This window comes from Medicago truncatula, chromosome 7 (genome assembly GCF_003473485.1).
Source record: "Medicago truncatula cultivar Jemalong A17 chromosome 7, MtrunA17r5.0-ANR, whole genome shotgun sequence".
NCBI lineage: Eukaryota > Viridiplantae > Streptophyta > Magnoliopsida > Fabales > Fabaceae > Medicago > Medicago truncatula.
In genome coordinates, this window is record NC_053048.1 from 33195794 (window position 1) to 33267882 (window position 72089).

A 72089-nucleotide genomic window follows, 5' to 3' on the forward strand; every position below is an offset into this window, starting at 1 on the left:
AGTAGTTAGTACTATATAGATATATATATTTCTTTTTAATTCACTTTGATTAATTCTACTAAAAGTATATTTTTAGAGAACTTTGATAATAAATGAATCTTTTGCAACAAAAAATGCAAGAAAAAAAATATTTGAAATAATTAAAAAGACAAAATTTTATTATTTCATCAAAGGCACCAGAAATCTTAGGATCGGTCTTGATTATGAGCATACATTTCATGCTTCTACTAGATACAAATATTTTTTTATAAAATAAGATAAAATAACAATATAACTGCATTAAATTTATTTTGTTGTAAATAGAACTCATGCATCCAAACCATAAATAATACTAGCTTTGTCACACCAAAAATTACATAGCACGTCATTTCGCCCAAAATAACAAGAAATTATACACAAAGGGAAAAGAATAAAGACTTTACCAAATGGTTGATTCTCATTATCATAAATTAAAATGAAAGTAGTAACATGGAAGGGAAGCACATTTTTTTTTTTTTTTTTACATAAGTGAAGCACAATTTTATTTTATTTTTTGGTCAAGAAGCACAAATTTTTTATGTGACAATTTATATTAAAATGGAGTATTATTCAATACTCGAGCCTATTGTGAAATCGTGCAAGAAAGTTCTGGTCGATAATAACTTTATAATACATATCTACAATATGTTACACGAGTTTTAATGATATCAATATATCAGGTGTGATCTTCAGAATTGTCTACCTAAAGCCACATAAAAGTAATATAAAAATAAAGCATAATACATATATAGAGTTACATGATATACAATCCCATCTTATATTAAAATATACAAAACAGATTTCCAACGGCAACACGACTCTAAAGCTCCTCCAATATACGGTTTCATACCTTTTTTTTTTTTTTATCAAGCAAAGAAATTCAATAAAACACTTGTAGAAGGCAGAACCCTTAACAACAAAAGTGCTTACAACAAAATTAAAAGAAGGAGCAAAACATTACATCACAGATGAATTAAACTAACAAAGCAACTGTTAAAAGAACAACAATAGAGAAATGACAGAAGCTACTAGCTAAACACCCAAGTTCAATCATCAGTATCATAGAACAGGTCTTGTTGTCAGAACAATGTGTTACAAATAACACTTTCCATGTATTGTTTTACCATTGAACCAACTATTTGGTATATGTCGAGGCAGTTTTGGAGGTACCCTTTTGGACACGAGTCCTCATTCCGGCTGAGCTGAAGCTAGTAGGCTTCACTCTGTTCACCTGCTTCTTCTGCTTTCTCTCTGCCTTAGTGCTCTCTGACAAACTAGGATAGTGTTGCTCAGATTGATGTGATGACTTCATTATTGTCCTCTTCCTCAACTTCATCCCCCCAAAATTTGGAGAGAATCTGCACACTCTTAAGGGCTGCAGCAAAATGGAGAGAGGGTTTGGAGGTAGGAACCAAGTTTTGGTTTGAAGGGAGCTTGTCACTTGTCAAACTATCATAGTAGGTAGTTACAGGTTGCGGCATAAATGGATGGGAAGTGTTGTTGTCAAGAGTAACCTTGACACTAGCATCAATAGCTGCAGTATGAGCACAATCACCTGGCTCTACAGAACTGCTAGGCAAAGCCGAAGGGGTGAGTACTGGAGTATTAGCCCAATGTAACAGAGTAACCGGATCCACATCCTTTGAGGGCCTTTCTTCAACAGAAGCAGGTGCATCGTCACGAGAAATAGACACTACCTCAACAACCTCTAAAGGGGAGACAATAACAACTTCAGGGACAACATTGAGGGATTTTCGGGCTGCATCCTGCACACCTTCGAAAACCTCCAATGTGTCCGCGTCGCCAAGCAAAGCCTCACCATTTTCATTTTCTGCTTCTGAACCCAAAATATCAAATGAATTATGAAGGTGAAGGTTTTGGTCATCCAAATCATCTTGACTAGCAGAGCGGTTATGAGTAACAATAGCATCACTGATTATGAGAGTAGAGCTTTGTCCAGGAAAAACATTGTCATCAACAGTAGAAACATTCAGATTAAATTCAGGAAGTGTAGTGTTACTAGTAGCTAAAGCCTGAGCAGATTGTATGTTAATTCCAGGACCATTTGACATATTAGGGAGGCTATCAACTTGCTTACCAGAAGTAGTTACTAGAGCACCTTTGGGCATCTGAGTTGTTGAAGATTTTTGAGGGAACATCTTCCTTTTGTGTTGGTAAGAATTATTTCTAGCCGGAGGGTTACCAAATCGCCTGCACTGTGGATTGTGTGACCAAGAAATTAATATATCAGTGGGTTCCTGAATAGAGGAAATCTAACTTACTCATGATCTTGACCTACATTGAAGTTTAATGGATTTAAAGTCTAATATCAAATCTGATAAGAGTTTAAGGATTTAGCCATGGATCACTATATACAAATTATAGCATATCATCAATAATAAAGAATGAATAAAGAAATTGTGTACCTTTGAATTAGGTTGATGAAGGATAACTGTCAAAAGGATAAGAGGGATGACTACCCTCATTCCGTTTAGCAGTAGAGTGTTCAGAATGCTTAACCGTCTGATGGGATGACGTTTAAATAGCTAAACGGCTGAGGGAAGGGACCTCTCATTGGGCTTAGCTAAATGGTCCAACCCATCACAGTCCATTTAGAATAGCCCAATCACAAATATTCATCATCTAATTAGTGCTTAACACAATAGACCATAATTTATATTATGACATTAACTTATAATAATTGATTATTGTCAATCCATAATTGATTAATTAAATTAATCCAACAAAATTTAGGTTTCTAGGTTTTCAAATGTTTGAATAATCCGAGAACCTAAACTAGTTAACAAATGAATTTAAGGGATCTTAATGTTTCAATTGTCACCATAACAAGTCAGTTATTCTTAATAATTTTTGGTAAGATTGATTAACTTCATAAATAGTGTCTGGTTTACATTCACATGTTCTGTCATATAACGTTGGAGAACTATTATTCTCACTTTATTTAATGAAAAAAGTGTTATGAATAATAAAGTTGGTGAATGTCCATTTTTGATCTTTCAAGTTCTATAACTCCCATTTGTGGAATGAATTGTTAGTACTCTTTTATTGCATATGAACATTCATTTGTGTATTTGTATCCTATAAATAGGACTCATGCGATGATATAAAGATACACTTGTGAAGAGAATAATACAAAAACTTTCATCATCTTCTTATTCTTATTTGATCTTGTGTTTTTAGTTTATCTCATAACAAAAAGTTAATAATTAGTTTTTTCTTCTTCGTTTAAGTTTGAATCCATGACTTCCAACGGGGAAAATTTTATTTGAACCAAATTAAAAATAAACAAATTTTTGATGAAAATAATACAATATTTTATACCTAATATCATATTATTTTAAATTTGACGTAATATTTTAAGAGTATACTATAAACATGAAACTACACATAAAAATGTGAGAATATTTAAGCTTCACGATGTATCTAAATTAAATTTCACAAATCCTAGCACATGATGTGTTGATAATAAGAAGAATAAGACTCAAAGGGAAACACTTTCATAATCACGAATTAAGCTTACTTAAAGATTTTTTTAATGACAAATATCATGTAATTAATTGTTAAATTAGTTTTTTTTTTCTTTCTATTTTGTCCAAGTTTGAATCCACAAGTTCAATCAATGAACTACCAAACCCTTCAGTTTCTCAGCGATCCTTAATTATATTTCATCAACAAAACAAAAACGATAAAACTTTAAAATTACTTTCGTCAACAAAATAAAACATAAGATTGCACGGGTTTAGCATACGATGTATTTGAATCCCCATCAAAATTGTGTTTTCGTTACGGTCTTACAGAAGGACAATATATGGCAATTTTAAAGTGAATTTAGAACTTGGTAAAGTTTCTTATTTTTCATTCCTTAGTGAGGCTCTAAAAGAGATCAGAATACTAATTTTAAATTTCCATGGAACTATTTTTTTAGGGAAAATGTCTCTGGAACTAATTTTAAGAAATATAATTAGATCAAGTTATTTTAAATGTCGCTTGAATTAATTCTAACAAAGATCATTAGATTCAGTAATCTCCTCATAATCAAAAACCAAAGTAAGAGAATAGTTATTAACTAAAAAACTAAATCATCTAGTATTATTATATTTGAACTGCCTTGCATACATTCAAGATCAATTACAGCATCCATAACTCCAATCACAAAAAGAAAACACACTTTACATTTTATCAGACAATAACCAATAGCTTCTAACATCATAATCCAAAAAACACATTTGAAACACATGTAGAAATAACTATTTTCTTTAGAAATTTAGAAACAAATCCTTCCATATTCAAAATGAGACAATCAATCCTGTTTGCCAAAAATAAGCCACTTCCGTTAGACCCATTAGTTCCATGCAACAAGTAGGTTAAAATATATTTGTATGTGCACCTTTTTTAAAAATCGTGTGGATGTAAATAGACACCAACAAAAATAGTTAAAGCAGGAAAAATTAACAAAAAAAATAAGATATGAAATACTTTCTAAAACAAAATATCATTGAACATTTGAAACTAACAATGCAATAAACAATATGTTCTAACCATATTAGTTGCTTCCATTTTCAAGTTAGATCTGAAACAAAAACATAAAAATTATTAGAAATTTTGCAATGACAAAAAGAGAAATTCATCAATGATTATAGATTAAATCCTCAAACTGTAATACGAACTTAAATTTACACATGCAGGGCACAATAATCCTTTCCTTTGCTTCAATTCCAAACCAAAAATTAGATCCCAAATGAGATATGATGTGTATAAAAGAAGTCTGGAAGATGGAACAAAATTGTACTACAAATGAAGAGGAAATGTATTGAGGAGAGGAATAGAAATAGATTAATTGACCTTCTAAGGAATGTAATCAATCATGTGTTTAAACTGTGCTAACTTCTCACAAACTTGTCATTTATCATCATTTCTCTAATAAAGCTTTTGAATCACAATTCAAACACATTAAACAAAGCTTTTTTTTTTTTTTTTTTATTACCGACTATTAACACACGAATATGGATCATTAGTTAGACTTATCTCTTTTTTCATTAAAAAATAGAGTAAAATATATAGCAAGAGAAAAATTTGGAGAAATTCTTACAAACTTTTAATCTTATAATTTCTTAAGTATTTTGAAGTCACGTGCACTTTAAGTTTTTTAGAGCACCTCCAACGGCTGACTTGAAGTAACAGTTCGCCGGCTGGAACATCACAAAGTCCATTATTTTGCCAAAACTATTGTTGGAGTGCGCCAGGGTGGGGAAACCGTTCCTTCATAAGGTAACGGTTATTTTGAAGGGAAAATTAATAAACAATGTTCTGCCCACTAGGTACTTTTCTTTTACTTTTTTCATTTGTTTCTAATTTTTATAAACAAACATGAATATAATATGGTATTGTTAACCAATGCCCCGGGGCACTAGTTAAGTAGCTAAAAGTGGAAAGAAAAACAAAGTCAACAATAAAAAGCAACACTTTTTCAAGTTTCAAAATGCAAAATACACAATTTTCGATAAAACATTTCCTTTTATAATTCCTTAACTAGTGCCCCGGGGGCATTGGTTAACATTTCCCATATAATATTAATATATGAAGTAAAGTTGTGGGACCTAATATGAGTTGTTTAGAGTTCACCATTGGAGTAAAAAATAAATGAGTTGTTTTAAAATGATATGTCACAATGGGACCCATAAAATAACCATTGTAGAGATCACCATTGAAGATGCTCTTACACCTCTGATTGTATATCAAGTGTAAACACAATCTTATTTATTTGTTAAATTATAATTATAGAAGACTCTTACTTGTGCGTTTGAGAAATGAAAGTCTCTCATTTATGTGTTTGAGAAAATTGTAATCTAGTGAGAAAGTCACATTGTCGTTTCTCCACATGGAAGAAACGACGGCAAAATCCAGAATCCCCAAAGTATTCTGAGTGAGATGAAAACCTATTTTAGAATAGGCAATTGACCAAAAGGGCATTTATAGAATGCCTACGCCTGACATTTCAAAAACATCCTTTGTGCCTTTCTTATGCTTGTTCTTGTTCGTCTATTCAGGACGGGGCACGCATCCCACATACTCGGTTACCCTAATTTCCATGCAAACTCGACTATATATAGCAAACCTTAAACCGTGTTTCTCTAAAAAAAAAAACTAAACTGTAAAAAATTACAAACTCGGCTACACTAATTTCCATGCAAACTCGGTTATATATTAGTGAGTTTGGATGAGATTTATTGCTTTATTGACAAAAGTACCATTCCTTTCAATATATTACATTATTTTATTCTATTTTATTTATGCATACTATACATATTAATTTCTACTATTGTAATCCATGTTTTAAGAGATTATTTAGGTGGAAAACTAAAATCAACATTTCTTGGCTAAAAGATTCATACTATTGTAATCCTAATTTTTAAATTTAAATCATTTTAAATCCAGTATGCTTATATATGTATATGTGTACACAAACTTATTTAATATGTTTAACCCGGGCAACGCTGGGTCACTAACCTAATAAATATTAACCCGTCTCGCTATACTTAATTTAATTTTTCCCTCCACACTTTTGCATTTAATGTTTATTTAAAGTAAAATAAAATTATGTTACTAATTATATGTTGTTTTTTTGGAAATGAATAACCGTTAACCCGTCTCGTTATACTTAACATAATCTTTTACTTATAAATGTTTATCCATCTCGCTATACTTAATCTATTATGTTACGTTACGGTACGGTACCAAGGACGATGTCATAGAAATATTATGTTATGGTCCAGTACCAACGTCTATACTTCTTAATATTATGAAATACTATATGACAATCATGACATTTATCTAAACTATTTTGTTATCTATTACCGTCAAATATTACCTTCGATATGACCCGTGCTGATGGTCTAGTATAACTAATATGCGAACGGTACTAAACCTTTAGTCTTACTTTTTCAAAACCTTCTTCATACCATTAAACAAATTAATTCACTGAAGGTGCGGTTAAATGACAATGAGACCATGAGTTAATGGGTTTTCAATGCAATACAATTGTTCGCAAATAATAACGTTTCAAATTGAACGTATAAAATTTGTTTTTTAATGTTTCATAAAATTATCAACATGATTTTTCCCTTTCAAACAAAGAAACTATATATTTACATAAAGAGAAAAACTTTATTTACGTATAAAATTGGTTTTCTGTGATTGTAAATGGAGGTTGTTGATTCCACTTAGATTGTCCAATCAAACTTACAGTAAAAACTATATTTACATATGGAAGAACTATGACAAAGAGTGAGATGCAAAATGATATTTCTATGGTCATGATCGTGGTAATGATTGTGCTTGTTTTTGCTCAAGCTAATAATTCTTCTCCTCGACGCAAACTTATAAGTGACTTCGCCCGTTGTTTTTTCAACTGCTTTGGCGATGGATGCGATGACCACGTTCATTATATTCCACCAGTCTATGGGTGGTGTCTTGGTGACTGTACACTGAAGTGCCCTTAGATTGAACCTAAGATTGATAGGTTTATTCCAAATTCAAGAATGTTTTTTTTTTTTTTTCAAGTAGTCTAGTGGCTAGAGAAATTCACCTTTAAGGTGAATAACTGGAGTGTCTGGGGTTCAAACGTCAGTCCCTGCACATATTGTGCATTGTCCCTTACCAAATGAGCTAAGCTCATGGGGACCCATATTCAAGAATGTTAATAGGTTTTTCTAACTTACCTTTAAAGACCGACCAATGAAAATGAGCAATTTATTGGTGGGATCAAGATAGTTCATGAATACTTCTTAAAAATAGAGTTATATGGCTCATACTCTTCCTCTCTCTTTTTTTTTTTTTTTTTTAGGTGATACTCTCTTCTTTATATATATACATATATAGAGGCTGATAATTTACACCCAACTAAAAACACTAAAATATAAATTAACAAGTTACATTCATCTAAAATCATTAAGGTGTCTGAGCTTCTGGGCTCCCTTTCAACAAAAAAAAAAATCATTAAGGTGTAAGTTACCAACCTACATCCATTTGATTATTCATTCATTTTAATAAATTTTATCAAATTATTTACATCTACCTCACTAACTTACACACACTTTTTTCATTCTAAAATTATCCTTAACAAATAAATTGTCCTTAACAACCATGTTTCCTTTATTCCAATTTTATTTTATTTGTTGTAGAGCTGTTTTTTTTTTAATGGCACACTGTTGATTGTTGATGGATGCCAATATTATTTTATTTATTGTACTTGTTGAATAGTTGAGCATCCAGAGGCCTAACTTTAGGAATAGTTGATGGATGAATCCAAAAGAAGAAGACAAAAAGTTATTAAGTCATTGTGACTATTAAAAAAGAAACCGAGTGAAAGAAAATGAGACGTCTTATAAGAACAAGAAAAGAGAAGGAGAGGAAGAGAGAGAATAATACAATGATTTGGAGAGCTCTATTAAGTTACATATGAGCTCTATTTATAGAGAAATACAATGATTTGGAGAGCAAGCGCAATATAGCACAATAAGCTAATAGTATAACCCAATAATCCAATTGCCTATATGGACATCCACTTATAATATTCATAACATTCTTCCTTGGATGTCCATCGAGGATATGATTCATTAAAACCTTATTAGAGAAAAAACTCAATGGTAAAAAATTCTAGTGAAGAAAAAGAGTGCAATATCATTTTATGTGATAATCTGCCTCGTTAAAAACCTTTTCAGAAAAACCCAATGGGATAAAACCATGGTTAATGAAAAAAGAGTGCATAACACATTTATGTCTCCCCCTGATAAAAACAATCGTATATGAGACAGAAAATCAATTAGTCTTCTATTCTAGTTAATGAAAAGCTTTACTTTGCGATGACTTTGAAGAGATATCTGATTTATCTCCATATCCTTCTCCAAATGAGCAGTGCTTGAGATATTACCTTCATATTGAGTTGTTGAAAGACATTCTCCAATTCCTTGATCATGTTGTTTCTCTAATGTACAAAATGTATGCTTGACTTTGTTCCGATATCTGTATTTACTAATATTGACAAAAAAACAAAATACCACAATACATATAATTAACAAAATACATTAAAATTGATATATGATGTCATTTCTTCAATATCTCACGAAAATTAACTCTTTTCAGAGAGTTCCATATACTCATCACTGTCATTGTATACTAAACTTAATCAAGCAAAAAAAATTCTTGAACTCACTTAATCAAGCAAGAAAAATTCATCAATTATATTGCAACACATTTTTCATATAAATTGAGTCTTTCATGTGATACTAAACTTAATCAAGCAAGAAAAATTCCTTGAACTCACTTCAGGTGAATATGTCTCTTAAACATAAATGTTAGAAATATATCAGCTCACTTTCGGCGAACATATCAAACTCTTTACACATGTATTTCATCAATATAATTCTCCTTCGCACGAAAAATCGTATATATCTAATTAACTTCACATCTTCAAGTGTGCGTACTACAAGTATAAAAAGTTTAGCTTTACAAAGCGAGTTTGATTTCACAGGAATTGTCTTTTTCCATATGTAGATGTTTTCTTTTTCTGTAACCTTTTATAGACTTTAATTCATGATCCTCATTATCACCAATCACATATAGCGCTATATTATATGCAAAAACATCATCAATGTTGACTTTAATTTTGGTTCCACCTCAATCCATTCATGACATAATTTATCGAGATCTCTTTATTTTTCATACATCTCAGGTACCTGGTAAGTTCTTCTGAAACTTAAAATCAATTATGTCAGATGACTCTTTTACAGTTTACACATCCTTATTTGGGTTATCTTTCCTTTTGCTCTTTTTCTTGTTTGAGAATTTTATATGTGGAACTGATTGGTCTACCACGCTTCATGCGCGGTTGGGACTCATTTGCAATAATCTGACGGGGACATCTATTTTGTTTAGAGCATTAGCAGCTGCTATTTTATTTGTTTAACTTTGCAAACGAGTTATATTTTAAGGATCAAGATGTGACAATAATATTTTCTTTCAAATAATTCTTTTGAACTTCAGGTTCACATTTTCAGCTGCTTATTACCTCCCCCTAATATTGGGAAAACTAATCCATCAATTGATAATTAGCTTACTAGGCCGTAAACAAATTGGCTCAATATGATATATGATAGATGAAGATTCATATCAAATATATTTTCTCAATATTCTTTCAAGATTTATCTTAGTGCATTATATTGGAGCAATTGTGACATACACAACACATCCAAAAATTCACTTAGATGAGAAATATTAGGTTGTTAACCTAAAACCAATGATAGATTAAGGGGAGGACTTATATATAATAATGTGTTGGCTTGATGCAAATCAATATCTCAACATATAAGATTATTGATTCCCAAATTGAGTTTATAAGGCATGATCTCATAACCAAAATAGAGTTTATAAGGTATGGTCTCATACGTATCAATCATACAATTATCTTTAGACGTCTAAAGAATGGACCTTCAAGTCCATTTTTATGAGCATATACTACCGGTTGTTCAATATCAATTAGTAGAACAAGATTTAACATAGATGCATCATTGAGCACTAAAATCGCTATCAATTGTGCATGGGAATAGCTCTATTATTAAAACGATTGAAAGAAGAAAAAAAACTCACCACTTTATGTGGGTTCCATTTCTAAAGTGTAGGTCCCACATTGTTTTTACCTAATAAAAAAGTGAGTTCTAGAGAGAGTGTTGCTAGCATTCCTCAGTTAGTTATTACTTTGTGAGTGATGGTCGATGGAGCAAGGAGAAAATTAATTGGATCTGAGTGGTACTGCAAATTGTATGAGAGAGTGCTAGGATACACCCACTTGTTTAAAAGTGGTCTTTTAGCAACATGCATTTTATGGTGTATTTATCAACTTTTTAGTTTTTTTTTTTTTTAAAGAACCAACTTTAGTTTTTTTTTTTGAAGAAGCTAAACTAACCCCTTCAAATTGGCACCAGAGAGAATCGAACCTGAGACCTTGAGGAGGAGCACACTCCCAGGTCCCAAGCCAATACCACTAGGCCAACCCAAGTGGGTTACCAATATTTTAGTTATCGCATGCTAAAACCTTCTAAAAATAGGTAAGTGTATTCTAACAAATGCTTGTAGGAGTTACTAACTTACACCCACTTATTTTTTTAAAGTATTATAGCAACATGCATGATGACAGTCGTCATTACGTTATTTTTATGATATTTTTAGGACATTAAGAGAGTCAACTATTTGTAAATCATGGTGAAATCAGATCAAAACAGGAGCAGGAGCTCAAAAGACGAAACTGAGAAAAAGATGGAAAATTCCTAAGAATATAGAATCGTGCCACGATGAAGCTGGTTCGTGGCACGATAAGTGAACGTGGAACAAAGGTTCAGCACTGGAAATTTCGTGGCACGAAGCAAATCGCAACGTGCCACGATGCTAGGTTTTGTCTGCTGCCACGTAGGATTAATGATGCTATCGTGCCACGATTGGATCGTATCGTGGCACGATGATGGGCTTTCTGGAACTCGTAAAATCTTTCTATATAAGGCTAGATGCGGCCACGGATTAGGGTTCGCTTGGGAAGTACGATTTTGAGCATAGAGGACATCAGAAGACCGAAGGACAAGCCCTGAATCTCATACCAACTCATAGTTGGTCCTGATTATGTATGTTCACTGTCAATTATGTTATTAATCGTAAAACCATGAGTAGCTAAACTCTCGGTATGATTGAGCCATGATGAACCGTTGTAATATATGAATTAGTAGTTGATACTCTCTTATTTAATAATATTATTCAGTCTTTATTCAGAATTATTTGTGTTCATTGCTTTTCATATAATTGCTCGGATGACTATTAACCCTAGCTTCTTGAATTATATGAATTGATATTAGGAATTGAATGACTCTTAACCCTAGCTTTTAATCCTGAATTAGTAATTCTGTTTGATTCAACATAGGAACCTAGAGATAGGAAATTGAGAATCATGACATATGAATTAACGTTATTTATCGCTTCCGCAGTTATTCAATCGGTTTAAGAGATTAAAAGGTTATAACTTAGGAAAGGGTTTTGATTCAAGAGATTGATCAAAACCAATTTGTTAATTCGTCGTAAAGAATGAATAGTAATAAGTAAATAAGGGAGGTAATTACTCATATAGAACAGTAGGGGATTCATCGGCTTAATCATTCTTCTCAATCATCTTTGCAAACAATCTTTATTTGCTTTTTGTATACGAAAAATCATCTGCCTAGGGCAATCAATATGACTTTTACATATCCTAAATTAATAACGTACCTGCTATAATTGGAATTAATACAGTCCTTGTGGAACGATATTTATTACTACTTCGATAGTTATTGGTACACTTGCCAATTATTTATCAAGTTTTTGGCGCCGCTGCCGGGGACTGTTGATTTATTTCAATTTGGCAATTTTGTTTTTGTTTAGGATTTCTGTCATTTATATTTAAAAAAAAAAATTAAAAAAAATGATTTATGCTCTTCTTTTTCTTCTCATCATTGTACTGTGCTACTAAAAAGTTTATTCAAGTGTTGCAGCTATGATAGACAGGTTATACCTCCATGACACAAAAGAGATTGGTATGATGAAGTATGAAAAATATATGCTATCTTTGAAGATAGGATATTTGGACAATAAAATCTCAAGATTAAATGAGGGATGTGGTTGTTATGAGGGGGATGAACCAGGTAGTAATTGTGAAGAGAAGAAAGAGGTGATCAACATCGATTACAATACTCAACTTCAAAATATTTTAGATGATTTCTTGGTGTCAAATCAAGTTTTATTTGAGAAGTTTGATGTTCAATGTGGTAATCTTGTTGAGAAAGCACATGAGTCTCAGATGAAGTTGGTTCAGATGGAGACTGAGTGTCACGAGGTTGTTGTGGAAGAAAATCCCAAAGTGAGGAGTGTGGATATTTTCCCGAAGTCTGAATCAAATGGGGTTAAGAAAATCACTCGTGTGCAAATGGATACATATTCTTCTATATTGTGGGAGAGCTCCAATTCCAAAAGTTTAACAATGGGAGCATGGGAGCATCTACTTCTTTGTTACAAGTTCATGGAATTCCTACCAAACAGGAGGAAGAAGAAGGGTGATATATTCCTTCTATCATTTTTGCCACCTTAACAGTGGTTGAAGCGTCAAGCTCAATGACGTAAAAGAAAGCGCTTGGTGGGAGGCAACCCATCCTTTTTATTATGTCGTTATTTGTAGTATTTTATTTCTATTGTTGAGTCAAACAATTTGTCTTTCATTTTCATTTTGGTTTAACTCAGTTGTATCCCTCTGTGAATGCACCTCACGATGTAAACGGTACTGAAACCAGCTGCTTCTAGTTGTGCTTATTCCAGTTATGCAAACAATTCGGATAGTTTGGTATATATTTTTCAAAAGTTGATTATTTAAGTAAAAAGTTCAAGAGAAATTAAGGAAAAAGTTCAAGAAAAAACTCACGCAGGAGTTGTATATATTTGTATAAGGCCATATTGTTAATGTACAAGCATTCAAGGAGAAATGTAGCGAATCATTAGTATTTTATTTATAATTTCCTCTACCAAATTTCAAATTCTTTCATCTATATACAATTACAGAAGAAACAAATACTAATCATATCGATGGACTAAGGCATTGACAGAATAGAAACTGTACAATACATCAAAGTACTTTACTCACATGTATACATATATATACTATGTATGGGACACAAATAGATGAAGTATATGGTATTATCAGTAACCTACTATATTACAGAATTACAAATTTACTCATGACAATTGAATCAAAAAATTATGACAACAACAGCAAAAATATAGACTACTTATATGGAAAGAAAAAAAATTTATAGGTTGATTGATCTGGACGGATACAGCGCTTATACGCTGGCCCTGAGTCTAACTGAAGCAAGTTTCACCTCCGTAAAACGCTCTGGATTGATGCAAGACAGTGTGCTTATTCCCATGTTTATGCTTACACGCTCTGTACATGCATTGGGTGGACTCGGGAGGGGACATTTGTTGTCCAAAGTACCGTATAAGAACACACTAGGATAATGAATCTTTTGTATTGAAGTAACTTTCCTATTCTTTCCTATTCATTAGAGAGAAGAAAGGTTTTTACACCTGACTTAGGGCAAGAACCACAATAGAAAAACATTCACTGGTTCTAGATCAGTGTTTTTCATTATGTAGTAAATTCAAGAATCACTCCAACTGTCTGCATCATCGTCTTCATCACTTCCAGCCAATGCCTGTTTCAGGAATTGACATTAGTTTAGTTTACAGAGGACGTGCCTTTTACCAAAACTTAACAGAAAACATACACCTTATAGAATAAATTAAACAGAGAAAGCGTGATAGACCTGACGAATTGAATTTGCTTTCTCCAAGATGGCTGCAACCCTCAAGTTTGTTTTTGGACCCTGAACGTTGGGTCGTGTAGCCACAGCAGGCCTCAAGTTGAAAGACTGAAAACAGTATTTTTAAAATATCTAAATACAAGAATTTGATACCAAAGGGTAAAAATAGCATGAACAATATCAAAGTTGCTAGCTCAGCTCTTACCTTCGTTCTAATCTGTTCTAACAGTGAGTCTCTTTCATCTACCTTTGGTGCTATTGGGGGCCTAACACGGTCAGTGACCTTCCTCAGCTGCAGTGGAACAAAGGCGGTTTGTGATGCAAAAATAAAGACCACATAAAGAATAAATTTGAGAAGAACAAGAAAACTGTGTCTACCCTGCTTTTGTCAAGAGCGGCAACAACATCAAATAAATGGTTATGAGGAGGGGGAGGAAGCTTATTCTTTGATTTTCCATTTGGTATTTGACTATCAAACGCTAATGATTGAGCAGATTTATCCAATGACAGTGCCAGATCTCCTTCTGAAGGCTGCATGCTGTGATTAGGCTGCACAATTTCTGTACTTGGTGGTGACTCAGGTGAGACTAAATGATCTCCTTGATTCCTTACCAGATCAATTGATGACTCGTCAAGTGTTGTAAATTCTAAAACAGTCTCTTCCATTATTTGATTTGGAGAATCAAAATCTTGTTCTTTTGGTGAAATGGAATCATCTACAGATACAGGACATTCAGCAGGTAGCTCGAAATGCAATTCTCCAGGACTATCCTTTTTAGCTTCAAAATTTGTATCTTCCATTATTTGACTAAAAGACTGAGTCGGCTTGTCTTGTTGAAAGATGGGATCAGCCCCAGGAACAGCACATTCAGTGGGCAGTATTGGTCGGGATGGACTTGAGTCCAATACGCTCTCTCCAGTCCTATCCATTTGAGCTTCTAAACTAGTGTCTTCCATAAACTGATTTGTGAGCTGAGTCAGTTTTTCTTGTTGATGGATGGGATCAGTCTCAAAAACAGCACATTCAGCAGGCAGTATTTGTGGGCATGGAGTTGATATCAAGATGCTTTCTCCCTCTGAAGCAATGACACTTCCATGTCGAAGCCAACCATAAGATAGCATCGGTAATGTTAAAAAAGGGTTGTGAACTTGACTTCTCTCCGGGACTTGGTAGTTATGCTGACCATTTGCTTCATTTACCATTACAGGAAATTGCAAAGGAATAGCAACAGGATACTCTGAAACACCCACAGATAACCCAGAGGAGTGTAGGCTTTTATTACTTCCCACAGCCACAGCAGGCAAGAAAGGATTATGATACGGCGAGGTTACTCTTTCAGAAGTTGATAAACCAAATTGTGAGTTATAATCAGGTTTAACTGGCTGTACTGGTTGAAATGATGTTTGACTTACACCTGTTTCTTCTCTCTGTGAAACTGAGGAAGCATTTTGCACCTTGCTCGTTATCCATTGCATTGGTGGTAGAGGGGGCATAGGTGGCGTCTCCTCAAGATTGATTTTTGTTTCCTTGGGAAAAAGATCAGGAAGTAGAGGTTTCATTGGATCCATGACATGCTTTGTTGGGTTAATCTTCTGATCAGATGACATTGATAAGTAACAATGTGAAGGTTCCTCTGGATGGACTTCAGAAGTAAACTCAATATGGCTTTCAGGGTCCTGACGATTATAGGAAGGTGGTGAAAAACCATTTTTGCTGTTCTGTAGATCATTCTGACAAGCAAATACAGATTCTGACCCAGAGTCTAGCTCTGAACATTGGGTCGCCATTTTCATGTCATTGAGAGGAGAACCATCTTGGATTTTCTCCTTCGGCAATGAATGTTGAAAATCATTACATATGCCAGAGTCAGATGAATCAGAAGGAACTGTCTTGTTCAGGTTCAACTGTTTATCAGTAGAAGCAATGTCCGGTTGCTCCACTACTGTATGTGACGTTAACTCTGTCAAAGAATCTCTTGCAACTTCCTCATTGACTTCCATCTTTTTCTCATGAGGATATTCGAAAGTAGAAAGTGATTCTTCAAGCTTTGTAAGACTACCAACAGGAGATGTGATATACGAAAATGGTTCTAGTTGATATTCTTTCTTCTCGGCATTCAAGTCTACAGAAACTTTTGTCAAGTCTATGGATTCTATTTCCATCCTATAGGAATCTTTAGAACCAAGCAAAGATTCGTGCAAATTTGAAGGATTCATTGATGGGGAAGAAATAGAATCTGAAGCTAGACAATTAGCAATACTTGCACCAGTATCGGCACTATCAAAAGAAGAAACAGCAGATACATCCAGATCTTTGGACTGAACTGTTACTGGGAACATATTATTTACCATGACATAATCATCCTGCAGTATGCAATCAGGGGAAGCTGGATGTTTCATACGATCATCATCTTCAACTGTATCCAAACTGCAGGTGGGTCCATTTATTTCATCGCCAAGCATTGTCATTGGTACCTCTTTAAAATTTGATAGCTGATCAGGATACAGAATTTCAACTTCTGCTGAATCGGGTTCATCTTGTGGATTTCCGTGCGTAAAATCAGAGCATAACTCTTCTGTAAAGCTAGTCTCTACGTTAGTCTCCAGAACAGGAAATGAATCTTCCGAGTCAAGTTGCATTGCTTTGTTATTATCATTATCAGATTTGAAGTCCCGATCGTCAAGCAGCAACTTAGTACCCAAATTCAGGTCTACTTCCATGGGCAGACAAATGGGATTCTCCTCTCGTGAACCAATGTCTCCAACAACCGATATTTCAGAGCAGTCCTCGTTAAGAGATTCTGTCTGCATGACTTCGATGTTAGAATGGTTTGCCACATGCGGTGTCTCATCTGACTGAGTCTTTGTAGGTAGGGCCGCTAGCGAGGTAGCTGTAGCTCCATGGTCTAAAGACAACAATAAACATCCTGAATCCACCGGACATGTACCAGAAGAGACTGATCCAGAATCAGATATTGCTCGCCCATTATCATGTGCATCATCATAATGTGAGAAAAATTCATCACAAGTTTTTTGCGATTCAACAGTATGGGGAAGCTGGTTGGATGACATATTTTCAGTCTCTGATGAGGAGTTTCCAATAGATTGAGAATCTGAAAACTGAGCTTGCGGTTGGGTATGTTCTTCATTACTATCTCTTTGGAATAAACTATGATCATCAGATGCACAATAGGTTCCTGCTGAATGAGAATCTGGCAGCCGAGCTGGCACTTCATCATGCTCTTCACTTCTATCTTGTTCAAATGAACTAATTTCCTCAGATAATGACGAGTCTCCAAATGATTGTGAATCTGAAAATTGAGCTTGCAGCTGATGTTCTTCTTCACCGTACGAATCAGTTACCTTTTGAACATTTAACAAGCTTTTCTTAGGTCTACACTCATTGTCTACTTCCAAGTCCGAGTCTATTGTAGCTAATGCATCCATATAATCATCAGCCTCACTACCCGCATCATCAGAATGATATCTGTCTAGACTGAATTCTCTTTTATTTTGTTCATCATCATCGTCCTCCAGTTCTGTTTCATCAGGTACGTTGTGATGCTTAGAAGGCATTTCATCTGTCCCACCAGAAGAGATTTGTTCAGGCTCCTTCACAAGATATCCATTTGTCCTGTCCATTTGTGTGTATGAATTCAGTTCTATTTCATGCTCATTTAATGAAGAATGCATTTCGCCATTTCCCATAGACCTTCTCATAGGTGAAATGCCATAGTTTCTGCTCAGTTCTAGTTTCTGCTCACAAGTGTCGTCTGACATTGATTTCACAGGCAGTGGAGTGATTGAAGTTTCACGAACCATTTTATGATCAGGTGAGGGCCTTTCCAGAATTTCCTCCATATAACTTCTACCAGATTTTGTTTCAACTGCAGATCCATCCAATTGTCTTTTTTTCAATTTCACAAGGCGAGCAGGATCAGTACACGCATTCTCAATACGCTCCTCAAGAAACAACTGATGCAGTCTGCAATAATGGAAATGGATTGAATAACCAATTAGCCTTTTTCTTTTTTGGATACACCAATTAGCCATTTTAAGGACAGTATTTCATTTAAAAAATCAGAGACATAGCTTAATGCACCACAGTATAATCATTGGAACTCACTTTGAATGTGATGGTACAACTCCAGGTGTTTCACCATCCCTCGGCCATTCTCCTTTCTTTTGCTGGAAATGCAAATTATACATATTTAATATCCAAAAGTGCAAATATTCAATTTCCCGTTGCATAAAGTTGTGATTTCTTTTACGTCAATTAAAACAATTTTGAGAAAAATTAGAATAAGTTTTCTTACCCTAACTTTACGAATTTTCCTTTCCCTGTGAACTTCTACTGTCGCTGTTACAGAGGAAGCCGGCTCTGCTTTGAAGAATGATGGATCACTGTAACGTTTCAGACATGACCCAGCACCAGCCACATCAAACCTTTTTGAGCCAAAAAGGAAATAAACTTTTCAGATATCCATAACATAATAACTAAATTGTATTTCCCCTCAAAAAAAAAAAAAACTAAATTGTATTTATTCTGAAATTTGGTATGTTTTTCAAATCCAGTCACCATACTTGTCTAGAAGGAAAAGTCTAGGCGGAGCACGACATTCTTCATATGAGTCCATTATAAATCTAGGTAAATCTCCGCGTGTAACAAGATGCGGTTCGGATCGAAGATTAGGACACCAGTCAATCCCTGCAGCGCAAGAACCATGTTAAAATTTGTCAAAGGGTCCCGTTATCACACTTACAGTTCAAACTACAAACATAAATAATGACCAAAAGGACTTCGTTGAGCTAACCTCCATTTGTAAAAAAAGACGAATGATGAGTTCGTGACAAAAACACTTTCTCAAGTGGAGGAATTTCAGCCTCAAGCTGCTGAACACGAGACGTAAGACTGTGGCCTCTTTCAGCAGTAGCCATTACTTCTTCATGCAAGTCATGGAACAACTCGGCAGCAAACCTAATCAAAATAATACAGTTAAATGCAGATAACTAAACAGCAGCTAAGGACTATAAAACTTGTAATTAAAAATGTTAAATGTCAATGCCAAGACTAAAAATTAGAACCAAGTTTCTAATAACTCGCTGCAGGGAACAAAATGCCATGATCCCTGCACTTCTGACAAGATTTATAAATTTTCCTATAATATGCATTACAGTTAAATTCACAAAGAACATTGAACCACCTAAGTTCAATTCAGGTGATTTATCAAGAGATTGTAAATAGCAGATCCTAAGATTGATTAATCCTTGAATCTTTAATACTCACAATGTACCCAACAACTACCCAACAACCAAAATTTGGTAGTCAGCTATAAATACTCTACTTAAACCTCATTTCTCGTTCTGTGATTTTTTATATTGTAAACCTAAGGTATTCTCCACGCGCAGCTGTGGATTAATATTTTAATAAAAATTAGTCCATAGTCATTTAAGGGGAGGACCTCTCCCAGCAAATATTTTTCCATATTCATTCTGTGATTTAATTATTAAATATAATTTTTACTTCTGTGATTTAATAAAAAATTAAAATTTCAGTAAACACAAAAAAAAGCATAATTTGTCAAATCATTTTTACTGTAAATAACTCAATTTTAAATCTTCCCTGAAACTTAGTTCACGCATGGTTCAACTTCAACCAAATCAAATTCTCTTTTTTATCCACCCAAAAAGCCATTGCATACAAAGAAAAAGTCACTACAAACAAAGAACCAAAAAGAATCAAGGAATCAAAGAAGAAAACACAAAGAAAAAGCCAAATAAATTAAAACCAATACAAAATCAAGATTAAAAAATTGATCTTCTAAATCAGATTGCATATAATATTAAATCACAATTAAATTCTACATTCCAATATTAAATCATAACCACAAATTCTTAATAATATTTGCAACAACAAAAAAAAAAAAAACTCAAATTTCACCACATAATCCAACCACCAAATTAGAAACTCCAAACTAACAAATTTCAAATCAGACAAAAAAATATCAAAAAATCAATAAAAAAATTCACTGAATCAAAGTTCACTAAACTATCATTAACATCATCACCACCAACAACAATACTAAACAAAAATTCAAATATTAAACTAAATTATAATTTAATTTCATTTTTCAAAAAAACTCAATGCAATAACAAACTATGAACACAATTCACCATCAAGCAAGAACAAAAACAGTTAGAGAGAGAGAGAGAGAGAGAGAGGGAGGGAACTGACTGAGCGAGGTCACCGAGCTGACGCAAGAACCCAACGAGTCCACTCATAGCAACAGCTTCAAGGAGAGCTTCAGAGTCATCTTTATCAGCAGCACTGTGCAGCTCCGGATCCGCCAAACCATGCGCATTCCGAATGTGGTACCTTGAGATAGGCATTGTTCAAATTCAAGCAATTGATAAACAGTAATTCTACTACAATGCTTCAATTACAGTGAAATTGTTGTGTAGTTCGATGCTTGTGATGGTGATACTGCGTTTTCGGTTTGTTTCGCCATGGAAATGGAGGAGAGAGAAAGAAGAAAGAAGAGCCAACGACTATGAGAGAGACTAGAGAGAGAGAGAGAGAGAGAGAGAGAGAGAATTTCTTTTTGTTCTTATTTTATTCTTTTGTTTGAATTTAGTTTGTATTTATATACTATAGGGATTTCTTTCTTCTAAAGTCTAAACCAAACGACTTGTCTTAAATATTAATTAAAATATCTCTATACATAGCACTAATGAAATACAAATATATATTTTTTTAAGGAAATAAATACAAATATTTATAGTAAAAAATAAATAAATATAGAACTATTTGTCAAAAAAGAAAATATATATATATAGAACTACTAGTGTGTTAACCCTTGCGATGCACGGGTGATAGACTATTATTTTTCAATCTCTATTTTTTTCTTTTTTATTGATGAAAAGCATCTACGCACCATGAATTTTGAAATATGTCAATATTGTTTTGTTAAAAATAATATGTTAATATTTTTTTAGCCACAATGATGACAAATATGTGTCACATGTTTTTATGTTTATCAGTGGTAAATATATATATCCCGTGTTGTACCAAAATATATATATATATATATATATATATATATATATATATATATATATATATATATATCCCGTGTTTTTGTGTATAAATGGAAAATATATTTATGGGTTTCAGTTCGTCGTCGATGAAGCGCCGCAGCGGTTGTCCTTTTAAAGTCTTGGTGTGTGTTGATTCTATCGTGGTCACTGGTTTCGTTCAACATCGTCGACGTCTTGTAGAGCTATGGTGTTGACGCGATTATGAGTTAGTCTCGGTCTGTTTTTTGCTATATTTTTTCATTTTTGTTTATTGGCGTTTGTTTTCGTTTTGTTTCGTGGAAATGAAGATGGGTGGTGACTTTGTTTCGACTATGTGATTTTTTTTTTTTAAATCTTGAATCTGGTTTTCTGGATTGAAGATATGGGTTCTTTAGTTTTGGCATTCTTTTGTTGGATGCATATCTCGATTCAACATGACTGGTTTTATCCTAATGTTCCTCGAAAGGGCTAGGTGCGTAGATGCTCCATGTTGACGGTTGTATCGTTCATCATACGTAAAATATTTTATCCGACGTGGTTGCTTCTTGCATCGTTGGTGGACAGTGGTAGATTTATGTCGTTTGTTCATCCCTTGATCTAGACTGGTTTATTTCAAAGATATTTATTATTATTGAAAAATGATTTCCCTAAAAAAAAAATTCTTATGTTTATCAGTGATAATATTTATCTCGTAATTTTTAGTTTTTTATTTTAACAAAAAAAAAATATTCATACGCAAAATATATCTTATAAATAAATAAAATAAATCTATTTTTGCAGATTTAATAAATTATAATTCTAAATTTTTAATTTTGAAATCATGTCATTTTATATAATTATTAATTTAGATTATTTTTCAAAATTTTGTTGTTGAAGATTTTTATTTTCTTGTTGGTTATACTTTGTTACTTTAGTATTTCATAAATGGTGTCATTAAAAAAAAAGTTTGTATTAAATAGTGTAATTGGACTATGACTTTTATGATTCAACCTTATATTGCCACGTGTAAATTTTCTTTTAAATTTGATTTTGAGATGCCATGTGTATTGTTCATTTTAAATATTCTCAAATATATCTATAGAGGATGTCCACAGTTCAAACTCGATTAATAAAAATATCAAAATTAATAGATCAAATGATCATGGGTAGATTTTTAATAACAATTGTCATTTCATCTAAAAAATATAGAAATATTTGTATACGATTATTTATTTATACTTATTTTATTAGAAAATTAAGAAGTCTTGAAATATAAATCTATGATTTTTTTTCCTTTCGATATTTACTTTCTTTGATTAAACCAATTAATTGAATGTCCCCGTAAGCTTAGCTCAGTTGGTATGGACAATACATAAAATATGTAAAGTCTGAGGTCCGAACTCCGGCCACCAAAAAAAAAAACCAGTTAATTGAATGTTGAAATAATTGAAAAAGCTCTTTAATTGTTTTCTGATAATTATTTACGGGGAAAATGTAAAAACGTTGCATGCATTCATCAATTATATCTCATCATGAAACTTCTTAAGGAATTATTTCATAGGATAACAATCATCAAATACACAAAATGTTTGGATAACATTGAGTTTTTATGATATTGGTGATTTTAATTTATTTATTTGATAAATGAACATTTAAAAAAAATTGATGGGAAACAATTTTGTTCTTTTTTATTAAATAATTGTTTTACTAAATATATTTTAAATAGAGCTTTTTGACTGAAATTTAAAAAAAAACAAAATCAAAGAATTTTTTAATATTTATAAGTTGGGATTTCGACTTCATTTAGATTTAAATTTAAATTTTAAAATATATAAGAGGTTCATTGTTATTACCTCCAGAAATGGCGCGCATTGTGGCGCTTACAATGCGGTAGGTGGTATTGGATCATGTTACATGTGTTTGGTGATAATATAGCAAGAATAAATAATAAATATTTATTTGCGATTTTTTTATTTATAAAAAGGTCACAAACTTAAATATTTAGGTTTATTGCAGTTTTGGTCCCTCTGTTTTCATCATTTTAAAAATTTGGTAATCTTATTTTAAAATTCGACAATTTTAGTTCCTCCATATTTTTTAACTAAATTGTTAGAAAATTACGTTAAAAACTTCATTTAAAATATATTATATCATCATATTTTAGTCAAAATATTATATAAAGGGATCAAAACTGTCGAATTTTAAATAGGGGACCAAATTTGGAAAATGGTGAAAACAGGGGGATCAAAACTGCAATCAAACCAAATATTTATTATGACTTTTTAGCTCTCGTTTAGTGTAAGTATTTTTAATATTTGTGAGAAGAATTGGAGGTAGAAATTCTATTTGTATACGTATTCAATAACTGTTAATTCAGTTGATAAGAAGTTCAAATCCCTTAGAGTTAACTTTTGTTCATAAAAAACGTAAACTTTGTCTTCAAGTCTCCTATGATCTTCATGACCTTTGGACTCAACTTATTTAGGAAAAGAGGAAAACGAGACATTTTGGGTTGTTTCATTTATCTATCATTATTTAATTGTCGATTTATGAGAAACTGACACAAGCGAAACATTAGTGAAAACTAGAGTTGGCTTGTTGGAAATGGAGGTCACTACAACTTTTTTTATAATTTAAGTTGTATTGTGTGTTATAAGTTGTCATGTACATTTGTAAATTTATAAAATGTGGAGATTATAAGTGATAGTCACAAGCAAATTTGCATCTTGAACTCTATTGTTTTATATTAACTCTACAATTCATAGAAGAATGTGGGTGTAAGTAACATAAGCTGACGTTGATAGAGAGAGACCCACGGAGAGCGACTCAGATGAACAGTACCCATCAAGGGTTTGAAGGTCGGCGCCTCACATGGTGGTCTATCTTGTCACCTCCTCTAGATCTTTCCCAGTTTCACTTCCTGGGTGTGTCTCTATTCTTCAAGACACGATTTGGCTCTCTGCTCCGTGTTATTAGTTCAATTTGTGAAGCTGTATTTTTTACGGGTTGTTGTTGTTTGTTGTTGCTTGTTCATCTATTGGTCACGTTTTTTTGTTGATTGTGTATTTGTTGCTTTTTCAACTATTTGTTACGGTGGCTGTTGTTGGTAAAACTGTATTGGGTGTTGATCTGGTATTGTTGGGTTGCAGATTGCTCTGTTCAAAGGTCTGCTATGTTCGTTATCGCATCACAATTCGCATGTCCTTGGCCCTCTTTGGTTTCACATAAACCGAAGCCTAAGCCACAACCTGTCTCAACCCGCAGTTTTACACAGACCCATCTCAACAAAGTAGACGTCCCTTTATCTGAATTCCCTAAACCATGTTTGAAAGGTAATACCCTTTCAATCAAAATTTCGGAGGATCTTTATCAATATCGTCTGGCTAATTGCAACAATTACCTCCATGGTAGATTAGTGTTGTCTAAAGGGGATAAGCCTTTGTCCTTTAAAGACTTACACGCTAAACTCGTACATTTGTGGAAACATCTTGGTCGATGGAAGATGATTCCTTTAGGTAAGGGTTTTTTTGAATTTCGATTCTCTTGTGCTTGGAAGTGTATGGTCAAATGGCGCCTGGAACTTGAAGCCGGGATTGTTACGTTTATCACGCTGGTCTCCGGATTTTCATGAGTATGAACATCCGCCATACTTTTGTTTCACTTGTAATTCAATTGGTCATTCCTCGGATCATTGTCAAAAAGATCCTGCCAACAAATTTGCTCGTGAAAAGGTGGCAACTAAAGATAATTCTATTAAGAATGTCCCTAAAAGGTACGTTCAAGTGCAAGGTTGCAGTAAAGCTTTGGCGGTTGAAGATCCTATTATTCTTGATATAATGAGATCCAAGGAAGTAACAACATATGTGTTGGTGAGGGATGTTTTAAACCTCGAGGAAGAACTATATTTTACCACTTCCATTGGGGCAGCTCCGGTTCAACCACCACATGTGGTAGTGATGACTGAAAAACAAAGTGATGCCCAACAAAGCAACAAACTTTGAGACATGCGCATCGTTGGTCAATGGAGTGACACTATGACGGACTTAGATTATAATCAAGATCCTCAGACTTGGTATGATTTAAGTTCTTCCAATGTCATGGTTTCTAAGGACGTTTTAAATCCTAACATCGCTCATGATTTGGAGATTTTGCGGCCGTATTTGAAAGATAATAATGCATGTGCTAGTGAGCCTCGGGTTTATACAGATGAGGAAGAAAGAGAGACAACTATCAACTACTTGAATCGTTCTGCTACTAGGGAAGAACCTTTTATTGAGGTTTCTAAGTCTAAGAAAAAGATTGTGCAGAAAGGTTTTCAGGTTCATAACATGCGTTCTAAGGGCAGACATGCGCATTGATTTGAGTTTTATCCGTGGGTTTCGTTTCTTTCCATGTTAACTTTTGTTTTCTGTTTCTTTTTATTTTTTTCTTGCTTTTTCCTTGTTTGAGAAGGTTTTGGTTTATGTCCCCCTTCTCCTTTTGGTGTTGTTTCTTTTTATCTATATATTTTTAGGGTGTTGCAGTTGGTTCTCCATCTGCACCTCCTTTTGTTTTTTTAAAAAAAAAAAAGAATGTGACTAAGATAATTCAGAGATCCTCTATGATATAAATAAAGTCTTTTAAAAAATTATTCTAATAAGGATTTAAATGTGTATTCTTTCAACAATTCATTTTAATTCGAGTTCATTAATAAACATATTTTTGTTATAAGGTGCATAAATAAAATTCATAATTCATATAAGTGTAAATTTATTAGCCGTAAAATTCAAGTAAGAAATTTGTTTCTTCTACATAATTAGAACATTGAATACGACCTTGCTCCATCCTAAAGAAGTCGTGCTAAAATACCTTTATCCTAGACAACATTAACGAAGAAGCGACGATATTCCCCCTTGCATTTTTTCTCAAAAAAAGATGGTTTGATTCTCATTATGAACTTTGGAAAATCAATTACAGAATAAAGAAACAAAAGGGTTCAGTTTTGATAAAGATGGAGTGGACTCTCGACCTGCCTTTTTGCTTCCTTTTATTTTCAACGCTCATGCTTTTTTTCATCACAAAAATTAATTCTTAGTGTATATAATTTACAAGTTTGAGAAAATAGAGTCTCATGGTTATATAAATCTTTTGGATTACTCTATCAAAATTCGGGTCCTTAGCTTAAGACAAGCTTAAATCACGGGTGTCCAATTTTTTAATTATATAAAATCATGCGTACCAAACCTTAACAGAATCAGTGAGACATGGCAATTCCAGGGACCACCCATTGTCTGGACACATTTACAACAACAAAGTAACAAATACTTTAATTTATACACACTAAGTAGTATACATGATATACCGTCGCCGTTAAGATACTCAGTTGGCAGAGATAATGCATTTATATATAAAGTTGGAGTTCAAACACCGAACATCCACTTATTCACTTTTAAAAAGTAAATTTTAATCACTAAACTACTTGATAAAAAAAATACATTGATAATATATGTTACAACTACAAAGTAACCTATCTCAAGAATATATTTGATCATGCACAAAACAATAAGTTACATACTTTCTCGAATAAGTAGTTTAAATGGGTTTAACATGGCTACATCACTTTTAAAAAATCATTTATTTCATGTTTTAACGATGCAACTCTTAAAAACTTATAATGAATCCTACAATTTATTAAAGAAGTCTACTAGGACAGGTTTCTTCACTAAGCAATTGGCCTTGCAAGTTTCTGCCACATTATTAGCCTCCAATGGTAAAATTCATTAAGGACAATAAGTTTCTACACTAAGGACTACAATTGAAAAAGCTCTAATACCATTACATTTTCATAAAATCTTACTATTTTTAACTCTTAAAGAGTACCTTAGGGCATTCATTAACATTTCCCTTTATAATATGATAGCCTAGGGACTTTAATCACACTCAAGTTTAAATGCATTTTTATAGAAATCTTTTCTAATAATTGTAAATAAATAATATAATGGTATTCTGGCTGGTAGCAATTGTAATCTTTCATATGTTTGTATATGCCAAAGTGGATATAATGATCATGTAAACTTTGCTTGAAAGTTTTGAGAATTTTCTATAGGAAATTGTGGTAAGCAATGATACAATTTTCTATTCTTAAAATGATCAAAGATCACCATCAACAAATAGTGTAGGCACCATATAGGCATTAGGTTTAGGCATGTTGGTTGATTGTTGTGTATATGTAGTGGTGGAATTTCATTGGTAGTGGTTTAAACAAACAATGTGCACTTTTTCTTGTCAAGCTATAAGTTTGTATTTGATTTTGGTAAGTTTGGTTGATTCCTAATAGTTTATAGTGAATTCGGTTATATATTACAACTAACATATATATTTTCTTTCATTGGTGTCCCACATATATCTTTGGTTGGTGACCTTCAATATGGTTGTTTTCACCTTCTCCTAGATTGGGTTTGGCTTTTTTGGACCTACCAAATTACTTTTTTGTTTTGACAAAGCTAGCAAATTGCTTAACTACTATGGTTAATTGTGACTTTGACATCTATGCAAGTACACGAATTAATCATACAATGAAATTATTTTTAGTTTACTTAATACCTTTTTTTTTTTTTTTTTTGAGGGAAGTTTACTTAATACCTTTTGGTAGATAAAATTTATTCATGAAATTTTGCTTTATATTTTTCAAGACAAAAAATAAAGGAATGTTTGTCATTTCTAACAAGTAGTTTTATACTTGATAACCTCAAATAAATTGCGCATAAGATTATCAAATATAAAATTTGTTCACGAATTTTAATCAAAACTTATTATTTTAAAATTTGCTGTTCTTCAAAAAATTAACATAAACATTTGTGATCATTTTTTTGTTGTTGTTAAAACCACTTGGTGGGACATGGGACATTCCTTTTCAGTACATTAATATCTATTCAAAGACCTTGTTTAAGTGGAATTATGCTCTTTGAGACTTGAATCAATAGCCGTTGGTATTGTTTGCTAGTGTTCAGGTACACTAAAATAGTCACACATTGCATGGAAATCAAGGCTAAAAGTAGTTTATATACAACACCTACGTTTATTAATCTAATGAGACATTTTTTACAAAGGATGTAACCATGAGGGTTCACATCCAAAAATGACAATACCTCAAAAGCACGGTGTTGTAGAGGTCGGAACATTAGAGCTGGAAGGAGGGACATAAGCTACAAGACCTTTAATCCCTTAACCTGGATTGGGGCTACCATTTGGATTCACTAAAATAGTTCCACAATACTTTCAAATGTATAAGGAGACATGTTTTAAAAAGTTTGTCACTATTATAAGTAAAAATTAATATTTTAGATTTATTTATTAAATGGTGTATATGGTTTATATTAAAGATCATATACATCATTAATTAAATAAATCTTAAATATAAATTTTTGTTTATAATAGTGATCGAATGATGTACAAAGGTCCAGAACGGTTAGGATTGAGCCTAGGGAATAAGTTTGCTTGTTACAAACGTTGTTTATCTTTTTCTTTACTCTTCATTATATGTTAGCTCATTTCCACCAACAATTAATTTTAATTTAACATCGACGTTATCTTGTGGAGGTTAACAACATAAATACCGAAACAGTGTGTACCTAACATACTTAGGATTATCGAAATTGTGTAAGGGAAAAAAACAAGATAGCAAACAGTGTTTTATCACGTGAAAAAGAGGCACTAAAACAAGTAATGCAGTCTTGTTTTAGGTTGGATACATTGTTTATATGTGTAGGAAGTGCTTAGCCAAAATTGTTAATGATGAATATGAATTAATAAGCTTCTTGAAGATCATAATTAGCCATGATTACAGCCAAAAACATAAAAACAAAATAAGTTTGTTTAGATTATTCTTAACCATGAAAAACAAGCATAATGTAAAAGGTCGTCTCCGATAATTGGGAGGCCCCGTTATAATCTTGACAATTGTAATTTAAAAAGTATCGAAAAAAAATTCAACACCACTTACAGCGACAAACATATACGTTCTAGTTAAATATACGAACAATGGTTCAAACATGACTTTTAACCACCGACAAAATAGACATTTACTTACGGACAATGTATTATGGACAGTAAAATAGTTGAATTTCGGACTTTTACCTACAGATAAATGACATTTAGTGACGTATTTTGTCCGTAGGTACAAATTATTTTTCCCTTTTTTTATTTTTATTTTGAAGCCCTCTAAGTTTGAGGCCCTCTTCCAAGGGCGTTGATACACTTGCACAGAGCTGGCCCTGATATTGATAATGTATTGAATTGGAAAACATTTAGACTATTACTTTTCCCACCTTATTACATTCTGATGCACCCTGTAAATTTTTCAAAAATGTCCTTGTGCAATTCGAATTTCATAATCCGAATTCATGTTTCACTAATTCAGATTCTAAAATCCGGACAATGCTTATGTATAACCAACCATCAGACTCTCTCACATTTCAGCAGTTTTGAGTTTTGCTTTTAAAAACAACAAAAAAACTAATTAAAAAATGATAAAAACCCGTCAAATAAAATCATAAAAATACCACAAAAAATTCTAAAAATCAAATAAAACTACTGCAATTTTTTTCGAATTTTTCTGAGAATATGAAAAATATAAAAAAAAAATGAAAAATGGGTCTAAACGATGGAATTTTGGATTTTGAGGGGCAGAGTCCCATAAGAATTTTTTTATGATTTTTTCCTTGAATTTTTTCTGATTTTCTGGGAAAGTTTCAGAGCAATCCGATCAAGTAGCCCGAAAACCCGTTTTTTTACTAAGAACATGTAACAATGACCCAAAATAGAAGGATGAGAGTAAGGGGGTGTTCGGATTAGGTAATCCAAAAAAATCATGTAACGCGCCCTATTTTTTGTGATATTCGGATTACAAAATCCGAAAAAAAATCCTTAACTAATTTTTTCACCCTTTTGGATTATGAAATCCAAAAATTTCAAGGACATTTTTGGAAGAAAACAAATAGGGCGCGCGAAGAAATGAATAGGGTGGGAAAACTAATAGTCAAACATTTAAAGTTAAAGCTTAATGCTTTGTGTTAACCGCCATCCACATTAGTAATTTACTAACTACCGGTGGATAGCAAGCAAATGATCGATATTGGATTGATTATTCTAATTGTGAACCATAGGAAAGGTGATAAAAATGAGAAGGAAATTATACCCGTACCCTAACAATTAACCTTTTATCCCGACGAACCAGAAAAAATATTAATTTTACCCTTTTTAATTTGACTTTACCCCGCAAAATATTTTTTGGAAGCCAAAATTGTGAACGGGAAAGTTAGATGATAGGTTGTTGGAGTTGCAGATTCTATTAATTCTGTGTGATCAAACTTCACTCTCCCTCTCACTAATCCTCAATGTCATTCAACGGCCATTTTACTCTTTTTTGTTTCTTCCTCCACACACACTCATGTATTATGGGGAATCAATTTTCATAAGTATTATACAAAATTATTGTAGATCTTTTGGTCAATACGAACATGAAGGCATAAAGTCTTTGTTCTATTCGTTGACATCTCAATCACAAAGCAATGGCAAATACATCTCTCCTTTCATTGTTTAGTATCTTTATTTTTTTTTTCTTTTCGGAAGATCTGCAATCCATAAATTAATTCCCTTCATGACCTAATATTTCTCATCCATGATTTTTATCCCTTTTCATGCCTTAGGTTATAATTATAATTCAAACTCCATGGCCCTAGTAGAGAGAGACTGTTCAATTTAGTCACCAAGGTATGCAAGGATCACATTTTTTTTTTTGAATGGCAAAATATATATATAAACATAAGAAAAAGAAACAAGTACATAATATACAAATGTAATCGCCAAGCGACAATCCACCACAAGGGAAAACACCCCAAACCCCACAAGCGGGACCGGAGGCTCACCACAACAACCCCTTAGAGGGGCAAAAAAAAAAAAAAAAAACAGAACAAAATACACCAAGTAAGAAAAAACCACCAAACCCGAAGAGGCCGAATACCAAAAGCAGCGGCAAGCTCAGCAAACACCTGCATGAAACCAAAAGCAACACAAATAGCCTAAAAGCCACACCTGAAAGGAAGGGGAGATACGACCCCACCCCGCAAGCAACCCCAGGAAAAACAAACCACCACAAAACCCTACTGATTCAAGCACAGGATGGGCTGCACCTCCCACTCATAGAGGGAGCATGAATGATGACAGTCAGTCATTCACTATTTTTAGTGTCATTTTCATGATATTTTGAGTTCACAAGCAAGCTTAAACAACAAAGAAAGCAAGAAAAATAGAAGATTTTGAAGAAAGCAAAATCGTGTCACGATTGTTGAAAACGTGTCACGATTTAGAGCACATGATGAGGTTTATTCGACATTGGTTAAAACGTGTCACGATGGCTATTTCATGACACGATTTTAGGGACATGTGGCACAAGGAAAGAAATGAAAGGAAAGAAAATAATGTCACAACATGGAAGGTGCAAAAAGAAGAAACAAATGGGCTTGATGTTATCATATGTCATTGTACTAAAAAAAGGAGGAAATGTGTGGCTTCAGCAAAAAAGAAAAAAGAACCGTAACATATGTTTGGATTTTGGAAAATTAGGTTACATAAGACTATATAAGGAGGCTGCACAACATGTTTTATGGATTCACGCTGGTGACATCATTTTTGGTACAGGAGATTCACGATTTGGAAAGAAAGGCAGCCGTATTCACGCTACAGGAGAAAAAGAAATAAGGCTTGCACGTGGAGATGAAAACAAAGAACAACACCGATTGAAAGAAAATTCAGGAGCAAGCCGGCAACGACGGAACTCTATCAGTTTATTTTTTTTTATTATGTTGTTTATTTCTTTTATCATGTCTAGCTAATTTCCAGAGATTAAGTCTGAGATGATTCTGTGTAACCCTAATTGAACCATGTTGCTGTGAAACTCTATTTACTGTGAATGACAATCTAGTTTTTATTCAATTCAATTGTTCTTAATGCTTTTATATCCTAATCAAATATAAACATGATTTAGTGAGAATGAATGACTACTGACCATAGCTTTCTACTTAGACAGAATTGAATTGTTCTAATAAACAGGGTTAGTTTAGGAATGGATAATCGTTTGTTAGTGATATTAGGTTAACGTGCTTAAACCTTCAAAGATTATTAGACCACCTAAGGAATTAGGGACTGTAGTTTGAGAAGAGGGTTCTATGTCAAGGGATTGATTAGGACTATTTTGTTAACTATCGTGGAACTAGAAAATCATTCATAAGAATAGGTGCAGTATACCAATTAGGGAAACATAGATGACTCGAAAGACCTGATCTCATCTCTCTTCATATTTTCTAACCAAATCTATATTTTCAAACCGAATCTTTATTTTATGTTATTTAATTTTATGCAATCAAATCAAATCTAAACAAAATAATTTATACATCCTAAATATTTACTTTATTGCTAAATTGAGATTAACACAGTCCTCGTGGATATGAACTTATTTTATTACTTCGATACGTTTTTAGTACACTTGCTAAAATATCTATCAATGAACTAGCAGGGCACTTAGCCAGGAGCCACTACCAAGCTAAAAGTTTAACTCTGTCCACCACAGGCTCCTCACGGAGTAAGCCACCAGCAAAGATACGGTCGTTCTAGGATGCCCAAATGGTCCAAATAACAACATGCCAAACAAGAAGCAAACCTAACCTAACTCTCCTCCCCCCTCCTAAACCCGTAAAGGCCTGAAACTGCTGGGCTAACCCCATGGGCATCACAAAATCCCAACCCAACCACCTAGAAACCTGATACCACACTGAAAGGGAGGAAGGACAGGATAGAAACAAATGCACCGCCGATTTTGATTGGCTATCACAGAAAACACACCCCACCCTGTCCACAAGAATTGGCACACCACGCCTAATAAGATTGTTCCGTGTAGGGATTCTATCTAGGAGAAGTTGCCACGAGAAAACAATAACTTTAGACGAAGCCCAAGACTTCCAAACCCTAGAGACCGCCTGCAAGGTCATCCCTCCAGGGGTACCCGAAGTCGGCAAACCCTTTAAAAGCTGATAGTAGGCCGATTTCACAGAATACCGACCATCAGGACTGTTGGTCCAAGACCACTCGTCCTCTCTCTCAACTCTTGAAAGCCTAGACGCGACAACAAGAAGATCAGTAAGCAGGCCCAATTCCAAGACAAAGAGAGGTCTCCTCAAAATAAGGTCCCAAACCCAATCCCCCCTTCCAGTGACCTAACTCCCCCACTTTCCCGTCCACTTGGAGAGAGAGCTGGAAAAGCCTCCTAAACCTAACTCTAAAGATAACAGGCCCGCACGACGGATCATGCCAAAAGTGGGTTGAGAAGCCATTTCCAATCACCCTCACGACCCCTTCGGAAAACCAATCCTCGGTCGCCTCTTTTTCCCCACCCAAAAGGGTAATATTGGACCACCAGGAGGACACCCCGCGAAGGCCCGAAGGTCGACCACCAAGGTGAGGGGAAGGATAGCAAACCCCATAACAGGCGGTAAGGATATCCTGCCAAAGACCACCATCACCTAAAAGGTAGCGCCACCGCCACTTGGCCAAAAGAGCAAGATTAACCTGACGGAGGTCCCTCACACCCAAACCCCCCTCACTCTAAGGCTTGCAAACAACCTCCCAAGAGACCCAAGGGATACTCTTCCTCCTCTTGACTCCTCCCCAAAGGAAATCCCTCTAAAGGCGAACAATCTTCTTCCAAACCTGGACATGCATCTTCATAACAGACATGTAAAAGATGGGAATAACATTAAGGACGGAATTCAAAAGGACAACTTTACAACCAAGACTGACATACTTGTTCCCCTAGGAGCCCAACCTATTGGTAAGAAACTGGAGGAGCGGTTGCTAGGTCTTCTCAAGCCGAGGGTTAGCACCAACAGGAAGCAAGGATCACATGTTAACCTTTGAAAGATGATTAGAAGATTGAAGTATTTGGAAACCTTCCCTCTACCTTTCCGGTTAACGATTTTGATATTCAATTCAGAACAAAAATTTGTGGGGGTGAACTCAAATTACAAAAGGGATAAAATAGACTTTTGTGTGATTTGTAGGGGTAAATGGCTAATTGTAGGGGTGCGAGGTATAACATCCAAATGAGAAAACTGCTCTATGGGCCCTTCAAGTTACTTGACCCTAAATTTGTTTGAGGGGTCTGTGAGCAATTGACGGGTTTAAAGAGCAAAATTTAAGTTCATGTTATCAAATGAAGCATCTTAGGACTTAGGTCACTATATGACCAAATGGAATATAAAGCCCCGGATGCATGTTGCGCAACAATTTCTAATTTTTATTTTTTTTAGTATCTGACTTAAATTTGTACAATTAAATAGTTGATTTTATTTTGGATACATATATGTTTAGTCTTCAAAATTGTGGTGAAGATACCAATTGTATTGTATTTTTTTTAATCAAATAGTCTAGTTACTATAATTCTACCTCTTAAGATGAATAAGTTAAAAAATTTGGATTCAAACATCGACACATATATATTACAATATTTCCACCAACTAAGCTATAGTTACGGGGACTTACATTTTTTATTAATGATATTACATAATGTTTTTGTGCAAGAGTAAAATTTAAGGTCGTGAATTAAAAATGTAAATGACACACATGTTTCAAAACCATGTATTTAAGGTTGAGAATGACATGTTTCATAATAGCTCAGTTGACAAAGACATACATTATTATATGTAGAGGTTGGGGTTTGAACTCCTAACACTAGTTTGAATGAAGGAAATTCATCGGAAAGAAAATAATGATGGAAAGATGTAGGAAACATATCCCTCAAAAAATAAATAAACGTAGGGAACATAAAACATTAGACTATTCTTTAAAAGTACGAAACAATGGGCTAGTGCCAAGAAGCTCAGAGACTTTTACATGTTATACGTTTGGTACATGATCTACAACTTTCGAATGTTGAATTTGAGCTTGTCGCCAAGAAGGTAGTAGATTATTACATTAAAACTATTCATTAACAATATATAAATGATCTACCCTTCTAGACTTGATTTTCCTTTTCCAAATTTATCTCTTCATTAAACTATTTTATAACATTATTTAAATTAACAATTAAAAAATGAGTTAAATCTCATTAAAATATAAATAATTCACTATAATATGACCAATTCACAACAACAGGAACAATATTGGACAATAAAAGTCTTTATTTTGACCTTATATAAGAAAATGTTTTGTTTCGGTGTAACACTTTTTCTTTCAATTTTACTCTTTACTTGATTATTTTATTTATTCTGTCGTGCCAATAAAAGCGGAAAAATGTCCTCATAGAAATAAACAGTTTATAGAGACACCACATTATATATGAAGGGATCATGGTTTGAACCCCGTATTACTCACTTATTCACCTTAAAGGTGGTGTTTTAATCGTTAAACTACTTGACAAAAAAAAAAGACGGATACGTATCAGTCTTGACACTATTTAAACCTCAAATTCTTCAATTATTCATCTTAAGGATGAATTTCTAATCATTAAACTACTTGACAAAAAACGGAAATACTGATATGTATCCGTCTTGACACTATTTTAAATAATAAAATGAAACATGTTTTTCAATTTTATATGACCGACTCAAATAAGTAAATCACAAAGGTATTTTAAGAATCGTAAAATATGTTGAAGAATATATATTGCAAATAAAATATATTACTTATTTTTTAGAGTCTAAAATAAAAGGTTTCCTGGGAACTTAAATACTATCCAGTCACTTATGTTTAAAAAAATATTCCATAAAAAATTCAGATTTGAGTGTTTAGAACACGTTTAGAATTGAGGAAAAAGGCATATATTAAATAAGTTAGAGTGTCACATCCTGGGCAAAAATGGTCCTTTAGGAAGAAGATGAAGATAATGTATTGCACAACATAGTGCTGGGCCTGGTTAAAACTGGGTCAATAGTACTCAATTGTATGCATTATCATCATCAATTTGCAATTTTCTATGAGTATGTATATGTTTTTTGGGACCAGAAGCGCAATACAAATTGAAGACATTTTTGTCATTTAGTTTAGTAGTGGTGTTTATGGCCTCTTTCTCCTTTCTCTTGGTCACCAAAGGTGTTCCTACACGGTTTTCTAATTCAATAATGTTCACACTTTATTTTTAAATAGTGCTAATTGCATAAGTCACTTAAGCCACTTTTTTGTTATAAGAAAAATATTATTATCAAAGAGAGTATAAGGGATACTTAGAATTCGTTGTGACAATTTTAGATCAACTACATCGAAAAAACAATTTGAGATCAACTGTGAAGTCTCATGTTTGAGTTTGGATGATAATGTTCCACCTAACAATATTGACATTTGCAATCGAGCTATTTGTTAGGGATATGAGCAAGTCTTGTTTATTGCATTTTATATTTTTGTAGACTATATATTTCAAAAAAAACACAAATTATTGGCTGGAAATTTTTTATTGAGTAAATTTGCAAGTTTATTTTTTATAATAAGAAAAATTTATTAACGGAGTAGAAGAACCTCTAAAATTTATTAAGGAGGCCAAAAAGAAAATTACAATTAGCATTCACCAAGACATAAAAAAGGAAGCATCGTAGCTTGCTTGGCAAGCATGGAAGAACAAAAATTGGCCCGTGAGGATTACACATCTGAAGCGTGAACATAAATGATGGGTGACCTGATAACGGAAACCTGATAACAGGTGGCCCAAAGAATCGTGAAGAGACTCTGATACCATATTAGAAATGGTGGTTGAGCCTAACATAACCCCACAAAACCGGCTTGTGAGGTGAAGATTGCCCCCACTTATAAACAAATTGTCAGGCCAACTCCTAACCGATGTGAGACTCTTAACACAATATGTCCAAGCTCCACATTTCAGCACAAAGAGAGTTGCTATGTCCAAGCTCACATAGAAAAATTGAACAAAGCAATTACGAGCGTTCATAAGCAAACCTCTACAAGATGATATATAGGTAGGTACCTTTATAGGAGGGGTGTCCATTTAACATCGATAAAAGTACCAGGGCTCTCCAAGTAAGCCGATCGATGGCCTAACAATATTCTTCAATTTATTATAGTGTTATATATGGTGTATATGCAAAAGGAGGAATAAGAAGCTATGGGAAGAAGTTGAAACTCGGCCGGAGATAGCTTTACACTTAGCAACGGATCACTTGAACCAATATCGAGGGCTGCTCGAGCACTAAATAGCGGACGAACAAGGCATGAAAGTGATCTGCCACAACCGGATGAACATCAACAACAGCAGAACCAAACATGAATAGCAACAGGTTCCGTGGAAGATGGAGTAAACATGGGTCAGAATGATGGACATGCATCACAACATATTGTTCAATTGTTAGATAGAGCGACACTCACTTATGCTACTCACTACACTTTTGATTATATTTTAGTATGTATTATGACGAATTTAATGAATGGAATAGGTTAAATTTGTTTATCTAAAAAAAAGTGTGAATACATTTGATATGTCCAATAATGAACAAATGAAGGCAATGGTGGCGTGCAGTGCTCAAACACGGCGGCGGTGCGGTCTTCACGGTGGAACGAAAGGTGTCTGCAGGCACATTAGCACTCCAACGCTTAGGCCAGAGTAGGAAATGAGGTTAAATGTGTAAAAGTGTGTAGGAAATAAATCGTACCTTGAAGGTGACGCGAAATCACTCTTAGATAGGATAAAGAGGCGCTAACGACTTCTGTGAAATGCAGCACCTCATCAGGGAGCTGTTGGAGGCCACATGTATGATGCAGGAAGCACATGGGGGTGCTTATGTGCGGTATGTGCGGTAATGTGCATCGGAACTAATATGCTCACTCAAGCTGTAGTTTCTTGTCTTGAGCGTTTTGATCCATATGTCTCCATGGAATTGACGCTCTAGTAGGTCCAGAACAACATTGAATGTGAAAATTATATTTTTATAATTTTAAAATTAAAATATTAAATAAACTTCATTGTTTGTGATTATTTTTGTTTTTTCTTTGCAAATATATAGGACAAGAAAAAAAATAAAACTCTTCAAAAATACAAACATAGTATATATATATATGGTCACATTCCGTCGCAGTTAAGAACCAATATTACTTAAGTCAAAAAGAACAAATCTTACTTAGGTTCGAACTTACAAAAAAGATGATGTAGAAGCCACATGCAAAAATGAATTTTAAGACTTAGTTGTTGACTATATATTAAAAAATAATTATAAGGCAATGTGAGAGATCCATTTAAAAAATTATATAAAGATGCAACTGTTCATTATTCCAATTTATATACCATATACTGTCCAAACCAAGTATATATATAACATAGGCTATTGAAACACTTGTGCTTGGCATTCATCAAAGCTTTCTTCTTCTCCTACTTTCTCTTCCTTTTTACTTCCTCTCAACTCAACCATGGGTGTAATGTCTGAGAAACCCCTTCAAGAACTTTCTCTTCACTCTACAGACACCACATTTTCTCCTCCTTCACCTAAGAGGTACTAAAATTTCTATATCCAAAGTAACATAATTAATGTCATTTTCTATTTACCCTGAATTTATTATTATTATTATTATTATTACTACTCCCTCTGATCCTTTTTACAAGAAGCAATTAACTTTTTAGATATATTGAATAAATTATGTATTTGGTTTAGATTCTAGACCAGATACGTAAATTATTCAATGTATCTGAAAAGTCAATTGTTTCTTGTAAATAGGACAGCAGAGAGTATCATTATTATTATTATTATTTTTACTAAGTTTGGTTTACAATGAAAAATTTCATATTGGATAAGTATATGTCTCTTCCACCCCATCAACTGATAGTCCATAATCTTCAATCTTGTTATCCCAAAAAGCAATATGGTCTCATATTGATTATGCACATACGTTGGCAAATGAATAGTGTTATTATTTTTAATTAACTATGAATCTTATGAAATATTTGATATTGTTATAGGTTGGAAGGAAAAATAGCTATTGTAACAGGTGGAGCTAGAGGAATTGGAGAAGCAACGGTGAGAATTTTTGTAAAACATGGTGCAAAAGTGGTAATTGGTGATGTTGAAGATGAACTTGGAATCATGCTTGCAAATTCACTCTCTCCATCAGCTATTTATGTCCATTGTGATGTTAGTGTTGAAAAAGATGTTGAAAATTTAGTCACTTCAACAATTTCTCACTATGGAAAACTTGACATAATGTTCAACAATGCTGGCTTTCTTGGAAACCAATCCAAGAACAAAAGCATTGTGAACTTCGACACCGAGGAATTCGACCGAGTCATGAATGTTAATGTTAAAGGTGTTGCTTTAGGTATGAAACATGCTGCAAAGGTTATGATACCTAGAGGAAATGGATGCATAGTATCCACTTCTAGTGTAGCTGGAGTTTTAGGAGGACTTGGTCCACATGCTTATACAGCTTCAAAGCATGCTATAGTTGGATTAACAAAGAATGCTTCTTGTGAATTGGGAAAATATGGTATAAGGGTTAATTGCATTTCTCCATTTGGTGTTGCAACATCTATGCTTGTGAATGCTTGGAGAAATGGAGAAGATGAAGTTGATGAAGGAATCAATTTTGGATTGCCTTTAATTGAAGAGGTTGAGAAAATGGAGGAATTTGTTAGAGGGATTGGTAATTTGAGAGGAACAACTTTAAAGACTCAAGATATTGCTGAGGCTGTTCTTTATCTTGCTAGTGATGAATCTAAGTATGTTAGTGGTCATAATCTAGTTGTTGATGGTGGAATTACTTCCTCAAGAAATTGTATTGGTTTGTGAAGTACTTTCTTAGTATTCATTTTCTCTTCTGATTTCTTTGTGACTTATTAATTAATTAGTTAGTCTTGTTGTTGATTGATGAACAAAGTTTTATCCCACTAAGTGGGATGGGCTACATGATGTAAAACTATGTTAATGATAATGATTTTTTTGTGAATAATTCAATATAGTTTTTGTAATATTTGAAGTGTTATGTTTAAGGTTGTCAAAATTGGGATCTTTCTTCAGGTTAAAAGGGAAGAACAAAAACGAAAATCGTAAAATCGTAATCAAAATCGAAGGATTTTACTCAACTACTTTTGTAGAATCAATATAAAAAATCGTAAAATTGCAATCAAAATTGATGGATTTTACCAAAACAAAAATAATGTTAATATATGTTATAAACTGTATATAGTCATAAATGACTCAGTTTAAAGTCCACAAAATACTTATACATAAATGACTAAAAAGTAGACAAAATACTTCCAAACCCTTTAAAATCCTAGGATTTTGTATGAATTTCATGATTTTGATGCGATTTTAGTAGGATCTTGCATATTTTGAGATTCTGCTATGAATTTGAATCGTTAAAAGTGAATAAAGTTACAAAATTCTGAATTTTATGATTTAAGGCAGAATTTTGACAACAATGGTTAGGTAGTCATATTGAATTACCAAGCATTTCTTGCTTAAATAATGCAAGTTTGTAGGGGAGAACAAGAGAACTATAGAGCTTTTCCTTCAAAAAAAAAAAAAAAAAAAACTATAGAGCTTAAACTATTAAAAGAAAATTTTAAATGCAAACCACTGTTTATTTTTAAATTTGATTCTAGATGGGAAATGATGACAGTTGTTTCATGTTTGACTTATAAGCAATTAATTAATCTAATATACGACTATCTCTAGTTCTAAATACAGTATTAGATTCTCTTAAAATTTGTCTCTTTTTTTAAGCTATCTCTTCAAATTTTGGGTTATTTATTTACTACTAACATATTTCTAAATATATAACTTTGCGACCAATAAGAAATAAATGAATGAAAAGTAAACTTACTAGCAAATTTATTATTGTTGTCAACTTTCTTAATTTTTATGATTTAATTAATGGAGTCTCGTATATTTAAAATCATATGTGACAGGTTTAAGTATGAGTGATTAATCTCATATAACTATAAAGTATGAATGAGTTAAATATGAAATGCCCCTGGGCTTTCCCAAAATATAAAAGTTTTAACTCCCTTAATATATAATCTTAGATCAAATATGAAAGTATGTAATAGCTCACTTCCATATATTGATTGTATGTAAATATATACATTATTAAAATTTCTTTTTTTAAAAATTTGTTCTATAGAAGTATTTTGCTATAAGTAAAAGAGTTTTATTTGCATGAATGTCTTGTACAACATCAATGTAGACACACTCAACCCATCAATGTAACTTAACCTTCATCCTTTGTGTTCTTTAGTGTCTACTATATATGAGCAATACTTTAACATATTTAACAACTGAGAAAAGAAATGTAGGATATTGTGTAAATGGCTGGCTAGTGGGATTTAAAAATTGCAATTTTATTCTTTGAATCTTGATATGATTTCTATGCTCCTTCATGGGAAAGTGCATTTTCTTGGACTAATGATGGGTTAGACATCTAATTAATTAGTTAGAATATTAGGATTCGGGTCATGTGCAAAATATATACGACTATGGAAGCCAGCCAAAACATTGGAGACATCTAATGTATGTACTGTTTTCATTACATCAAAAATAATAATCCCTGAATCACAGACATGAATCACATTCGTCTAGAGACTTGCTTTGGGTCGTATCTAAGTTGTTGGATACAAATCTAATTGTTAAATCTCACATCTTTGGGCAGGTAGCTTTTGCTCAAGAAAACAAACAATAATTACTTTTTAGGAGTTTTTTTTTTTATTTTATCCTGATAATCCTTAAAAATTACGATCACTCATGTTAGAATATACCTATGAAACATAAATAAAGATACGAACATCAGACACAATATAGATACCTCACAAGCCGACACTACAAATAATTTTTTTAAAAATAACATAATTTAATTTATTATATGTGTCGGTATCTGATACAACACATGTCTTGTCTGATACCGAGACACGCATAATCTAAAAAATGTATGTGTTTCATAAGAATTTACCATTCCATATTAAAAAAATAAATACAGTTTTGAGTGATTTTATATATCCAGCCGGATGAAAAAAAAAAGGGGAAGTTTTCCGTCCGGGATGGTAAAATTGGAAGGGTGTAGTTTTCAAGAAATTAATAGAGTAAAAGTTGTTTCTTTTGACAATATTGAAGTCTAAAATAAGTACTTTCAACTTTTAACCTTTGATTAATATCACTCACATGGTAACTTTGCATGGTTTCCACCTGGCTGTTTTTGATTTAGGGGCTAGTTTGTCAAAAATCAATTCAACCAATATCATTTTAGTTTTTCTCCAGGCTAGGATGCAGAGTCTATTAGTGTACTTTCATTTTCATGAATTCTATAATTAATCATGACTTTTTAAATGTAGAAAGAATAAAAAAAAAAAAAAAAAAGATTACCAATTGGTCACGCTATCAAATATATTTCTAAGGAGTTGCCATATTTTATAGAGTAATCCAAAGGAGAGACTTTATGCTAAAGTACAATCAACTTGGCATAAATGCTATATTTTCTTATTAATAATGTTGCATACTTAGCTGTTTTAAGTGAGCACTTAACATTAAATTTTCACTAATCTAAGCTGTCATGACCATGATCTGATCTTCAACTTTAAAGAGAAGATTGCGACATTTGTGGTTGACCCCATCAATCCCAACCTATTGGAATCTATAATAAACTCATAAATTCTTTTTGAAGAAGAAAAAGTCAGATACTACAGCAAGAAAGCTGGAGCCAGGGGATTTTAGTGCATTGAAAATGTTGAAACTCAAGATTTTCTTCAATATATAACAATGAACGTATCTAGTTTTGGATTTAGGACCGACGCACCAACTAGTACTTCATATACTACTCAATTAAACCCTAGCAATGTTCCCTTTTTTTTTTTTTTTTTTTTTTTTCTTCTTCTTCATGATTTTGCTCTTCTTACTTTTATATGTCATCTCTTTATGGATCTAAATTTTATTCAATAAAAAATCAAGTAGTTTACCGTTAGAATCGTTGAATCAAGATCAAATGATTAATGTTGTGACATTTTAAATTAGAAAGTGGATTGTCGGATATTGATATGACGGTCCAAATTAAATCAAAGACTTTATGATTACATGAGTGCAAGGCAATCTTATATTTTATATTTTTTCCACAACATTGACATAGGTATGAAATTTATACTTGCTCCTAAAACACAAATATACATTTTAAAATGAGAGTTACCAATGCTACATGGGATAGTAAACAATTGGGATCCTTAAATGTAGGTGGTAACTTCTTAAGAACTATAGTAGAACAATCATTGTTAAGCTTAACTGTCTTCTAATTTCTTTTGGTTAGAGATAACTTTTAAAAATTTAGCAAATGTATTCATTTGAACAATATCTATTGTTCAAATGAATACATTTGCTAAATTTTTAAAAGTTATCTCTAATCAAAATCGAGTCTCACCATAAGATAACTTTGACATTTTCTCCTTCTTTGATGATACATTTCTCCTAGAAGAATTACATCATTTAACAAAATTCATTAGAGAAATTCGCAAGGATACATTAAGATATTTTTGAAAACGAAAAAATCGTTTTGAAAGACACAGTAACATAGATCCTTGAAATTGGATAGTTTCTAACTATTTTATAAGAAATCATATGTTGAAATACTCCCCTCATACTCGTTGGGAACAATTATGAGGCTTAGGCGAACCGAGTAGAATAAGACTTCAAATATTTTGACCTCTATTTAATAGGTATTCTTATCTACTTCCACAATCTCTATCGAGTCGCTTACCCACAACATGAGTCTTTGGTGAAGTGTTGAGGGTACAAATTCAATCAGTTGAGGGTTGGTTAAAAAAAAATATTTGATGCATTTTTAAAATTGAATTTTTACATCTTCCTTTTGGGACAAAAAGTATTAAACATGTGCTCCCGTTTTTAAATTGAATCGAATCATACATTTTATGTTCGTAGTGCTTGTAAATTCTTGTCTAATCACCAACATGTCGTGACTAAGGTGGCTTCAAAGTCTCCTTGACATAAGGATGTTCCGTTGAAGATTGTGCTTTTTTCTTGGCGTTTGTTTCGGGATAGGTGCCTACTAAGGACAATCTGCTTCGTCGTGGAGTTATTGATAATGATTCTCGGTTGTGTATTGGTGGTTGCGGTTCCTCGGAAACGTCCGCATATCTATTTTTACATTGTCAATATTTTGGTTCGGTTTGGATCTATATTCATTCTTGGCTTGGTGTCTCTACAATAATACATTCTTGTGTAGCAGATCATTTTAATCAATTTCGCTATGTAGGCGGTGGTGGATCAAAGGTGCGCATATCAATCATTCAACTGATTTGGTATGCAACTATGTGGAATATCTGGAAAGAAAGAAATAATAGGTTATTCACTGGTAAAGAATGCTCGATTTTACAATCTGTTAACAAAATTAAGGCACTTACGCTAATGTGGTTGAAGGCGAAACTTGCTTCTCTTCCCTTCAATTATCATGGATGGTGGCTATGTCCGTTCACTATGTTGGGCATTGGCTAGTTGTTACTACTTTTTTCTGTTTTTTGGTTGTTGTCTGTTTTGGTTTTCCTTTTTTTGTACATATTGTTTCTGACTCTCATGTTCTTCCTTTTTTTGTAGTTGTGCTAGGATGGACATTTTGATTTGGTAATATATTCCCTTTTAACCTCTAATTGAAGAAAAACATGTAACCTTTATGTTAAAAGTATGTAAAAATGAGTCAATTCTAATTGAAAGATGGTTCTATAATTCATAAGTTATAGGAAAAATTACTCTTATGGTCCCTTAATTTAATTTCAAGCAAAATTTTTGCCTTTTATCTTTATTTTATGTTATTTTTGTCTTTTTAATCAATCTACTTACGGATTTTTAAGACTTGAATATATGTATTTATTTTAATATGAGTTCTCAATGTTCAACTTGGTGGTCTCGCTCATATTTTCATACGAAATTTATATTGGATGCTTGAAGATTTATATACAAACGAGCCAAAATAAAAAAATAAATTACATGAAAAAAAATATGAGAAAATGGTTATCAGAAATTAAGGGACGATGAGGGTAATTTTGCTTAAATTATTTAGAAAACTTATTCAAGTTAACACTCAATACCAATATGTGTTAAATGCTAATCAATATCAATTATTTTTTAATAGAAATCAATATGAATAATAAAATTTATATGAATTAAAATATGCAATAAAAAATAATGTAATTTATAATTTTGGTATATTACTATAATTTGTTTTTATCATTGCTCAACACCATTATTCTCATTGCAAAAAAAAATAAAAATAATTTCTTTTGAGATTTAGCTCGTTTCTATTATGAAAGGCTTACAATAGGGAAAAAAAAATGAAAGTTTGTAATAAAATTAACAAAAATGACAAACAATATTTTAATATGTGACCTTTACTAAATATAAGTGATCAATTGAGTGAAAAAAGGAACAAGCATATAACACATCGATATAATCAAGAGAAATTTAATAATGATTATTATTTTTTTAAATGGTTTTCACATGCCAATATAAAGTGCTAAAAAATAAAAAGTGGTCAAACAATTATCTATTTGTTACACACAAAGGAGAAGAAATATGGCATCAATTCTTAAGTTTGTTTATATTATGATCATATATCTTTCTGTACTTCTTGTTGTCATTGAAGGCTACCGTATGCTATTTTTCTCATCCCCTCAAATTTTATTCTTTATTTTGTATACAATTTTTCATCCCTTTTCATTGACTTTATGTATTTTTTTTTGGCTTATATTATAGCATTTCAAGAATGTAAAGTAGACGCAGATTGCCCAACTGTTTGTACCTTACCAGGCTGTCCAGATATTTGTTCCTTTCCTGATGTTCCGACATGCATTGATAATAATTGTTTTTGTACTTAACAGTAAGTTGAAACAACAATTTGTACTTATATGAATTTTTTGCACCATTAGATTTTTCTCTTTAACATTCAAATTTCTTGGACAGGTCGAGAATAAAAATATCATTGCAGAATTATAAATGAACTGCAATAAATAATGATAATGTGATTACTGATTATATAAAACCATGTTGCCTTGTGTGGCAAGGGAGGTGTGAGGGTTTGTTTTCCTTGTATCTCCAAGTGGACACCTTGTTCTCTTGTTTGTGCTTGTGAGTTGTGACCAATAAATTGTTTTCTTTTAAAAATATATATTAAATAAAGATAATATTATTATTGCCATCCTTAAATGTAATTCAACATTGACTAACATGTCTGCTTCTAGCATTCTATACTTATCCTTAGAAGTAGCCAAGATGCAAAGACATGACCATGCTTCTTGATTATGGGCAGTATGTTGGATAACCATTTGATATATCTTGATGTTTGGATAAAAACCTCTTGTGAAGGCTTTCTACATCAACTTTCATATGAGGCATCAATAAATGATTAAATTTTCTTGCAGGTTGTTTATGTGGATCATATCATTCCTTGATTGGTAATCTTTGTTACACTAATTCTTTACTCAATCCGAGCATTTCATGGTACCTCCATGAAAAACAATCTTTGTAATACTCAACTAAACCCACTAATTGATTCCTTTCTACCTCAGCCACTAATTTTAACCATTCATGGTCCTAGATTAACTTCAACTAGTGGATCTTGTGCTTAAAAGCTTAGCAATCTCATAAGGACTGAGGAGCTATAGCTTCTTATAGTATTCAAGGAGAGAACTTGTTTCCTTGAAAATAAAATAAATCATTTGCAAAATTTTAAAGTAAAAAAAGGGTTTGAGAAAACAATTGAAAAGACATAGAAATTCTCAAAGGTAAAGTGTTGTTTAACCAATGGTTCAATTGTAACAAATCTTTGCTATGATATACAAGACTATAGCTTTCTATGACTTCCTGATAACCTGGTGGCCACTAGGAGATATTTCATCTTAAGCATGTGAAGACGTCCTCTCGGAGTACACTCACATAAACTTAACACGCAACATTTCTAGGTTAGGTCATCAACAATTCAAACCAAAGTAATACTATGCTGAGCCTTTTGCCTGTGACAAGAGTCCTAGTTAGATCTCAGCACTTTCAGGCTCTTCCAATATCTAGTCCTCGTGCAAATTAGTCTCTCTTGTTACCATCACCTTTCGGTTCATAGGGACTTAACTCATATCAAACAAACATTTTTCATTCTCATACCCTATCGGTGTCACGAAACTATAACATCAAAAGAAAAAATAGATTAAGTTTCACTTTTAAAGATTTTGAGTTAAAACATTTTGTTTGAAAGAAGCACGAAGTTGTATCTTTATAAATCTTAAGCAAAAACTATCATAACCTCATCATGTCTTAACCATAAGAACGGGTTTATCTCATGATGAACTTAACTACAAAGATGAAGGTGAACTGCAACATAAATGAAAACATGAAAAGCTAAATTGATATAGATATAAAATAGAGTTAGTAACATATTGCAATCCAAGAAGGGAAGAGGTGAGCTTGAAGCATCACCCAAATAATCTTAACTCTAAATCACTAAGAACTAACACTCATGCTCATCTATGGAGAAGATGAGATAAGTCAGAACTCTAGTACTGCTAACCCTAGCTAGAATTGGCCTCTCAATTCACAAGTGTAAAATTCAGGACCCATTGGCACTAACATGTGATTTTCCTTTTATAGTACAAGGCTAGCCACTACAAGTTGTACCCTTTGATCATTTCCCCTATTAATTGTCCTTGTCTTATCATTTCACCATCATGCATATTATTTATTCATTCTGCTGCCAATCATTTGGTGCCAATCCATATAACTTACTCATTAAACAATGATAATAAGGGTACCATGAGTTCGTACAATAGTACGACTCGACTGTTGATCTGGTATGCTACATTTTTCTATATCTTCAATGATGCATCTACGATTCCAAGTTGTGGCTTCTCATATCTTCAGTGTCATTCTTCACCCTGTTTTATCAAACATCCAAAACAAGCATAACTAGTTCAAAATGATCAAACTACACTAAAAAATAATTAAAACATAAAAAACTAAATAGTCACTGATTAAATGCATTCACTCAATTTCTCGTTCATTTTGGAGGATAATTGCAACGTGATAACCTACAAATTTGCTGGTTATCAATCATCTATACCAGATTTCAAGCACAAGCATGGTGAACTCTCTTCCTCTCCACCCTCTCCACACCCCCTAACACCCCACCATCACCATCCTCAACACGACCTGATCTCCTCCTCTCTATTCTTTTCTCCTTCCTCATCTTCCTCTTTCTTACACATTATTCAACAAAAAATTATACCACAAAGAACCAAATATCAACCATTCCCTTTCCCAGAGGCCACCCTTCACCCCTTATCCCCATCTATAACTCAATCAATTCAATTGAAGAAGAACAAAAATAAGATTGAACGAAGGTTGTCTCCATTTTATACCCTGCAACTGAACATTCATTCTAATATGCCATGTTTTAAACTGAATGGAGAGTGAAGTGATAATCACGGAATACAACCTTGAACCCAGAGAACTATCATATCCTTCCATGTGGATTGTGGGTAGTTAAAACTAAGGCTTTTATGAAGCTTTATTTTAAATATATATATCGTAATCATAATAAAACTAAAATTGAAGTTGTGGTGTTTGTTGATGTGGGAACTGGGAAGAGAAGAAAAAATATATCAAAGCATTTTTATGAAGAAAAAATTACATGTTACTTTTTTTTTCTCTTCAATATACGTATAAGTTTTTCTAGATTTTAGTTCTACTTTCCGGACATATTTAGAAGTAAACAAAATTGAATATTTAATGATTTTAATGTGAAGTAGACCTGTAAATAGGTTTTCAGGCCAGACTAGACTTTTAAATAGGTCAAGGATAGACCAAAAAAATAAACCTATGAAGGACCATATGTCAGGCTCGAGCTTGCAAAAAATTTCATAGGTCAGACCTATCACTGATGATGAAAGGTTGAGGAGAAACGTGGTGGTTTCTAGGAGGGAGGGAGGTGGTGGTCCAATGAGGGTATTGGGAGGAGGATATGTGTTTTGTTATTCTGGGTTTGAAGAGTAAGATGATGAAGAATGTGACTTTTTTTTTTTTTTTTTTTTTTTTAATTTAAAAATTACATAAGTGACATCTAACTCACTTAAGTGAGGTGTCTTATACGCATTGTCCATGTTAAAATTGGCTACTTGTAAAAGAGGGCAAAGTTTTAAGTGGATTAGATTATCTTGTTTTAAGTGCCTTATATGCATTCTTTTGTTCTAAGGGGATCAAAATCGCAGTTGTTGCAAAGTTATGGGGCCAAAAACTCGTTTAAGCCAATTATTTATTTTTAGGTGTGAAAAATATCTAATCAAAATTTAATTTGAATAAAAGAGATTCCAGGTGACCGGCGATATTTCAAGAAATAATTTTTTTAATATGATGTCAGAAATTTTTTAGATGTGAAAATTGAATTGTCTATGTTATGACACTTTATGTATTCTATGTATTTTAAAGGGTGATTGCTCTTTGTTTTTGTAATACTTCATTAACTTCAAAAGGTGTCTATACTTTTTATATTACACATTCAAAAGGGAGTTTATTTCGTTGATTCTGGCCTCTATTGTGCGGGAATTTTAATGTAATTGTTAAGGTATGTTATGTATTGTACAATGATTTTAGAGTTGCTATATATACACATCTTGTTCTAGTTTGCTCTTTATCAATAAAAGTTTGATTATAAAAAAAACTTGAAAAGGTGCTAAAATAAAAGAAATGAGGTTGGTTAAAAGAAAATATACAATGCATTTTTAATGTTGAATTTTTACATCTTCCTTTTGGGACAAAAAGTTTTAAAAATTTACTCCCTTTTTTAAATTGAAGAAAAACATATGTAAAAAAAAGTATGTAAAAATGACTAAATTCTAATTAAAACATGGTTCTATAATTCATAAATTATGACCAAAATTACTCTTATGGTTCCTTGATTTAATTTCAAGTAATAATTTTGTTCTATATCTTTTTTTCACGTTATTTTTGTCCTTTTAATTAATTTGCTTATGAATTTTCAAGACTCAAATCTATGAATTTATTTTAATGATTCATGGCATAATTTCTGAAGTGCATCTAAGTTTGAGGTTAGCTTTGATTCATAGCTCTATGTTTCCTTGGAAATTGAGAACTAGGTGGAATAAGTGCATGATTAGTCTAAGATCTATTAGTAGCACTCACACTCATGTGATGCGGGAAGGTAATAGTGTTGCTGATGCACTTGCGAAAAATGGCCAAGGGCTTGCCCCTTTTTCTTCACAGTATTGGGATGCTCCCCCTCTTTTTGTTTTATCTTTACTTCAGAGGGATAGTCTAGGCCTCTCTTCTTCCACATTAAACATGTAATACTGTGTACTTTTGGTTCAGGCCTCTCATGCGTTTATTATTTTCGTTGTTGGATCAAAAAAAAATTATATAAATTATAAAATGTAACAAAAAAATAATGTAATTTATAATTTTGGTATATGACTATAATATGTTTTTATCATTGCTCAACACCTTATTCTCATTGCCAAAAGAAATCATTTTCTTTTGAGATTTAGCTCGTTTCTCCTATGAAAGGCTCATAATAGGGAAAAAAAATGGAAGGGTGTAAAATCATCCACAACAGAGCACCCTAAATTGGATGTTAAATTTTCACCAATCCAACACCTTAAAAGAAATTATTAAATAGATCTCATAAATAATTTTATATCATTACATTTCAACAAAATTTATTTATTTTATTAAGAATTATTAAATGAGATCCATGAAAAATGAAGAAAGAGTGGGTGCTTCCATAACCACCCATGTATTATACTCCACAATAGAGGTGTCTAATTAATATGATGCTAAATAGGTGAAACACCAACCATCGTGGATGGTCTAAAAACAATGATCAAAGGTAACAAATTATATTTTAATATGTGATCTTTACTAAATTTAAATGATCAATTGAGTGAACAAAAGGAACAAACACGACACATCGATATAATCAAGAGAAATTTAATAATGATTTTTTTTAAATGACTTCATATGCCAATATATAAGTGCAACAAACTATAAAGTGGTCTATTTGTTACATGCAAAGGAGAAGAAACATGGCAATACTTCTTAAGTTTGTTTATATTATGATCATATATCTTTTTGTAGTTCTTGTTGTAGTTGAAGGCTACTGTACGCCATTTTTCTCATCCCCTCAAATTTTATTCTTTATTTTATATACAACTTTTCATCCCTTTTCATTTACTTAATTTTTTGGCTTACATTACAGCGGTTTACGGATGTAATGACGACACAGATTGTCCACCTAGTTGTACCACACGAGGTTGTCCGGATAGTTGTGCCTATCCTCATGTTCTGAGATGCATTGGTAAAAATTGTGTTTGTACTTAACAGTAAGTTGACACAACAATTTGTTACTTTTAAACTTATACTTTTATTTCAACGAGTTGTTACTCATATTACTTCTTTGCATGATTCTAATTTTCTCTCTAACATTCAAATTTCTTGCACAGGCTGAGAATAAAAATGGCATTGCAGAATTATAAATGAACTGCAATAAATAAAGATGACATGGTTTTGGAAGGGGAGGTGTGTCTAGCTTGTGGTAGTTTTTGAGTTGTATCTCTATGCTTTAGAAAATTTGTATTTGTTTTTAGTGCCCTAGGGGACACCTTGTTCTCTAGTTTGTGCTTGTGACCAATAAATTCTTTTCTTTTTGAAAAATATATATCAAATAAATACAATATAATCATTATGTATTTATACTACACAAATTTGAATCAAGCTTTGCTCGTTGCCATCCTTAAATATGATTTAACCCACTTTAATTTCAATAAAAACACTACAAATAAAATGAAACTTGGACTCGACAACACATATATTATGATTATCTCATGCTCCATACTTAATATAACACTACTAAAAAACAAAAATTAGTGAGGGAAAACATGAAATCCCTCTCTAATTCCGTCACTAAATTTTGCGACCAAGGAATTTGTGAGGAATTTTATGTTTTCCGTCACAAGTTTCCCTTCCTAATTTTGCTTTTCCCAGTAGTGTAAATACATATAAAAATAAAATAAACTTAAAGGTATACCCACATTTTATTACAACTTAAACCAAATAAAATAAAGTAAATCAACTCTTGACTTATATATGTTGATGCTTTCTCTTACTATTCTTTCCGTAACCGCTTATTCTTGATGGAAAAATGACTTCATATGATATTGTATAGAAAAATGTCCTCACCAGACAAACGACTCTAGGTCAAATGAATGCTTCAACCATCCTTGACCATATCAGATGCTTTAAGATATGATTAAATGAAATCCTTATGCATGTTGACTAGTGTTGAGCTGGTTTTTCATTATTCTTTATGTCTAGATAATGGGCATGGTTGTACTTTTCCTCTCTTTTTTGTGTTTTTTTTTTTCTTTATAAGGATGATTGTTGACCTTATCTAGCTAATGCTTATAACCTGCACACATGAACACACAGTTAGTAGAGATATTACTCCTTTGCTTTAATTTGTTATCATCAAAATATTATGATCCTCTTAGAATTTTAATTAATAGACCTTCTTTTATGAGTTGATGGTAATTACCCTAGACCTAGTTCTCCTTTTGATTTTTGATTTGTCAAACATCAATACAAAGGGTTTGACAGTAATAGTGATGACATCTCAAGTATTGGATCTTGAGCTTCTACATAAGGGTCTTGTTCTAGAAAAATCATTAATTTTAATTTCCTATTTCAAGTTTGGTATATAGAAACATATAACAAAGATAAACATAATTTCTCAAGTGGTGTATATCTAGTTTCAGCATCATTTAAGATTTGACTAAGGTAGTACACAACTCTTTCTGTTCCATCATTTTCAGGCAATGCAAGCAAGTTGTCAACTTAATAGTCTTCAATAGCACTGGAAAACTTGAGTGGTTTATTTGGTACTGGTGGCATGTTCATTGATGGAATATCCAAAGCATCTTTAATCCCATCAAAGGATTTCTAGTGGTTGGCTCCCAATATCATTTTTTCTCAATAAAAATTTGATATGAAACTCCTTAGGAAATTTATTTATCCCAAGAGTGGTTGAGTTTCTTTCGTTGTGTTTGAGGGTCTTGCCTCCAAGATAGCTTTACCTTTGTTCTTGTCCAATTAATTTTTTTTATTGTGTACTAAGGAACCAATGAAGTTACCAGATGATACTCCAAATATGCATTTAGCTGGATTCATCTTTAAACCATATAGCCTCATAGTTTTTGAAAGTCTTCTCTAGTTCCAACAAATGGTTTTGGAAGGGAATGTATTTGACCATTACATCATCAATATACACATTCATCTCTTTCCATTGAGGTCATGGAAGATGGTTTTCATAGCCCTTTAGAAAAAGGAGGTTAATTACAATTTTTGAATTCGAGGGTCTTTAGAATATCAAGTTGCATGCCTAAATTTATCCCTCATCATACTCCTTGAGAACAATTATGAGGCTTAGATGAGTCAAATAGAATATGGCTTCAAACTTTTTGACCTCTACTTAAAAGGTTTTCATATCTACTTCCACAATCTCTACCATGTTGCCTACCCACAACATGAGTCTTTGGTGAAGTGTTGAGGGTACATATGCACTAGTATGAATCAAAGCTATACCCAAGATAACTAGTGTGCATATCTCTTCGAACGTGGTTTCATGCTCATAACTTCCTCGATTGATGTCAGTCAAAACATGGAATACTGGTGAAATGCTCAATCGTCAAGTTCCACTGAGTTTTGGCTGATTGGAACAACCCTCCGATATATGTGGACTACACTATACATGAGAAAGATTTCGCTAACTTGCGTTTGATATTATCTCCACCCGCCTAACCTCCAATCAATTGAGGGGAATTCTCTTGACTTTAATATGATCTATTTGCCGATCTTGACGACCAAACTATTAAGGCTTAATGCTCTTTTGACCCCCTAGCTCTGCAAAAGTTACGATGTTGGCCCCTATTAAAAAAACAAAAATTCAGCTCGCTAAATTTGCCCCCGATTGTAAGTAGCCTATTTTGTAAGTATAAAATTTTAAGAGGTGGTGGTTGTTTAGAGGGAGGGAGATGGTGGTGTAGTCAGGGTATAGGTGGAGGTGTGTGTTGTAATTCTATGTTTTGAGAGAGGGATGATGAAGAAGGATGGTCGTGTGTATTGCTACTCACGTGTCCCTTCATTATTTATTTATTTATTTATTTATTTATTTATTTATTTTCATTTATAAATATGTGACTTTTTATTTTATTTTTAATTTAAAAATTAATGTAGATATCCGATGTTGTCCGAGTTAATTATTATAATTATATACCAGAAAACAGTGATTTGATAAAAAATACAAGGTGACAACTAGGGTATCCATGGAAGAATGGTGGGTAATTTACCCCAATCAATACACATTAGCCACATAAACACATTTTTAAGTGGTATACATGAACTATCTTGATCCCACCAACAAATTGCTCATTTTCATTGATTTGTGGGTAAATTACCCACCATTCTTCAAAGGTAATTTAGAAAAAACCAAAATACAATGCTAAAACGATTTTAAGATAACCGACCTTCGTTGTATTGGTCAAATGGTCACTATTAGCATGCAATTCAGAACATTTAGTTTGCAATGGACCTAATTCTAAACATTCGCCATGATTGTCGAGAAGTAAATTTTAATAATGAATTCACAACATTAACAATTAATAAATGAAATTTAAAATAAAATAAGATAGAAATCTAAATTTAATATTTTACCTTTGCAACGTAAGACTCTTGAAGGTCAGCAACACTTTTCAAAAAAATTGCAGTTTCACCGTCAAATATAACACAAATGCCTAAATCGGTATGATCAGCCACCTTAATTTGAATGTTATACCTATTTAAATTACTCCAACATCAACAAGAGTGTAAGTCTTGGTAACTCTAAAATTAAAATTAAAATTAGTATAAAATGAAAGATGTCTGATTTTCCAAACCAAAAAAGAAAGAAAGGAAGTCGTAAGTACCTACTGATAAATGACACATAGTCATCCTCATATCATATCCATGATAGGACCATTTTGATTCAGAGTATGTGTCTTTCACAATACCATGTGTGACAAAGGAACCATCCTGAAAATACTCTTATATATTTCATATATTTTTTTAATAAGTTTTTTAAAATTATATGTGCGTAATGTACATAACAACATACCTCTTGACAATTGTTTAACTCTGCGATTGTTTTGAAAGTATACATTTTCAAGAAGTCATCTTCTAGTGAGTATCAAGACATGACATAAAGAAGTCATTCTCACATAAAGAAGTCATTTTCACTAGATATATCCTCTTTTTATTTTGGATTCCTATCACAAGGAATATAACATAACCCAAGTGGTGTAAAGTATAAAAATAAATGAGTGTAAATGGTTGAAATCAAAGATAATATGTTTTGATTTTTCACAACAGTGGTGTTTTTCTTAGAATGTCAACGGCGGTGTCTTTATACGATGGCTTTTTCGACTAATCTTAGCACATCTTGACTCTAGATAAGTATTTCTTTTAAAAATAAAAAAAATACTACAAAGTATTTTGTGTGATATCTACTTGTCATTATTTTAGAATATTGAATTCGTTATTCGGATAATTTATCATGTCTAAACTCTAAACCAATACAAAATAGCCATGACTTCAATCAATTTATATATATAGATATATATAGTGCAAACAATATTGTCCTCTTCACTTATCCTCTAGTACCATTGTCGCCTAAATTATATTCAAGCCATCGTCCTCCGTCGACAACCACTCGTTTATCTTGTGCAAATATTCTCTCTCTCTCTGATCCTAATATATTTGTGTTGTCCAAAACCCGCGACTTCATTTGTACTACAATTGACAAAGGTGGTGGAGAGGTTATGGTTTGAAGGTGGTGATGGCTACATACGGTGGCAAAGTCGGAAGAGGAAGAGGAGGGCGTATGTAGAAAGAAAGAAGGCGGCGATCAAAGAGAGAGAAATTAGGACGAAGGGTGGATGGATTAGAGAACACACATGTGAAGAAAGAGAAAAAAGGATATAAAAAGAGAAGAAAAAAAAAAAAAAAAAAAAGAAGCCAATTATGCCCATGTAACTATATGGAAGTTATGAATTTGACCCTAGTGTTGTATTTGTGTTAAAAATGTGTCTCATTGTCATTTCTCTTTTTATTTTGGGTTCCTATCATAAGGATTATAACATAGCCTAAGTTGTGGAAAGTATTAAAATAAACGAGTGTAAATGGTTTTTTTTTTTGAAACAAAATGAGTGTAAATGGTTGAAATCAAAGATAATAGGTTATGATTTATCACAATTGTGATGTTTTTTTTAAGAATGTCAACAATGGTGTCTTCATATGATGACTTCTTTGACTAATCTTAGTACATCTTGACTCTAAATAAGTACTCTTTATTTAAAAAGAAAAAATGCTACAAAGTATTTTGTGTGATATTTACATGTCGCTATTTTAGAATATTGAATTTGGTATTCGAATAATTAATAATGTTTGAACAATACAAAATAGCCATGACATCAATACAATTATCAACATTGAGAAAAACATGGTAATACACCACCACCCCCAAAAAAAGAGTTTATCTTTGCTCCATTTAAGTCTCCTTCATTTACTCCTTTTTAATGTACAGATATGTGACATGTGGCGGTAACAAATCTAATGGTTGATATTAAAAATCAAATTAAAAGACACGTTGTATGTTGAAGCTTTTCTCCGATGTAACAACATTCCACCTTTTCATCTTCTTCCTCTCAATGTCTCCCCCAGCCTCACAGTGTTGTCACGACACCGTCCTCTAAAATCACCATTTGCAGATCCTGTTCCATAAACTTTTTAATTTTTAATTTATGATTTTTGTGTTTGTCTCTTAAATCAATCAAAAAGTAACAAACATAGAAAGAATTTTCGAAACACTGGTGTTGTTTTTCATCCCTTAAGAATCATTTTTTAATCTAAGGATTAAAAGGATTGTTAATTTAAAATCCATTTAATCCATTTGTTGTGATTCTAATTTTATCTAATTAATTCGTTCTTCAATTTTAGAAAGACTCTCAGTTTTAATTAATTAATCTCATCAAAATTGTTCAAGTTGTTATGGATTTGCAATGAAATTGGGAAATTGAGAGGAGAATGAAGGAGGTGGAGGAGAAAGAGATTAGGTGACCGAGAGTGGAGAGAGCATGCAATGATGTCTTTTAAATCTCTGTCTTTAGATTTATTTTTGCCATATGTCACACATCTGTAAATTTAAAAGGAGTAAATGGAGCAAATATAAATGGAGTAAAGATGAACTCCCAAATGGCAATACAATACTCAATATTTGATCAATATAAAACCATAATCATCAATCATCATCTTCGTTAATCTCGTTAAGAATCACAATTAATGCCACTATGAAAGCGTAATCAACACTGGGATAAACAGTGACTGCGAAATGGTCTTTATCAATTAAAATACTCTGAATAGTGTGCTTTTTGTGCATCTGCAGTAACAAAAATATCACAAAAACTGATTTATGATTAGTATATCTCCTTAAGTGATAATCCAATCAAAGTAAAGCCTTATATACTTGTATATATACTAGATGCTTTTTAATTACCTGTGCAACAATGTTGTTAGTATCACCAGCATAAACAATACAAGATCGTTCCAACCAACTACCTTTGACTTTAAAATCACAAACATCTTCTTTGGTATTATCAGCTAGAAACACATCTAGTTTTGCCTTCAACTGCAATAGCGATGATTTTCTCAATGTAAATATAAGATCTTTAGAATTTGTGCTTTCTCCTCTGTAAGCTTCCCACCGATCATGCATAGTCACTATCTGCATCAATAGTACAACTTAATGAATCATTAAACAACACTTTCAATAATAAAATTTGTATTAAATGCTAATCAATATCAATTATTTTTTTTCTTCATAAAAAAAATATCAATAATAAAATTTATATGAATATAATATGTAATAATATATGAAGCGGTTGGGGTTCGAACCCCAAACACCATATTTCTTCACATTTAAATGTGCGAGCTTCAGCTACCAAGCTACTTACAAAAAAAAATCAAGTAATTTAAATTTGTGGTATATGACTATAATTTATTTTTATCGGTAATCTCTCCCTCTCCAACAAGCCGGCCCTAGTTTTCTCTTTCTAGGTTTTTTCTTACAGTTTCTTCATTGAGGGGTGGTTTTTGGTCAATTCTTGACCTGAAATCACCCCTCTTCATCTTTTTATCTCTATTTCAATCTAAATAAGTGATTTTCATATATATCTAGGTTTTTTTCTTTGTGATTTCATCATCTAAGTGTGGTGGTTTGTTGTTCATCGTCTTGTGCGGCGTTGTTTGATTTCCAGTCTTCGTGCAATGTTCATTTGATTCATATTGAAAGATCGATTATTCAATCAAAGAGCGTCAACGTTGCAGATTCGGAGGTCATGAATATTCCGGTCACTTTAATTTTATCATATATTTTTGTAGGCATTATGTCGTTATATGCTATTAACTTTGAATGCTGTGAGCTTATTCGCAGATTCATCCTTTACGTTTTTAACGATGTTGAATGATGTAATCTCACGATTTGAATGAATGAATATCATTTTATTTTTGTCAAATTTTTTTTTATTTTTATCATTGCTCAACCCCATTATTCTCTTTGCCAAAAAAAAATAATTATTTTCTTTAGAGATTTAGCTCGTTTCTATTATGAGAAGCTACTAAAAGGGAAATAAAATGTATATATAAAAAAAGAACAATGGTGGCAAACAATATTTTAATGTGTGATCTTTATTAAATATAAGTGAGTAAAATGGACAAACACGACACATCGATATAATCAAGAGACATTAAATTATGATTATTTAAAAAAAAGGGTTTCATAAGGCAATATATAAGTGCTACAAACTATAAAGTGGTCAAACAATTATCTATTTGTTACATGCAAAAGAGAAGAAATATGGCTGCAATTCTTAAGTTTGTTTATATTATGATCATATATCTTTTTGTACTTCTTGTTGCAGTTAAAGGTTATTGTATGCTTTTTTTCTCATCCCCTCAAATTTTATATACAATTTTTCATCCCTTTTTTTTGACTTTATTTTTTTTGCTTACATCATAGCATTTGAAGAATGTAAAGAAGACGCAGATTGCCATCCTGTTTGTAGCGTACCAGGTTGTTCAAATATTTGTACCCTGCCTGATGTCCCAACATGCATTGATAATAATTGTTTTTGTATTTAATCGTAAGTTGATACAAAAATTTGTTACTTTTAAACTTATACTTTTATTTCAATGAGTTGATATTTATATTACTTCATTGCACATTTCTATTTTTCTCTCTAACATTAAAATTTCCATGTCAGGCTTAGAATAAAAGTGTCATTGCAGAATTATAAATGAACTGCAATAAATAAAGATAACGTGATGGTTTGTTTTCTTTGTATCTCCAAGTGGGTTTTGAGTTGTATCTCACTGCTTTAGCAAATTTGTATTTGTTTTTAACCCGTTGTTCTAGGGGACCCATTTTTAGTTTATGCTTGTGACCAATAAATTGTTTTCTTTTCCAAAAATATATATTAAATAAAGACAATATAATTATCATACATTTATACTACTCAAATTTGTATTCACTATGTATTCAATTATAAGCATATTATCACGGGAGAGGACATTGGTAGCTATAACACTATCAAAATATTTTTAATTGCTGTATCTACAAAGACTTGAAATATTTTAACTATTCAGGCTAGTTTTTAATATTCTAAGCTAGGGTTTTCAAAGTTCGTTTGTAATAAAACGAATGTAGTAAAAACCAAAATGTAGTAAATATAATGAAACTGAAATGATTTAAAAATTATGTTGAGATTAGATTTCATTACCTATTTGTCTCCTCTTGATCAATTATATAGTTTCATTTATATTTCCATTCATCGTTCATCATACGTTTTTGTGTCTGACTAATTACAATAGATCTATTGCACCTATTAACTTCTCATGTTTGGAAACTAGCATCTACTCCCTCCAGTCTCAAATATAAGAAAAAATTCTCTTTTTCGGTTAATTAAATAATTATGGCTTAAATATGATATTAGTCCCTGTAATTTAGGTCGGTTTTGAATTTCGTCCCTGTAAAAAAAAAACTTTGAATTACATCCCTGTAAAAAAAATTTTGTTTGAAAAAGGTCTCTGGCCCCACTAAAACGTTGAAGTGGCATAGTTTTTGCCACGTGGCAGTTGCTGACTGTGCAACTTATGCCACGTGGCGCTGACGTGGCATGCCACATAATATTAAATTTTTAAATTCTAAAAATTGTTTTTAAAATTTTAAAATATAAAAAAAATTAAAATAATTTTTATCATATAATTTTCAAAAAAAAATTATTTTTTTTTTTAAATTATAAAATCTGAAATTTCTGAAAAAAAAATTTCGAAAAAAAATGAAATGATTTTTTAAATTTTTTTTAAAATATGTAGAAAAAAATATAATTTTCAAATTAAAAAAAATTAATGGTCGAAAATTTAATTTTAACAGATTTTTTAAAATGATTTTTGAATTTATTTTCATATTTTTTTAATTTAAAAAAAATAATTTTCAAAACTTTAAAAATAATTTAAACTTTTTAATTACGTGGACTGTCACGTCAGCGCCACGTGGCAGTAGTTGCACAGTCAGCAACTGTCACGTGGCAAAACTCATGCCATATCATCAAAAATGTGGGCCCATGGACCTTTTTCAAACAAATTTTTTTTTACAGGGATGTTTTTCAAACTTTTTTTTTTTACAGGGACGAAAATCATATTTAAGCCAATAATTAATGTATCTATTTTACAATGTAGGCCAGATACATTAACTACTCAATGAACCTAAAAAAAGAATATTTTCTAATATTTGAGACCGGAGGGAGTACAGATGAAACTATTTCAGATCCTTCAAGTGAAAATTCAATGTTTAATACTTTATAAATCAAAAGTTTAATTTTGGAGTTTTACGTCGAAAAATCATTAAACACATAAATAAATTCATCAATATAATGAAACAAATTACTTCAACCATGAAACTTTCTCTCTTCATTCACCCTCTCTCTCTCTCTCAAACCCTCCACCTAACTACCGCCACCACCGTGTCCCCCGACCACACCATCCACCCTTCCTCACCCCCACCATCACCACAATATATCACCCTCTCCTTCCAATTCTCTCTTTCTACTTTGTCTACAGTCCTCGCCCTCTTCTTCCTCGCCTTCGCTACTCTTTCGCCACCATGAAAATAGTGATAGTTTGAAACACAGATCTGAATGTCGTCGTCTAACGTTAAACTGTCTGCGCCCTTCTCTTCTCAAATCCAAAGAAACATGGATGATAGAGGCTGACGATGGGCGATCGTGGATGAGGACGGTGGCGGTGTTGGCCGATGATGAAGTGGGAGAATATAGGGTATGGTGGGTAGAGATTGAGGGAGACACCTGTGAGAAAGAGTCGGGGATAATTTTCGTGAAAGACAGAGTGAATCGAAGATGAGAGACGGTGGTCGTATGAGATAGAAGGATGTCGGCAAGAGATAGATAGATAGAGAGATAGGGAGGGAGGGAGGGAGGAGCGTGGAAGGTTGTGGTGGTGGTGACAGAGGGTGGAGGTGGAGAGAGAGATGATGATTTTTCAATATTCTATTAACAAAATGCCACATAGACTGCCACATGGCGGTGTATAGTAGGGGTGTGGGGAAAAAGGTGTGCATGAAACATTGTTTCATTTCAAAACATGAAAATAGTCTAGATTTATTTGAGGTGATATAAGGCAATTGTACCTAACAAATTTTGTCAATGGAGTAAGTCGTAAAAATAGAAGGTTCCATTGGTTCAAAATACGGTTATGTAACATCTGAAAGGGGCATAGGTTATATTAGTTAACCTCACATTTAGTATCTTAAATCTTCATTGTAACAAAGGGACTTGGGCTTGAGATTCTATCTTGCGTTGAAAACCACAATCCTATGATGTTTCTAATATATTGTTGAAACCTTTTCCAAAACCATTTACCTCTATAATCTAATCTTTTTGGTTAATCAATATGGAGAAAGAGATCGGTAATCAATACTAGTCCCGGTGTGGGATCCATCCTTACGTGATAGAAATCGTGCACTAGTGGCCCAGGGGCGGACCTGAACAGGTCCTGGTGTGGCGAGTGTCACACCACCCTAAGCTGGATATTTTTTTTCTTTCACAAGCCCAACCTAGTTCAAAACTGTAGGGCGTTCAAAACCGCAACAATCTAATAGAAAAATTGTAAATGCATTTGGTTTAGATGTATTCATATCACTTTTTTACTCAACCGCATGGTTTGGTTTGCAGTTTTTATTTTACCAACCGAATCAAACCAAATCAAACTAAATCAAACCGCAACATAAGAAAAAACACTAATTAAATAAAGGGAGCTTCTACGGCGCAATCATGAAACTGACTTTTTTGAAAAAGTTAATTTTAATCTTAATGTTTGATTTATTTTTAAATTGTTGATTACTGATTAATGATCAATAGTAATTCATCTAGTAATGCCTGCAACATCTTGGACTTACATGTATTATTTTATCGTTGGCATCTTTAACAGAGTTGTTGATATCATGTGATAGTCTTGAGTGTTACACTTTGTGGGGTGTTACACTTAAAACAAGGTAGGATAAAATTAGATTAAGTGTATTCTTGTGTTATACCCTGTTTTTGGACCTAAAAATACTGGGCCCAATTTCATTTCAAACTTTGTCAATTATCAAATTTCAACTGCACAGTTCAAATTGTCTCTGCCTCGCAGTATTTTCAATCACAATTTTACCTATGTTTTTCTTGCATAAAACCTTTCGAAATGTCTTTACTTGTCTTGTAAGTCATTCAAAAGTGTCTCTGAATCATTACATTGCTTTTCTACAGTTTATTTCAAAATTTGCAAAAAGTCATACAGAAGGGTATTTTGGTCATTTCCTGCAGTGGGACCCATTTTCATCCTTGTGACTGTCTCTGAGTCTTTTCAGATTGTTTTTTTTACATTTCATCAGTAAACCTTGTTAAGTTCATTTCAAACTTGCATCTGAGTCAGTGTCGAGTTAATTTGATTCTGTTTAGTTCATTTTTAACCCTAGGGGCATTTTGGTCATTTCACACGAAATTTTGGCATGGGGAGGTTACTTTGAAGTACCTCATTTAGGCCATTGGTTCGTTTTAGTCCGTTTTGTCAATTTTATTTGTGTTTCGCTTTACGTTTGGTCAAATTATGTTTTTTATTCAAATTTTATTTTTAATTGCATTTTGGTCCCTCAATTGAGGTCCCAAAATTGCATTTTTGTCCAAACTGTTTTTTTTATTTCATTTCAAGTTTTTTTAATTTTGCAGTCCAGTCCTTGTCATTTTCACAATTTGCAGATTGGTCCTTAAGTAAAAATAGCAAGCAGCGCCCAAGTGAGCAAGTCCAGGGTACGTGTCACAATTCCATTGGCTCAAGTGTACACATGTCAACTATATAAACAGTGAGTCAGATTCAAAGCCATTAATCACACGCCAACTCATAAACACAATTCCAACTTTCTCTCTCTCAGCAATTGAATCAAAACAGAAAATTCTCAGAATTTCTCAAGAACACCAAGAACAAAAACCCTAACCGTTTTCCAGAAACCCTAAATTTTCATCAGAATTAACATTTTCTGCATCAATCCTCAGAGATTCGTGTGAATCTTCATCACTGGATTGAAGATTCTCCTGCAATTCCAAGTGCGAGCTCACATTGAAGCAAGCTCAAGCACTGATCGCAGGGTTCCTCGCGTAAATCTAAGAAACATTGAAGCAAGCTCAAGCACGTAATCACAGAGAAGCAGAGAAAGAATCAGAGAAGATGAAGATGAACCGGTAAACCGATTTATTTTCGGTCCAAAAGCAAGCAGAAGAATCAAGAATCATCAAGAACAGAATCAAAGTTTTCCAAAGATTTCCTCCATTAAAGGTTTCAACCAAAACCTTAGGTAAAACTCATAATCTCTTTTCAAAAAGTGTTAATCATAGTTTAAGCCTGTAAACAATCACGTAAGCAAGCATATCAAAAATTTCCAGAATTCAAAGAAAACCGTAACCGTAAACACGAAACCTAGATCCATAAGGATCTAAGTTTTGAAAGCAAGAACGAGTACTAGAAGCGTAATCAGACAACGAAACGATGTAGATCTTTAAACGATCTAAACATTTCTTTTCAAAAATCAGTTTCAAAACCGCACGGAACTTTTTAGATCTACATCGTTTCAAACCGTATTTGAAAAAACAGCTGCTGGATTTGTGTTTAGGGTTGAAGGACGAATCGTTTGATGTAAAAATCTTTAAGTTCTGGAAATTTTTCACCGGAAAGTGCATAGGACTCGCCGGAGAAGATGAAGCTTCCGGCGGACCTTCAAGGTCTCCGCCGTGGCTTCATCCTCACCGGCGGTGAGGGTTAGAGAGAAGCGAGAGAAGAGGGAAGCGTAGAGAGAGAAAGAGATGGAAGAAATGGACTGGACCGGCGTCTACGTCCTTATATAGACGTTTGAACCGGTCCGGTTTATTTTGCTTCCATTTTGAACCGTAGGATCTAGGGTTTCTTTTGTTGAATGGCTGTGATGCGTTGTTGCTGTATGCTTGATTTACGTTACCATGCGCTGCGTGTTTTGAACCGTTAGATCTGGATCCGGATCAATCCAACGCCTCTGAGGCCTTTGGATGATCCAGGTCCAGTCTGTTTTGGGTTTTGGTTTGGGCCTCAGTTTTCTTTCACGTTTTTCTGCTTTTTTTTACTATTTGCACTGTTTTTCTTTGCTATTTGAACCAATGTCTTGATTAAAAATCTTGATAAATTTCCTAGAAAATCCATGCTTACTTCTTGACATTTTCTTGATGTTTTACGGTATTTTTGCACGCTGGAATTGGCAAAATTCTTGTATGATTAATCCATGGCATTTTAATTTTTTCTTGGATTATTTCTTATGATTATTTTGTCAATTCCATCATTGATTTGTGAATACGTGATAAATGCCATTTGACATGTTAATGAGAGGTGCTCATGCCTACAATCTTATGTTTACTTTGCTGTTTTAGATTGATTCATGAAACCTTGATTGTATGAGCAATGTATGCATATTCTAAAAGAGGGTAATAAGATGATAATTCTATCTCAAAATTGGTATGAAGCTAAGCTTGTTTGTTTCTAATGATCCTATGTTTATAGCTTGAGATAAAAGAAACTATTTTCAAACTTGCTATAGCATGAGAATTAGAAGCTACAAAGGCCTTAGGTTTCATATCAAAATTTTGGGTTTTTATTACCATTTTATTACTATCTTTATGGCATTTTATGCGTTTTTGCCTCTTGCTACTCTTTATGCTTTATTTCACTAACAAGTTTATTTCCATGTTTCATGCATCTCATTTAGCATTCCCTCCACTTTCTTTAGCCTAGCATTTATTTTTTGCAAGTTTTAATTCATTTGGTAATGTAATTTGTTATCATTGGTTTGTAGCTTGGCAAAGGGGCCATAGAATGTATTTAGGCAATTTCTGTAATATGGACTATGGACACTATGACGCACCGACACGCACACACTCACCTTAGATGTATGCATAGGATTGTATGGTTAGATAAGCGCTTAGGTTTTAAACACTTAGAGAAAATCCATCTTTTTTTCAAAAAACAATTGAACTTCACTTCAAAAAATTTTATAATAAGTATGAAGTCAACACTTCATTTTTTTCCTTTCTTTTTGCTTAAGAAAAATTCAATTCATCTTAATCATTTAGACTTTCTTTCTAATCACTAATCAAACCTCACTTTTTTGCTAAATCTAATGCTCATGAAGCCTCCCAATCTCCTTCTTCAAAACCTTTTTTTTTTCAAAACTTAAAATCAAACAATTAAAACAAAAAACAAGTCTTTTTAGCAAGAACTACGAACGGTTTTGATCCCTTAAAAGGGTACGTAGGCAATGAGTCAAAACTCATCCAAGCCGAAATAAAATCAAATTCTACTTCTTCTCACCCCCATTCTTAACTAATCACACTTTCTTTTTTACAAATAATCAATAAAATTAAAGCGTAGAAATAAACTTAGGAAAGCGGTTCTTATGGAATACCATAATCGCTCCGGGTGCCTAACACCTTCCCGTAGCGAAAATGACCCCCGAATTCGGAAACTCAAGGGTTTTTCTCCTTTTACCCTTCCCAAGAAAAAAGAGGGATATCAACGGTCGAAAGGTACAAGTCCAATTAATGGCTTGGCACCCAAAAACCATGATAACAGAAATGGCGACTTCACTGGGGATTCTTTTTAGCGGGTCGCGCCTAGTTTTCCTTAGTTTATATTTACGCTTTGTTTTATTGCTTACATATGTGAATACTTGTTTACTTTCATTCAACGTGTGGGGTGAGAATATTAAAAGTCCTAACCCGGGCTGAGTGAACTTATGTTTAGGTAGAGATATAATCGACAATTCGATCCGGGGGTTGCCTCGTGTATTGGATTATGCGATCAATCTCACATAGCTGAGGCATTTTGAAGGTGATATTGTCGGCGTGTGTTGTCATGCTTAGGCACTTCACTTTCAATTGTTCAACGAAGCTATGAACCGTAGTTACCAAACCCATCCTAGCCTTTTTAGGACGTAGTGCGGTGGCTAAATTGAGTGTTGTCTCAAACTCTAGTCGTCACGCGATACTACACTCAAACTAGACCTTCTCACAAATAATCATGGAACGGGTGTCGTCCTGTACTACCATGATATATGTGAGAGAGGTTGCAGTTTGGGAACTGTGTTAGAACCTTGGTTACTACTATCCAAAGCCTTAGTTCACCGGACGCCGTGTCCATCCGTGGCCCCGTTACTTTGAAACTCAACCCACTTTTAACAACACAATCATGCATACATGCATTCATGCATAAACATTTTTCATGCATTCATCGAAGGGTTTAAACAAATGGAAATTCTTGTAAATAATCACAGGTATGAAGAAGACTAAGTGCTACAAGTTCAAGGAAGTGGATTTGGTTAGTTTGAGAGAGTTGGCACTCAAGGTCAAGAGTCAAACAGGGTTCCGACTCCGATATGGGGGATTGCTTACTTTGCTCCGAACCGATGTGGACGAGAAGCTAGTGCACACTCTAGTGCAGTTTTATGATCCGAGCTTCCGTTGCTTCACTTTCCCGGACTTCCAGTTGGTTCCTACTCTCGAGGCTTACTCCGATCTAGTGGGTTTACCTATAGCCAAGAAGACGCCTTTCACCGGTCCCGGGACTTCTCTTACTCCTCTGGCTATTGCTAAGGATCTCTACCTCAAGACTTCCGACGTCTCCAACCATCTTATTACCAAATCTCACATCCGGGGGTTCACTTCGAAGTATCTTCTTGATCAGGCTAATCTCGGTACTACTCGTCAGGATACACTCGAGGCTATTCTTGCTTTGCTTATCTACGGGCTCATTCTCTTCCCGAACCTCGACGACTTCGTGGACATGAATGCTATCGAGATCTTTCATTCCAAGAACCCGGTTCCTACTTTGCTAGCGGATACCTACCACGCCATCCATGACAGGACTCTCAAGGGCCGTGGGTATATTCTTTGCTGCATATCTCTCTTGTATAGGTGGTTTATTTCGCACCTTCCGAGTTCCTTCCACGACAACTCGGAAAACTGGTCCTACTCGCAGCGGATTATGGCCCTCACTTCTAATGAGGTCGTCTGGCTCACTCCTGCCGCTCAAGTGAAGGAAATCATCATGGGTTGTGGAGACTTTCTTAACGTACCTCTTCTTGGTACTCGTGGAGGAATTAACTACAACCCCGAGCTTGCTATGAGACAGTTTGGTTTCCCTATGAAGTCGAAGCCCATCAATCTTGCTACATCTCCAGAGTTCTTCTTCTACGCGAATGCTCCTACCGGACAAAGGAAAGCTTTCATGGATGCTTGGTCCAAGGTTCGAAGGAAGAGTGTGAAGCATCTAGGTGTGAGATCCGGTGTTGCTCATGAGGCTTATACTCAGTGGGTGATAGATCGAGCTGAGGAGATTGGTATGCCTTATCCAGCTATGAGATACGTGTCTTCATCCACTCCATCTATGCCTCTACCTCTACTCCCCACAACTCAGGATATGTATCAGGAGCATCTAGCTATGGAGAGTCGTGAGAAGCAAGTGTGGAAAGCTCGGTACAATCAAGCCGAAAATCTAATCATGACTTTGGATGGTAGAGATGAGCAGAAGACTCATGAGAATTTAATGTTGAAGAAAGAGCTAGCTAAGGCCCGGAGGGAATTGGAAGAGAAAGATGAGCTGCTTATGAGGGACTCCAAGAGAGCTCGAGGACGACGAGACTTCTTTGCCAGATACTGTGATTCAGATTCCGAGTCCGACGATGCTCCGACTACTTCCTATGCTTGAGGGCTTCATGTGTTTATTTCAAAGTCTTTCTTTTGAGAATGCTATGTAGTTTTGATTATTTGCAAAATTTCTAATTTGTTTAAAAATCCTTCGATGAAAAAATAAGTCTTTCGCATTTGCATTTGCATATCATGCATCATATGCATCATGCATTGGTCACAAAGGCTTCCAAGTGCTTACCACCTCCTGGTTTCTCTGCCGCAGTGTGAAAAGTGGCTCGTGCTCAGAGAATTTACGAACCTGATAGAACCGATCGAACCAGAGAATACAGAAGAAAGAAAAGGGCTATGGAAGAAGAGAACACGCAGCTTCGTACCGAATTGGCATCTTTAAGGGAGGAATTGGCCAAAGCTCATGATGCTATGACTGCTCTGTTGGCTGCTCAGGAACAACCAGTTCCTGTAGTTTCTACAGCTGCAAATGTGACTCCTACAGTAACAACTGATCCCCGCTTTATCATGCCATCCGGGTATCCTTACGGACTTCCGCTGTACTATACTGCTAATACGGGGGCAGGGACCTCTGGTACTACCAACAGTGGCCCAATCCCAGGGGCAAACTTAACTCCTGTTAGTACCGCCTTGACTCAAGCTGCAACAACTGTTACCGAGCCCATTGTGAATGCGGTGCCTCTATTTGTCCATGCTAATGCGCACCACGGGAGTATTGCCACAACCGGAACTATGGAAGAGAGAATGGCAGAACTTGCCAAAGAGCTCCGACGGGAAATTAAGGCCAACAGGGGAAATGGAGACTCCATTAAAACCCAGGATCTCTGCTTAGTATCGAAAGTAGATGTTCCAAAAAAGTTCAAAGTCCCGGAGTTCGACAAGTATAACGGGCTGACTTGTCCTCAAAATCATATTGTCAAATATGTCCGGAAGATGGGCAACTACAAGGACAATGATTCCCTTATGATCCATTACTTCCAAGACAGTCTGATGGAAGATGCTGCGGAGTGGTATACTAGCCTGAGCAAAGACGATGTCCATACTTTTGATGAGCTAGCCACTGCTTTCAAGAGCCACTACGGGTTTAACACTCGATTGAAGCCGAATAGGGAGTTTCTCAGGTCCCTATCTCAGAAAAAGGAGGAAAGTTTCCGTGAATATGCGCAAAGGTGGAGAGGGGCAGCTGCCCGTATCACTCCTGCTTTAGATGAAGAAGAAATGACCCAGACGTTCTTAAAGACCTTGAAAAAAGATTATGTTGAGAGGATGATCATCGCTGCCCCGAACAACTTTTCGGAGATGGTTACCATGGGAACCCGTCTTGAGGAAGCAGTCAGGGATGGAATCATTGTGTTTGAGAAAGCTGAATCTTCTACGAGTGCATCGAAGAGGTATGGTAATGGACACCACAAGAAGAAAGAAACGGAAGTGGGGATGGTGTCAGCTGGAGCCGGTCAATCAATAGCTACCGTTGCTCCTATCAATGCAGCTCAAATGCCTCCGTCATACCCATATATGCCGTACTCTCAGCATCCGTTCTTCCCACCGTTTTACCATCAGTACCCCCTGCCACCGGGTCAACCTCAAGTGCCCGTCAATGCAATTGCCCAACAGATGAAACAACAGTTGCCAGTTCAACAACAACAACAACAACAACAACAACAACAGCAGCAGCAATATACCAGACCAACTTTTCCTCCTATACCAATGTTGTATGCAGAACTTCTTCCAACTTTACTCCAGAGAGGACACTGCACGACTAGACAGGGTAAGCCCCCACCTGATCCGTTGCCTCCAAGGTTCAGGTCTGATCTCAAATGTGACTTTCATCAAGGTGCCTTAGGTCATGATGTCGAGGGGTGTTATGCTTTGAAGTATATCGTGAAGAAGCTCATTGATCAAGGGAAGCTGACTTTTGAGAATAATGTTCCACATGTCCTCGACAATCCTCTCCCAAATCATGCCGCTGTGAATATGATCGAAGTGTGTGAGGAAGCTCCTAGACTTGATGTCCACAACGTCGCAACTCCTCTGGTGCCTCTGCACATCAAGCTGTGCAAAGCTTCTCTGTTCAGCCATGATCATGCCAAGTGTCTAGGATGCCTCCGTGATCCTCTGGGTTGCCATGCTGTTCAAGACGACATCCAAAGCTTGATGAATGATAATCTTCTGACTGTCAGTGATGTTTGCGTGATTGTGCCAGTTTTTCACGATCCGCCTGTCAAGAGTGTACCTTTGAAGAAGAATGCTGAACCTTTGGTGATAAGGCTGCCAGGACCAATTCCTTATGTTTCGGACAAGGCAGTGCCATACAAGTACAATGCTACTATAATAGAAAATGGAGTAGAGGTGCCTCTAGCCTCCTTTGCCACAGTAAGCAATATTGCCGAAGGGACTTCTGCAGCGCTGAGAAGTGGGAAGGTTCGTCCGCCATTATTTCAGAAGAATGTAGCTACGCCGACCATTCCACCAGTTGAAGAAGCAACTCCAACCGTGGTTTCACCCATTGCTACAGATGTGAACCAGTCCGGCAAATCTATAGAGGATTCGAATTTAGATGAGATTCTGAGAATAATAAAGAGGAGCGACTACAAGATCGTTGATCAATTGCTGCAGACTCCTTCGAAGATATCTGTATTGTCATTGCTCTTGAGCTCCGAGGCTCACAGGAATACCTTGTTGAAAGTGCTGGAGCAGGCTTATGTTGACCACGAAGTTACGGTAGATCGTTTCGGTGGCATAGTGGGAAATATTACTGCTTGTAACAACCTCTGGTTCAGTGAAGAAGAGTTGCCGGAAGCGGGAAAGAGTCACAATCTGGCTTTGCACATCTCGGTAAATTGTAAATCAGACATGATATCAAATGTGTTGGTGGATACCGTTTCCTCCCTCAATGTAATGCCCAAGACAACTCTAGATCAGTTGAGCTACCGTGGGACCCCGTTGAGGAGAAGTACTTTCTTGGTCAAAGCTTTTGATGGATCTCGAAAGAATGTGCTGGGAGAGATAGATTTGCCGATAACCATTGGCCCTGAGAATTTCTTGGTTACTTTCCAAGTGATGGACATTAATGCATCCTACAGTTGCCTGCTGGGAAGACCGTGGATACACGATGCAGGTGCGGTTACTTCCACCTTACATCAGAAGTTGAAATTTGTGAAGAATGGAAA

The 72089-nt window shown here is 33.7% G+C and overlaps 3 protein-coding genes and 2 long non-coding RNA genes across 5 annotated transcripts; 3 read left to right on the forward strand and 2 right to left on the reverse strand.

Annotated features, from left to right (window-relative positions):
- Positions 1–13672: 13672 nt before the first annotated feature.
- LOC11406009 (protein SCAR2) lies at positions 13673–21029 on the reverse strand. Its single transcript, XM_003623435.4, has 9 exons — positions 20662–21029; positions 19241–19404; positions 19011–19134; positions 18743–18872; positions 18553–18614; positions 14805–18411; positions 14632–14718; positions 14430–14534; positions 13673–14318 (listed from the first exon to the last, which is right to left on the reverse strand). The coding sequence occupies exons 1-9, from the start codon at positions 20814–20816 to the stop codon at positions 14265–14267; spliced, it is 4488 nt and encodes a 1495-aa protein (XP_003623483.1). The 5' UTR covers positions 20817–21029; the 3' UTR covers positions 13673–14264.
- Positions 21030–38834: 17805 nt separating this feature from the next.
- LOC11416993 (short-chain dehydrogenase reductase 2a) lies at positions 38835–40451 on the forward strand. Its single transcript, XM_003623445.4, has 2 exons — positions 38835–39001; positions 39466–40451. The coding sequence occupies exons 1-2, from the start codon at positions 38919–38921 to the stop codon at positions 40289–40291; spliced, it is 909 nt and encodes a 302-aa protein (XP_003623493.1). The 5' UTR covers positions 38835–38918; the 3' UTR covers positions 40292–40451.
- Positions 40452–45978: 5527 nt separating this feature from the next.
- On the forward strand, positions 45979–46696 carry LOC11412368 (uncharacterized). Its single transcript, XR_003006725.2, has 3 exons — positions 45979–46142; positions 46247–46370; positions 46454–46696. It is a non-coding gene; the product is annotated as an uncharacterized lncRNA (long non-coding RNA).
- Positions 46697–51493: 4797 nt separating this feature from the next.
- LOC120576818 (uncharacterized) lies at positions 51494–52264 on the forward strand. Its single transcript, XR_005642892.1, has 3 exons — positions 51494–51652; positions 51750–51873; positions 51994–52264. It is a non-coding gene; the product is annotated as an uncharacterized lncRNA (long non-coding RNA).
- A 5326-nt stretch (positions 52265–57590) lies between these two features.
- Positions 57591–58371, reverse strand: LOC11410117 (protein LURP-one-related 15). The gene is made up of 2 exons (XM_003623449.4): positions 58134–58371; positions 57591–58016 (listed from the first exon to the last, which is right to left on the reverse strand). The coding sequence occupies exons 1-2, from the start codon at positions 58365–58367 to the stop codon at positions 57879–57881; spliced, it is 372 nt and encodes a 123-aa protein (XP_003623497.3). The 5' UTR covers positions 58368–58371; the 3' UTR covers positions 57591–57878.
- Positions 58372–72089: the final 13718 nt, after the last annotated feature.

Coding starts and splice junctions, on each gene's coding strand:
- LOC11406009 (XM_003623435.4), bottom strand. CDS start 20,816: ATGCCTATCTCAAGGTACCACATTCGGAATGCGCATGGTTTGGCGGAT. Junction 18,615..18,742: donor GGAAAATTCGTAAAGTTAGG/GTAAGAAAACTT, acceptor TTGCATTTCCAG/CAAAAGAAAGGAGAATGGCC. Junction 14,319..14,429: donor AAGCAAATTCAATTCGTCAG/GTCTATCACGCT, acceptor TTCCTGAAACAG/GCATTGGCTGGAAGTGATGA.
- LOC11416993 (XM_003623445.4), top strand. CDS start 38,919: ATGGGTGTAATGTCTGAGAAACCCCTTCAAGAACTTTCTCTTCACTCT. Junction 39,002..39,465: donor TCTCCTCCTTCACCTAAGAG/GTACTAAAATTT, acceptor ATATTGTTATAG/GTTGGAAGGAAAAATAGCTA.
- LOC11410117 (XM_003623449.4), bottom strand. CDS start 58,367: ATGCAGATAGTGACTATGCATGATCGGTGGGAAGCTTACAGAGGAGAA. Junction 58,017..58,133: donor CTAACAACATTGTTGCACAG/GTAATTAAAAAG, acceptor TTGTTACTGCAG/ATGCACAAAAAGCACACTAT.